Below are 56508 nucleotides of genomic sequence, written 5' to 3'. Positions count from 1 at the left end.
CTAGCCGTGTAAGCAGAGGACACAACATGATATCATCAGTACATGACAGAGCATGTCCAGAAGGACTAATCTAGACTGGGGGTAGAGAGATGGCTCTCAGGGAAAGCTTCCCAAAGGATGTTTCCTGAGCCAAATTTTAAAAGGGAAAACAGGACTTAGCCAAGGACATAGGGGGTGAAGAGAAAGAAATGGCAAACAGTGATCATGGAGGAGGGTAGCAGTCACATAACGGGGAGCTCAGGGCCACTGCTATCCCATACAGACTTTTGTGTGATTTAGAAAAAGGCATCCCCAGCCCCCAAAGAAAAAGTACTTGTATTAGTTTTCCAGGGATGCTGCAAGAAATTACTACAAAATTGGTAGTTTAAAATAACAAGATTTCTTACAATCGTGGAGGACAGAAATCTGAAAACAAGTTGTTGACAGGATTGGTTCTTTCTGGAGGATCTGAGAGAGGATCCATGCCATGCTTCTCTCCTAGCTTCTGGCGGTTGCCAGCAGTCGTTGGCTTTCCATTGGTTGTAGACACATCTCTCCAATCTCTGCCTCCACCTTTACATGAAGAAATACTTCACTGTTTTTCTGTTCCCCCGTCTGTGTCTTCTCTCCTCTTAAAAGGACATTTGTCATTGGATTTTAGGGCCCATCCAGTTAATCTAGGATGACTTCATATAGTCATCCTTCACTTAATTTTATCTGCAAAGACTCTTTTGCCAAATAAGCCACATTCACGGGTACCAGAGATTAGAATTTGGGCATATTTTGGGGGGATCACAATTCAGCCCATTACAATCTTCTTGGCAGACACAGCCTATCAATCAAGTGGGACCTAGAGCAGGGCACAACCTGTACAAGCATCACAGCAGGGGACTGTGCTAAGGGGACTGAGTCTTGTCCTACAGCAAATCTAAACCACTGAGGAAGTATGTGTTTTAGAGGGATTTGATCTGATTAACCATCTTGGAAAACCTGCTCTAGCAGCAACGTGGAGAACAAATCACTGCCAGGAGTAAGGGTAGGTGGGTAAGAGATGGATGGGTCATTTTAGGGACAGCAAGACCAGTGAGAAGGCTGTTACATACATCAAGAGAAGGAGGTCCAAACTACATCAGTGGCAGTGGGGACGAAAAGAAAGACACAGCCATGAAAAACAAAGAGGCTCACAGGATTTGGAACTGAATGGGGGAGGCGAGGTAGAGTTGGGAGTCAAAAAAGATTCCAAAATCTGTAAGTTTGAGCAACTGCGTAAATTGTGGTGCTACACACAGAACGTAAAAGGACTCGTAATTTTAGAGGATGATGATGATTTCATCTTGGTCTGTGCTTAAGGAGAAATGCCTGAGGAAATGTCAAAGTGGAACTTCTGAACAACACAGCTGAGAGTTCCAGTGTGAAAAATAACAAAATTAGAAGATTTTACTATCCCAAGACAAAAATGATAAATTTTTTCATACTATGAAAAAGATGATTTCCTGTAATCTGACACTTCTAAATTTCCACTCTTCCACTTCTTTCTGTAGTGCTCTTTTGTCTTCCATAAGCTTCTGGCTTAATGTTTTCTCAGAACTGAGAAATCTTAAAAACTCCAAAATAATTTCCAGATTGTCTATATAGAAGAAAACTACATGCACAAGTATTTCAGCAGAATTGTTTCTTTCAAATCACTCCTATTTGAGCAAAATTGGGTTTGCAAGTATTTCCTTAAAACTGAAAATGTTCAGTCGTAATTAATGAAAACTGAAAGTGTATCCTGAAAGGTTGGGCAAGACCTATTTTATACTATTATTAGATTTAATTTAAAGATAAAGAAACAGGGAGAGGACACTTGCCTTTCTGAAGGTCTCAAGTGGTTACTTTAAAACAGTGGAAACTTTTCCCCTGCTGGCACTTCTGTGCTTTGAATAAACACAACGAGCAGTTGAGCTCTGCCTGCCTACCCTATGGTGGTGAAGGCTGGACCTAGAATGAGAATTCAGGTCTCTATTATTCCAGGGATTATGTTCATCACTAAGCTGCGTCAGTTTTTCTCTCCAAAAGGCAAATAAAAAGTACTCTTAAAAAATAATCTAGTGGCTGGCCAGTTAGTTCAGTTGGTTAGAGCACAGCCTTATAACACCAAGGTCATGGGTTTGGATCTCTGTACCAGCCAGCTGCCAAAAAATATATATTTTAAATAATAAGAAGAAATAAAAATAAAAATAAATATATATTTAAAAAAACTACAGAACCCACAAGCCTTTCACACTACATTAGAACCTGGTTAGGGGCCGGCCCCATGGCTCACTCGAGAGAGTGTGGCGCTGGCAGCACCAAGGCTGTGGGTTCGGATCCTATATAGGGATGGCCAGTGCGCTCACTGGCTGAGCGTGGTGCAGACAACACCGAGCCGAGGGTTGCGATCCCCTTACCGGTCAAAAAAAAAAAAAAAAAAGAACCTGGTCAGGAATAAGACTAAGTACTGTTCAAAATGATAATAAAAACCTTGGATTTAATCAAGCAAATAATCAAGCAGATAATAATAAATTAGAGAATATCTCATTAGAAACTTGAGGAATGGAAAGTGAAAAAGAAAGCTAGAGAAAAAATCCTTTTGCTAAACTCTTTGAGTTTTCCCTCAGATTAATCTGTATATTATTAAGTTATATTGGTTAAAATAGTGAGTTCATTTATTCTAAATTCTGTGATGAAGAGATTTACAGTAGAGTATTTATCATCTCTCTCTCTCTCTTATTTTATTTTATTTTATTTTATTTTTGGCAACTGGCTAGTACAGGGATCCAAACCCCCGACCTTGTCATTACCAGCACTGCACTCTCACAAACTGAGCTAACCTGCCAGCCCTTATCATCTCTTTCTGAATGATATTCCTTATAGGACCCCACTTTCAAAGGATTGCCCAGCATAGTACATGGCTTTAGAATGTAACATAAACTCTAAAAGAATTATGAAGGCATGAATGGACCGGGATGGTATTTACTATTGTACAAAAAGACTGGTTTAATCAACCACCACTACTCAAAATTTAGGACCTATGTTCAGAAAATTATTTAGTTCATTTACTCTACTGAAGCCTGTGTTAAAGGACATTCATTTCATAAAATCTTTCATTTTATAGCCAAGCAAAAGCCATCCCAAGAAATTGTGGTTTAAAAAAAAATTCTAAAGATTTAAAATATGGCAATCTAATAATCTATAGGTTCCACAATCCTTTATCTGAACCTTGGGCTATATGTCGCATGGTTGAAAGATAACAAGGGATATATTCTGCATATTACAAACCACTTTCAGAAGGGTCTGGAGCATTTCCCTGTATGCAAACACATTAATATTTTTACAGCTAAACATGAATCTTCTCACTGAATAGGAGAGAGAAAGACACTAGCCTCCTGTCAATTCAGAACAGATGATAAAAAAGACTTTCAGCTTTCAGAACTTTTCAGATTTTTTAAATTTCTGGAGAGGAATAATAGAATAGACCTCTAGGTAATATTTCCTCTCTTCTTGAAGTAATATTTCCTCTCTTCTAGCACTTATCCAAATGTTGTAGACACATCCCCTTCCATCTGTGCCAACCCTCTCTCCCACCCGTTGATAATGGACATGGTACTCTGGACTCTGATCACTCTTGGACTGCATCCCAAAGCCGTATAATCTGTGGTACAATTAGAAGCAGTACCTAACACCCCACATTTCCAATCCTAAATTGATTAGCTCCTTACAGATTAAAGTTACTTTAAGTCATTTTAATGCTAATAATTTTACAATCAATAATAGGTATTCATTTTTTAGCACAAGGCCATAAAAGATTTTTTTAAAAAAAATAAATGGAGAGATGTAGCATATTTGCAGATGGGGAGTCACTGTTATATTTGTGTCAAGTGTTCACAAATTTAAAAATTTAATGCACTTTTCGATCAAAATCCACATGATATTGGAAAGAAAATTTGAAAAAACAATTAAACTGTGTTTGGAAGAAAAACATGCAAGAACAGTCTAGAAAATCTGGTGAAAGAAGGAAGAGGTAGCAGCATTAGCAATTGTTAAACAGTTAGTAAACAATGAGATGCTGGTATAAGAATAGAGAAGAATTCATTTATGTAGTCGCTCATTATTTCAACAAAGATCTTTTGAGAACCTACTATGTGGCAGGCTCTGTTCTAGGCCCTAGAGAAACAGCAAGGAACAACACTGATGGGGTCTCGCTTCTCAGGAAGCATATATTTTAGCAAGAGGACCAGATATTAAAAACAAAAATCAAGGGTATGGCCAGTTAGCTCGGTTGGTTGGAGTGCAGCCTTGTAACACCAAGGTCAAAGGTTCAGTTCCCCGTACCGGCCAGTCACCAAAAAAACCAAAACAAAAAAATCAGTTGGTCCTGAGTCTTTGATGAAAAGGATACAGGGAGTGATGTGGTGGCTATTTCAGATCAGGTGCTGGGGAAGCCTCAACAGAGTCATACAGAAAGCCAAGAGGCCAATCCCAGTATGTTAAGGAAGATGACATTTGATAAGATAGCATTTCCTGCATGTTTTATGAGAAAAAAAGTTATTTAAAAACAGGCTTTAAGCAAAAAATTAAGTAATGTGACTAAAGACAAAAGTATCTGAAAGAATACATTGCAATGAGCCTATTCAAATAGTCACCTGGAGAGGCTGTCATCTTACCCTAACAATGCCATCGTTTCACACACATTTAGGCAAATTCTTGTAGAACTTCCTTTGGAGCCTCATATAGCATTTCCAGAATAATGACTGAAATAATTTAGTCTCAATTTTGGCTTTCCTGGACTAATACCTCCAAAGGACAGAGATTTACTGGCAATGGGGTTGTTACTCGTGCCAATGTTATTAGTTTGAAGAAAACATCCCTCTTTGAAGGTCAGGGGTCAAAGTTACTTCATATACCAATCAAGGTCTAAATTTCACCTTTTCAGAGGAGTCAAGTTTCAACTACCACTTTCTCCCCTTTTCAAATGATAAAAGAAAAGCATTTTATTGGTCAAAATTTACTAACTGCATTTTTTTTTTAAAGAATCAAACTCTCTGCTTTTATTTAGATTAGTCTAGCCCCTGCATATTTTATTTTGTCTTTTATCTGTTCTATAACATTAACTAGGTCGAGTATACAGGTATGAAAGCCATTTGTACAATGACCCTATCCTTCCAAAGACAGGTTTTAAAGAGCAAAATGTGTTTTATTTTGTTTTGTTTTATATATATATAGTATTTCTACATATATGTAGTAATTTCTACAATGTTCCAATGTTCTATATCTAGAAAATAAGTTAGTAAAACCATAACACCCCAAATATCTTGGTATTAGTTATCAATTACCATAACATTGGCAAATCATTTTTTATGTCATTTCAGGACTCCTTTAGTAACAGTTCCACATACTAAAGTGCATTTATGAGTCCACGTGTATCATAACTTAGGCAATATTGCCTCTTCTGATAGTTTTTCAGGCAATGGAGATGTACAGACCCGAAAAATAAAGAAGTAAACTGAGAGTTATTCAATAGCACACTTCCAAATCAGAATTTCAAGTTTCTTGTAAGGCCCTTTGGAACACTTGAAGCATGTCCAAGGTGATGTTATTGCAGATTCTAATACCATTTACATTGATGGATAGTTTATTTTCAACTCTGTCAGTAATACTGAGAGGAGGATAAAACAAACGTCTTTCTGGAAAACACAGCTGCATTCCAGGCACTAGGATTTAGATTGTGGAGTTCAGTATCAGCTGAAGTGATTCTGAGTTCTATCTCTGATGGATGACACAAAGGTTGCCAATCTTTGTATCATGGTATCTAAAATTCTGCCATTAAAGAAGCCTCCCAGTAGATTTCAAAGACCCTTAAGCTTCCGTGAGTCCGACATAAAATGGCAAAATGCCGTTGTCTTATTGACAAGCCCTCACCTAGCTCACTGCCTGGCAGAAAGTAAATAGAGCTGTCACAGCTTCTCTGGGCCACAGGAGAGAGAAAGGCATGGCAGAAGAAGGAGACAATGACAAAGATCAACCTCCTGTTTCACAGAGTTTTCTAAAGGTTGGCCCAAAGTACTGGCAGGGTAGTTGGATGCTGAGTTCCCCAATCTGCTATGCCAGACAGAGTTACAGCAATACTCCCAACCACCCCAAAGGTACAATAAGTAGACACAGAGTCCCTGAGCCCTCCTAAGCCTTGGCTGCTACAAGGCTAAGAGCAGCCAGAAGCAATTCTGGCCAGGCAGTCACAAAGGTTTCTTTAATGCTGAGGTTAATGCTAAACAGAAACATCTTCAAGAACAACTTTGTCTGACACCTTAGTACATTCACAGCCTCACTACAAAAGGTCTATAACATCACTTCATCACTTCTTATATATCCAGAGCCACCATTTTTAAATGTCCCAGTTTTGACAGTGTGCCAGAGACTTACTGCTTGGTGTCCACAGATGTCCTCAAACCTTGTAAAGGCACCTTTTTCACATCTATTTCTCTTTTAGTGCTTTTATCTTATCTTGCAAAGATAAAAAAATAGGATGTCACAAGAGTGGGACGTTATCTTTGAATACTGCTGAGAACCAAACAGTGCTTGTCACGTGGTGGCAGGAATTGCTTGATTTATAATCCTGGCAGAACAAGTTCTGAATTTAATCACGGTTGGGCATAACAGCTCCCCCGCAGCGTATCCTTTCTTGTAAATAGCTTTTGTATCTTCCAGGCTAAAATCTGACAACTTTATATAAACAATTTTTTCCTCTCTTTTTTTTTTCCTGTGGCTGGCCAGTATGAGGATATAAACGCTTGACCCTGATGTTATAATATCACGCTCTAGCCAACTAAGCTAATTGGCTAACCCTCAAGCTAAAATCTGACAAGTTTAATCCTAAAGGACATCTCCTCTGTATTATCTAAAATAGAGACTGGCAGTATTTAAGGTCGATGTTCAAAGTAAAATAAGAGAGGATTCAAGTGGCCCCAATAGGCCAGTTGATTTTAGGGCACAGGTCTGTGAGAACAGCCACAATCTCTCTAAAAACTGTTATCAAAATCCAGGGTGTAGGTGAAAAAATCACCAGCTCTGGTCATGCTATCTTGAGGAAAACAAGGGAAGAGATATAAAGAGAGAACAGAAAGAAAGAGTGATGGAGAGGAGGAAAGGAGATTTCCACTCCTTTCTCTGCCCCAACCCTATTCTCAGTCCAAACAGGTTAGGGAGTCTAGGACTGCCAGATTTGGCAAACAAAAATACAGGACATTCTGTCAAATTTGAATTTCAGAGAAATTATCTTTTTTTTTTTTTTTTTGGTTTAAGTATACCCCCATAAAAGATGTGGGACTTATTTATACTAAAAAGGTATTTGTTGTTTCCCTGAAATTCAAATTTAACTGGCACAAACTACATTATGTAAGAATAGCAAAGATTTTGAAACAAGACAAACATAAGTTTGAATCCTGTACAATTACTTATTAGTCATGAGGTGCTAGGCATGTCATAGAGCCTATTTGAGTCTTAGTCTCCACATTTTAAAATGAAGAAATGGCATTCCTTCATAGTGTTGTCATGGAGGTTAGAAATAAGCACCTACAGCAACTAGCAAGAGCTCAACAGGTGATGTTCTCTGGATAATTCTCTAAAATTGTTGTTACATTTGCTACTTCACCCTTCTACTTCTGAGTCTAAAATATCTCTAAAACTCCAAATATTTCTTTAGCTTTCTCCTCCATTCCTGTTACCACTTGTCTTAGTTCACTCAGGCTGTTATAATAAAATATCATAAACTGGGTAGCTTATACACAAGACATTTATTTCTTACAGTTCTGAAGGCTGGGAAGTCCAAGATCAAGGTGTCAGCAGATTTGGTGTCTGGTGAAGACCCTCCTCCTGATTCAGAATTTGGCATCTTCTAGCCGAGTCCTCACCTGGTAGAAGGGGCAAGGCATATCTCCGGGGCCTCTCTTATAAGGGCACTAATCCTACTCATGAGGGCTTCGTCCTTTTGACCTAGTCACCTCCCGAAGGCTCCACTTCCTAATACCATCACATTGGGGGTTAGGTTTCAACATATGAATTTTGGGGGGTAGGGGAGACACAAACATTCAGACCCATAGCTCCCTTTCACTCCGTGTAATATAGAGAACACATGTTAATTTTCCACAGCTTTTCCCCTACTACAGATAGTTTATTGTCATAAAGTGCCCTAAGTGTCATAAAAACCATGGCATTTCAATACCCCAGCTCAAGAAAGCATGGAAGGTCCTCCAAAGTTGAGAGCTGGGATTATTACAGGGTCAAGAGAGCACAGTATAATTAGAGGGCTTTAGTAGCCACAGAATACTAGCTATCAACTTATTCTTTTTTTTTTTTTTTAAAGATGACCAGGAAGGGGATCTTAACCCTTGACTTGGTGTTATCAGCACCGCACTCTCCCGAGTTAGCCACAGGCTGGCCCTCGATTTATTCTTTAAACACTGAACAATTATGAAGCTATTCACTGGAGATAAACTGAGAGTTTAACAGGTCTCTCTTCCTACATAATTTCTTTTGGGAAAGACAAAGGGAATAACTTTTAGGCTTAAAAAACGATATAAGTTCTCCCACGTAAGTCTTTAATGAGGAGGCAAAGGGTTTTCCCAGTGCAATCCAGCTTAGATAGTTACCGCTGACCAACATACAGCTGTAACCATACTATAAGTAAACACAAACTCTGCCAAGGCTGGAAAATGTGCCTTGAAAGTGTTATTAACAAAACATAGCACTGTAAAAGAAAACCCACAGACATGAAAGAATATACTTACCTCAGAAACCACAAGTGCACGAGAAGTGTAATTTTATCTCCTTCTGGATCAGAATCTGCAACCCAGGAGTTGAAGGACTGTTTTCAATAGCAGAAGGGTCCAATGTACCCTGAAAATTTTGCTAAAATCACTCCTTGGTTGCTCATGCCAAATCCTGGGGATGCCCCAATCATATAGAGAGAATCAGCTGAAATCAGCCTCTAATAACTCCACTCACTGTTAGGGGGAAAAGAAATTGATACAGCCATTCTAACAGTTTCTATCAATATTTAAATGCACCCATTCCCTGATTCAGCAATTCCGCTGCAAGAAATCTATCTTAGTTGGTTAGAGCATGGTGTTATAACACCAAGGTCAAGGGTTCAGATCCCTGCACTGGCCAGTGGCCAAAAAAGAGAAAAAGAAAAGAAATCTATTTTAAGAACATGCTTATTCACAAAGTCAAATATATACTTATGCATAAATGTCACTGCAGAATTGATTATTGCAGCAAGCAATTAGAAACAACCTAAATGTCTCTTCAATTTAAAAAAAAGGTAAATTTACTTTGGTGTATTCATATCATGGGATATTCACAACAGTTAAAAAAAAATGAGATAGATTTATATGTGCCAATAAGGAAAGCTAAGACATATTTTTAAGAGGGCAGAAGAACTGCACTATAGTCCCATGACATTAAAAGAAAGAAACTCCACAAGTGTCTATCTATTTACATATGTATGTAAAAAAGTGTAATGTCTTGACTGATATACACTTAAATGTTAATAGTGCTTATAACTAGAAGAAAGTTTGCTAGGGGAAACGGAGAGAGGCTCCAACACTTTACTCTATATGCCTCTATTCCATTTGAGTTTTTATAAGCCTGTATTTGAGCATTGCTTGTATCATCTTAATTATTTTTTAAAAGAAAGGTAAGAAGAACTAAATCAATCACTTTAACTATTCTTCCAAAATCTTATTTACTTACCTACAAAACCCTTTTTTATAAAACAGAGATCTCAGAAAATCTAAATTGTGTACCTGCAGAAAATTCGCACGTCTGGGATTTCCTGAGCATAATTGCCCAGGATTCTGGGATCTAAATGCTCCAGGGGTGGAGAGGTTCACAGAAAGAATTCACACCATGGAACAAGTAAAAATATTCAAGCTTGGTTCAAGGTCCCTGAATGAAGAGCCACCAAAAAGAAGAGAGGGGTTATTTGCGAATGTACGGAGTACAATCAGGAGAGGTCCTCAGATTGCCCTCTGACACAGGGATTAATAGCAAAGCTTCAGAGAGGAAGGCTGTTTACAACACAAACCAGCAAACACAACTGAAATCATCAGAATCAGTGCCACGCATGTGCAGAACTTGCCAGGCCTCACCCAGCACTCCGGGCCCACTGAGTGAGCTCCCTTGTTGCTCAGGATGGCAATGTCTACACAGCGCAGGACAGAATCCATGTCACACAGACCGAGGGTAGGAAGGTTAATGTAAGATGCCTGTTTGAGAGAAGACACGGTTCCCACTGGCCGGTGTTCCTGGAGGATGTGACATTGCCATCAGCTGGGTTTTCAGTGGCAACAATGGCAGAAACTTCTCCCACACCCTCTTCAGATTTATGATGTAGGTGCCATGACTCTTCGCTTGGTAGAGAGGTACTGTTTGGAAGTCAAGGTTGGTGTCGCTTAAGTGGGTTCCTGCTGCATGTTATTGGAAGACTTTGTGAAAATGACTTTAAGTGATGACTGGAATCTGGAACAACGCCCTCTGAGCCCCTCTCTGGGTAGCACAGAAAAGCTCCACTGTTAATTTTTATCAAGTACTGAGAATAGTGTGCTGAAGTTGATTATAGACACTTCCTTTCATTTGGGTCAAGCTGTACAGTATCCGAGAAACATTACTCCTATTTATGAAATGAGATTGGCACTCTTGCCTGATTTCAAGGCTAATGAAACCTTTCCTATTTTTATTTATTTTTTAGTTCATTTTGGTCAATACTCGAAAAAGAGGGTTATAAACTGGTACTTCTTCCACCATCTTTCCCCGAATTCCAAAATATCGGTTTAATGTGGTGCAACAAGGGACTGGTGAATTATTGTGGAGCCTCTACACAGTGAAATGCTTGGCACCCATTCATCTTAATGGCGTAGAAGTGTGTATACAAACGTGGAAAGATAGTCATGATGTGCTGTTGATGTCCAGAGTTGCTGAGTAGCATATTATTTTGGTTAAAATATTATAAATTACAGCTGACATTTAATGAGTACTTTTGATGTGCAAAATACTTTTTTCTTTTTTTTCCTTTCACATGGGTTGGTTTAATTCCACGTGATACAGAATTTGAGGTAGGAAAAAAGACCAAAGAGCAGACTCTGGCAGGACCCTGTGCTCGGTTTACTTTAAATTCACAGCTAAGATAGGAATGATTGAGTGAAAACAGCTAAAGAGACAATGAGCTACTCTATGATGTTTTTTTTTTTTTTACTAAAGTTTATACTTAAATGTACAACAGGCTCTGAGACAGCATTCTAGCTGTTGATGCCATTCTAGCTATAGGTGGCGAAAGATGTTATGGTGTGGAATCCAGAAGTTTAAAGAGGAGTGGAATCAAAGGTCACCATCACAAAGAGCAGCTTACTTTTTGCCAGATTTCTTTTTTTTTTTTTTTTTTTGGCAGCTGGCCAGCATGGGAAACTGAACCTTGACCTTGGTGTTGCAAGTCCACACTCTAACCTAACCAGCTGAGCTAACCAGCCAGCCTGGTTGCCAGGTATCCTAATTCCACCTGTGGCCGGGGAGCCCTTGCCATGACTTTCACTTTTAGCTCCTCAAATTTCTTCTGCTCCTCATTTCGTTTCTGCTTGAAAGCCTTATCTTCCTCATCCACTTCCTTCGCCTGCTTCTTGGGCTGTTTCAGGGGCTTCTTGCCACCTTCTCAGACAGACAGGGCAACCCAAAGTCCCTTGGCGATCACAAGGAAAATATGATTTTTATTTTTATTCACTTCTACATTGCAGTCCCTTCTACCGAAGCTCCTGATATGAGTTTCTAGGCTTGATTTAGAGAAGTGTGCCACTTAGGATGTTTTTGGCTAATGTTACCATCAATCTCCAACTAGAACTGTCTTTAAAAATAAGATTTTTTTCAAAAATAATAATTTTAATAAAAACACATATGTGGAAATTCATTGACTCCGCTCTCATCTCTATAGGACCTTCATCTCCAGACTGGTGATAAGTTGGCTGCCACAGAGCTGGGTATCATATCTAGTGTGACAATGACCAGAGGAAAAAAGTGGTCCATCTCCTCCTTATGTCTTTTTTAGAAAGTGAAGAAAACTTTCCCTCATGCTAAAGTTTAGTGTAGCTGCCATAATGCAGCATTACCTAGGATGTCCCTTTGTCTTTCACATGCATCAGTGGTCATAAACCTCACTTGCATGTTGGAGCCGCTAGAGAATTTAAACAATATGGATGCCTGGGTCCTTCCCCCAGAAATTCTGAGTTAATCGTTCTGGGGCGTTTAAAAAGTTCCTCAGGTGAGTGTGAAGTACAGCCAACATTGAGAACCACTCATGCAAATAGAATTCCAGTAATCCCTCAACCCTTGGTCCTCCAAACTTGCCCAGATGTGCCCAGACATGCTTAAATCCTGGGATGAGCACAGTCATAGCCTTGTTACCCTAGAATGTCTGGTCTCTTGTGTTCAAAGAGGATTTTACTAAATCACATCTTTTTTTCATACAAAAACGCTGTGCTCTCATATGCTGGTTTACTATACACTATAAGCACATGCAGAATTTCCCCCCTATCAAATGCAAATGCTAAAAATACTACCATCTGGTTGGAGGGGAAGAATTAAAGAGCAAAATAAATAAATACAACAGAATAAGACACAAACACTACTTTATAATAGTAATAACCAACATCTGTGAAAGATTTCTGTTTCAGGCCAGCCAGATATTTCAAACAGCCTATAAGATGGATTTTCACTGACTGCACTTTATAGAAGACGGAAATGAAGTACTTACCCAAAATTACATTTATCATTCCATTATCCTACCTTGTACTAGTGTTAGCCTTCAGCAATTTAAATAGAAATTTTGATGAAGATGAAAGGTTCATATCAACCTTTTATGAAAGTGGTATTACAGTTCTACACTATCAAGTCAATATATTATATGCAGAGTTCATGAGTATTTTAGGAATTTTAAAGAGATTAGGGAGGACACTGAAAAGTCTGATGAAGATGCAGCACTTGGGAAGTCAAAATTGGTGAAACAGACTTTCTCTGGTGAATTATTCACCTTTCTATCCCTTGGTTTCTTTATGTATAAAACATGGATATTATTTTTACATCTGCCTCAAGAATATGCTATGAGTACTGAGAATTTCTGCATTCATATTTAAAAGTGTTCTTTGCTGTAGTTGTGTTGTTTGTTTTAATTTTAATGTCTCGAGAATAACAGATATAAGAAGAGGTGGATTTTCCCCCAAAGTTAAAGCAGCTTGAATGAAGCGACCTGCATTTTCCTGGGCTTTTCCAAGGCCCTCCATGGGGGATGTGCGGAGGAGGCAGTATGGCCCCAGCTTGGGTGTCCCCCTCCATGCCTTGCAGCAGGAAAGGCACACTGTCATCAATACCTCCGCCAGTGTTGGGTCTTGGCAACAAGCAGCCCCTGATGAGCCATTGAGCACCTGGACCAGATTCTTTCCTGGTCTCCAAGGTCTGAAGCCAGGGAGGGGAGCACTGGGGTTCATGAAGTCTTGGCTGAGTTGAACCAGCTGCAGCAGCATCAGCTGGGGGTCTTTAGGGTGTTGGTGGAAATGAGTAATCCTAGCAAGGTCAAGGCTAGGTCAATCCTAGCAAGGTCAATCTCTCAGGGTTGCCCTTGGGTGAGGAGCTCTCTTAAACAAGAAAATGAGGAACCATTATAAAGCAGGCATCAACAACAGGGTGAAAAATAACTCAGTTATCTTCTGTTTATTCTAATATTTTATTTATAATTAAAAATAAATTGTAAACAGCCACACTATAAGAAAGACTGAATTATCTTTCCAATCTCTCTATAGAAAATATTACTAAGTCTCTGTCATATTAAGACATCATGAAAGAGTAGGTAAGAAAAAAAATTAGGGTATGTTAGGCGGTTAATAATTATAATATTAATACTGATTTTTTCTTTTTTTTTTGCTTTTGCATTTTTTATTTTTTTATTTTAAAGCTTCTCAGTACACATTGTAGTTGATTTTCATGACCTTTTACCCATTCCTCTTCCCCCCCCCCCATCATATCTGTTCCCTTGTCTCAAAAAGTTCAAGGAATTGTTGTTTGTTTTATTTGTCTATGTTTTAAAATTTGTAATTGTGGGGATTAATGGTTCTACATAAGCATTGAATTTGTATTAATTTTGTGTTCAAAATTTTACATGCTTTTTTCTTAGAGAGGGTCTCCAAATTGTATAAGCTTCAGATTCGCAAAACCTGGAACAGTCTGTGTATAATATAAATTTATTTATTTATTTTATTTATTTATTTTTTTCAAAGGTGACTGGGAAGGAGATCTTAACCCTTGACTTGGTGTTGTCAGCACCACACTCTTCCAAGTGAGCAAACCGGCCATCCCTATATAGGGATCCGAACTCGTGGCCTTGGTGTTATCAACACCACACTCTCCCAAGTGAGCCACGGGCAAGCCCTGTGTATAATATAAATTTAATGTGGAGTGGAAAAAGTCTATAAAAATCCAAATATAAAATTTCTACTGTCACTCACAAACACCTGAGACATCAGGTAACTGATCGGGTTTAGGACATACTACCCCAAAATATGGCACTTGGCATTTGAGAAAACAGCAGAAGCAGGAAGGTCCCTCTCACCTTCTCCTACCCTTCTTCCCTGAAGCAGACCATGAAACCTAGGAAGGATTTTCTGACCTTTCCCTGAAGCAGGTTCTAAGACCCTCAAGTGAGAGGCACCTTTCCTATACCTGGAGAAAAGGAGCCCAAACCACAAAGATGCAGAGGAGAGTCCAAAGAAACAGGTCTTGCTAAGTTTACCAGTTGATTACTATTAGATTTACTGCCTTTGTCCAAATACACAAGGTTACCTATTTTCAGGTCTTCATTTCCTTATGAAGGCTCCGATATCACATAAAACTTATGTTAAATAAATTTGTATGTTATTCTCTTGTAAACCTGTCTATTGCTAGAGTGGCCTCAGTCATGGATCTAGTGACGGGTGAGGAAAAAACATTTTTCATCCGCTACATAACCAAGAGACTTGGTGTGTGGAGAGCAGTGGAAATGAGGATTAAGGGGTGTCGATAACAGGGCTGGCCGGTTAGCTCAGCTGGTTAGAGTGTGGTGTTATAACACCAAGGTCAAGGGTTTGGGTCCCATACTGGCCAGTCACTAAAAAAAAAAAAAAAAATAGATGTTGATAATAGACACCCAGCCCTAGATTGGCAAGAATAACAAACAAATTCTGCCTCTGTCCAGTGGAGACATTTACAGGCTATGGTTAGGAGCTTAGATCTTATTCTAAAAGAAATGGGAAACCATCAGCAAGCCTTAAGCAAGGGAGCAAGTGTGTAAGATAAGAAAGCAAGTATGTGAGCAGAGAGACCAGCTGGCAGGAGAGGAAGGGTGGTGGCTTGGACCCAGGTCATCGTTCAGGATCTTCACTGCTCTGCGTCTATAGGCACCAAGGAGAATTACCCGAAGTGCTTTAGGACAATCTAAGTATGTAGGAGCCAGAGTTCCACTGGCTTCCCCAGCAATCCTTGCTCAGTCAGTTGACTCCTACATCTGGAGTCAAATGCTACAAAAAAATCCTGAGGGAGGTGGACTCCTTGCCTCCTCTCGGCTTTCTGATTAATCATTTAGATGGGAAAAATTAAGCCTACTCACATAAAAGATACAAGAACTCCAGGTCAGGATCATGATCCTGTCCTTGTATATGACTTTTTTCCCCTTCAGAGTGTGTGGGGGGTGAGGGGAGGCAGGCATTAAAAACAGATTGTTTTCATTCAGTCCTGGTTTCTTAGCAACCAGGAAAATGCATCCGTTTTCCTGATGTCTGTGAGTGCCTGCCAGAGCCCAGTCTATGCTCAAGCACGCCTCCAGAAGCAGAGAAAGAAAAAGAAGCAGAAAGAACAAAAGCACTGGAATCAGCTCGGGTGGGCGAGAGATTCTGAAAGGGGATTTGTTAAGAGTCGAGTATCCTACAGAACACAGCTGGAGAGACCTGTGTCACAGTTACAAGGGGTAAGGGGCACCTGTGTGGAGTGTGCAGATACCTTCAGTGCATGACATTCCTACAGAATACGGGGTCTGTAACTTCTGGGGGGTGGGTTTCTATGAAACAGCTAAAGCCAAGACAGCTAACATCTTTCCAGTACCTCCTTTGTGTGTGTTTCCAGCCAGTGGTATTTGTTTTCTTTAAAGCTCTATAGACAGAAAAGAGGGGTCTCTGGCAGAATTCAAATCTGACTGAATACAGTCTGTGCAAATAGCCTTTCAACCAGGCGAAGAAAGCTACTAAACACATATAAATCTCTGAATTCTACAGCTGGAAGGAACCTCTCCAATCGTTAAATGCTTGTTTTACAGAGAAGAAATGCAAAAACACAGAGAGGCAAATTCACTTGTCCAAGGTGACAGAGCTAGTAAGTGGCCTCACAGGGTCTCCTGACTTTAGCCTAGTGGTTTGGGGGGGGGGAGATGGTCATATTTTTAGGATTTAAACCTTTGCATATTATTCCACATTGAACAGGAGGGGGAGAAGAGGAGGGAGGGTCTAAGAAGAAGCTGGCACAACAACCAGGAGATGCAAATTTTATAACATGCAAGTCTGAAATTCAAAGGGCTTGCTCAGAATTACAAGACATGAACGGGTTAAGGCCAATGCTAAGTCTTTCGCTTTTTAGGCTTCCAAGCTAAGTAAGCCCACTCGCTGTCAGAGAATTGAAGTAAGACAAATATTCTATCAAAAAGTATTTTTACAAATTACTGAATTAGAAAAATTTAATGCATTCCAGCCTTTATGGAGTTATAGAATGTTAGGGTGAAAACTGCTCTTGGAGATGTCAACCAGGCCCATGATTTGAAAAATAACACCTGAGATTGGGATGCCAAAAGGCTCGGCTCTGGTACACCATTCAGTGTTAGAGGGGACACCACATCCCAGCACCTGGCTTTCCTGAGTCCAGTGCTTTTCCTTCTCTAGGCCATGAGGCCACCTCTCCAGCTTGCAGCATCCTCTCTCCTACTTGGCTCTTTTGTAGGGAGCAATATTACTATCTTTACACTTAATTCATTTCCTGTGGAATGCTCCTACTTTTTCTCCCCTTTCCACTTCCTTATGCACTTCCTATCCACCCCCAAAAGGCTGAGGCAGATGTATCAGCACCAAAAAAAGGATCGAAAATAGTTAAGCAGGCCTGGTGAAGAATTCATTTAAATCAGTGGCATCCCGTTTGCTCTTTTTTTACTGTTAGAGAGCCAAATCAAATGAAGCTCGGTGTTTACATGCTGTCATTTTTTTTTTTTTTTAAGTTTCTAAAAGTTTTTTTCCAACCATCTTTAGTGTAATGATTGAAAAACACATGGACAATTTTAAAAGTACAAAGGATAATATAATAAACATCCATGGTTTATCATCCCAGAGTCAACAACTGTTAATATTTTTGTTATTTTTGTGTATTAGTCAGATTTCTCCAGAGAAATAAAACCAGCAGGATGTGTGTGTGTATACATATACGTATATGTTTGCACACATACACATATTTATACATATATATCAGATGCAGTGTAAACTGCAGATACCTGCTCGGCTCAATTTACACACAGACATATACTCATATACACATATATCGAGAGAGAGACAGACAGATAAGAGATAGAGACAAAGAGAGATTTATTTTAAGGAATTGGCTCACATGATTGTGGAGGCTTGGCCAGTCTAAAATCTGATGGGGGAGGCCAGCAGGTGGGAGACTCAGGGAAGAGTTATAGTTTGAATTCAAAGGCTGCCTGCTGGCAGAATTCCTTCTTGCTTGGGGGAGGTCAGTCTTTGTTCTATCAAGGCCTTCAACTGACTGGATGAGGCCCACTCATATTACGGAAGGGTAATCTGTTTTACTCAAAGTCCACTGATTTAAATGTTAATCTCATCCAAAAACACCTTGACAGAAACATCCATCATGATGTTTGACCAAATATCTGGGCATAGTGGCCCAGACGCACATAAAATTAACCATCATGGTTTGCTTCAAATATTTTTAAAGAAATAAAACATTGCAGAAAGAGTTGATATCCCTCTTTATATCTCTCCCTGGGTATCCTAGTCAACAGTGACACTTTTTTATAAGGTCTTTTCTTGTGACTTCAGATCCCTTTTATAAAAGAATGTATTTATTAATATTATTATTTTTTTATATTTTAAGATGTTGTGGAGCAGTTGGTGGGAGGGGGAGAGGGAAAGGGGAAAGGAAATAGGGTGGGAGGAGTAGGAAGGAGGGGGGCTTGATCAAGGCCTGTGGCATCCCCTTCATTCCAGCAGGGGAGCCTGGGGTGCTTCCTGCAAGAGCTGGATGGTCATAGCTGGGCTGGTTGCAGATGTCAGGTGGTGGTGGGGGTGTGACTGAGGCCCTTGGCCCCCCACCGCCCTGGCTTAGGACCCCGGGATGCTTCCTGTGGCTGCTCAGTGGTCATCACTGGGATAGTTGCAGATGTCAGGGGGTCATGATCATACCCCTTTTAACCCTACCACCTGATCTCCAACTTCTGGCTCAATGTGGGGGTGGGAACTGAAGACACATTTGCTGTGACCACACATTCTTCAAGGATCTCCTAGCAGTAGATTACAGATGAGTGTGTTACCAGAACAGATATGCCAGGTCCTTGGGACTCAGAGTCATAGAAATGAACACTGAACCCAGTATACAGCTGAGCAAGTGAGGTTTATTGAGAGCGAGCTCGTGCATGAGGGAGTCAACATGAAAGGGAAATTCTGCTCTCCTGGTGTTCAGCATGAGGGGGGTTTCAAGGCAAAAGAGCTGGATCAGGGCTTGGGAAAGAGTACAAGGTCTCCATTCTCACAAATGGAGTCTTCCTCAGCTGGTCCAAGGTCCAAGGTGTTCTGTTGTCAGCATCGGCAGGTAGGAGCTGATGGTTATCCTCCTCTGCCAGAGCCTCATTGCTCTCTTGAGTCCTATCAAAAAATGTTTACACAAGGGGGTTAAGGAATCTTGGAGAGTGACATGTTTGTGGGACATACCAGTGTCTTTAGGGCTTATCTTTAACCCCTGCTCTCCCTAGTGTTTCCTGGAACAGGACATAGTCTATTGTCCCTGGGGTCTCTGCTGCATTTCCAGCATGTAGACTACCACTGGGCTCTTGGTGCAGAGGACAACATGGAATCTCTCCTGTCAGCCCTATCCTTATCCTGCCTCAGGTTCTACAGTAAACTTCATTATGAGCCTTAGCACCAGGGACTCACTGGGAGTCACTATGTTTAAATGTTTAATGCACAGAGAAAAATTCACACATATTCATATCACAAGCCACCCATGTTTTGATGGTTCTGCCCAGAGAGTTTCATAAACCATTACATGAGCCATTTCTGCTTTACATGCTAGAGTATTGCAAAAATAAGGAAATGATAAGGGTTAGAAAAACTTGGGAGGAATAAAAGATGTCAGATAAACACAAGGTACAGTGCACTAGCCTCCAGACAGCTTTCTGACCTGCAACCTGCTATATGAGTCCTAAATTCTGTGCACTCTCAGATCCCTTCCAGAGCTTAGGACTCCATGACTGGTATTTGGGGTGATAGAATCCCTAACTCAAATTCTCTCTGATTTGCTGTTGTAGCTTCTAGCCTCAGAGAGCTGGGTCTTTCCAAAGGATATCAAGTGCAGTGTAAGCTGCAGATACCTGCTCAGCTGGATAAGCCTTTAATCATGGAAAGAAGGCTTATAAAGAAGGAAATGAAAAAGCTCCTGTAAGTATGATTGAGAATAAGTTTCATTTATGACACCCCGCATTTGGTGGGTTTCATGTCATAAATGATCTGGATATTGGCAGGGGGGTAAAAAATCTGTTCCTGCATTGTAGGAGAAAGCCTGAAGATTATCTGGCCGCTCTCTCCTACCAGGGATGCATTATATGTGGTGCAAAGCGGGATGCTGGGTCTCTTGGGAGGATGTTTCTGCTGGCAGGATGACATTCAGGGCATTCCTGCTCTAGATCTTCGGAGCTGAGCTCACAGCCCAGTCAGCATCTGTGGGCAAGATGCGCCATTGAAAGGGGCTGGCCCTGCTGGTGAAGAGATAGGAGACATTCCTGAAAAATGGACCCAAGGGCCCAGCATTTCAATTGCAGCCTCTGCCTCTTTTATTGTCCGCCTTACCAACTAAATAATTTATCTCCTTTTTCTTGACATCTGAACTTTTTTTAAAATTAACATAGAAAACATCAAGTTTCTCAAAAGAAAATTTTTTCCTCCTGTGGTAGTCTTTCTTTGAGCTGGTACATAACAAATATTGGGGAAAAATCAAGACCATAAAAAAAGAGAAAATGGTTGTGCTGTATTTTATATGTATTATAGGTATCATAATAATACCCTTTTCATCAAAGATCTTATCACAGTCCCCATCAAATGTCCTTTTTCTGCCTCCTAAGAGAATTATCTTTGAATAAGTCCTTAAGAAATACTGGAACAAACTATATATGAATTCACATATGTTTACATGTATGTGTTTGGAGGCCAATAGTACAGTACAATAATAAAGAACAGATTGTAATCAGGAATACCAACTACTCTACATATCTCATCCAAAGAATTAGAATTTCAAAATTGATATAAATACAATTTTATATCCAAAGAATTCATTTAGGCTACTTCAAAGTGACTTGGAATTTCACAGCAAAAAATTCAAGAATTTTTATAGATTTAGAAAAGCTTAATGACTCAGAAGAAAAGCTTTTAAAAGCTAGAAACAAATTTATCCTCCACGCAGTAACTAGTGCAAAGTGTTCTAGTGTGCTAAATAGACAAACAGAACTGGCCTGATGTAAAATTGTGAAATTCGCTAAGATCATCCTCACAGACCCCAGTCCTTTTCCTGCATCCAGTTCCTTTCGTGAACTTTTCCAGGGTAGCACCCTTTCTATTCTACGTCCTCTTATTAAAAGCCACTGTTAGGAAAGGATCTGATAAGGATACAGCAAAGTGGAACTACCAACATGTTTTTATGCCTAACTCTTCCTAACGGTATTTTCATTCTCATATGAAACAGCCTCAAGTCAAGAGAATATATGTCTACAGAATTTTATATATCTGGAATATATCAGTTTTGGACATTCTGCCTGAATTCAACATGGGCAGCAAGGGAATCTTTATTTTAAACAGTGGGTCTCAATCCTTGTGGTCTTGTAAAACTTTTTCTGTGTGTGAATATTTGGTATGTTCCTTGCTTTCCTGTAAATTCTGTTCCAACAATGTGAGTTTAATTTTTGGATAAATGTTAGACATTTTTAACCTGCAGCATTACAGAATTACTGTGTAAATCAAAATTGAATATTATCTCAGCTACCAGCGCATCAGTGACTTCTCTTGTATTTCGGTCGAGGAGGGAGGGGCTGGGGATAAAGCTTCTTTCTGCAGACTGAGCCCCATGTCACGTCCCCATGGTTCAACACTGCTCTCTTCCTTTTAAGGGGAGATTATATTGGCATCAGACTTCGGGAAAATGAATTTGACCCAAAAGGAAGAAGGCAACTCACCTTTCTAGATGATATGGTAAAGAAAGGCATGCTGCTGCAAGTCCCATATGTGTTACGTGTGTTAGGGGACAGAACAAGGATCCAATTTATAATCATAAGCAATATTAACACCCACTCCCGCTAAAAATGTCTCCTTCCTCGTCTTCTCCTCATCCTAAAATTGTCCATATGGTCATTTCGTCACACTACACAGAAAGCTAAAAGACGATGAGAAAATATGTCATGAGCATTATTTGCTATGAGGAGAGAAAAGATTAAAAAACAAAATGAGTACAAGGTAAAATGTCACATACATGTTATTAAAATTTTTTTGACAAAATTAGCTCTCATGTAATTGTCACATATAACAATTTCTTTACCATTTGCATTAGTGGGGGAAGACCAAAGAAATGAGTAATCCTAAAATCCTTTGGGTTATTCATATTGAAACCCAGACTCATGTTAGGTTCTGAAAGTTCACTCTATAAAAATTAAGAAACTGTAGAAAGATCTAATTCAAAAGAAATTAGTGCAGTTGGCCAATTAGCTTAGTTGGTTAGAATGCAGCCTTATAACACCAAGGTCACGGGTTTGGATTACCATACCGGCCAGCCACAAAAAAAAAAAGAAAAGAAAGAAAAAGAAAAAGAAATTCATTTTCTTTCAGGCTGCCCATTGCTATCTTTGCAATAAGAGAGAAAGGCACTCTCCCTTTCCCTCTCCCCTCCTTTCCCTCTCTGACTAAAGCAAAGCAAGGCTCACTGACTTTCAGACCTTCCCTGGAGCTAAATAAGTGGTTAACTTTTATCCTTTCTGTACACATATTAATCAGAGAAATGAAAAAGATTAGAGCAGTGCTTCTCAAACTTGAATGAGGTCTTATTACAGTGCTATTTGGGGGCTGGTTAGCTCAGTTGGTTAGAACACAGTGCTGATAACACCAAGGTCCAGGGTTCCCACCCTGTACTGGCCAGCTGCAAAGAAATTTTTATTAGAAAGTTAAGTTCAGCCCCTGGACCAGCCAGTCAACAGTGCTGTTTTGGTTCAGCAGGTCTGGGGCGGGGCTGGTAATCTGCATTTCTAGTGAGCAAACAGGTGTTGCCAGTGCCGCTGGTCCAGTCATCAAATTTTGGATTAGGTTTCAACATTTGAACCTGGTCCAATTCTTCCTATTTATTTTTTTTATTTAGTATTAATTTTTTTTTTAATTTAGGTTCACTTTTCAGTTTGGTTTAGTTCCTCGAAGAAATAATTATATTGCTTAGAGAATGTTAGAACCCTAGAACCTGTCTAAAACAAACAAAAACAAAACCAACCCTCGCTTTTCTGGATGTGGGGATGGAGAGGCAGAAGGAATATTTTGATAAATAAATGGTAATGATGCTTACTAAACAAGAACTCCTAGAAATTGCCAGGAAAAGGCGATCACTATGACAGGAATGAACATGGGAACTGGTCCTCAGCTTTTTACTGTTTGTGAGACTCTCAGCAAGTCACTTAATCAGGTCTCCCTCCTGTCCCTTGCTCACGCTGGTCCCTCCACCCGGGATGGCCCTCTCCATCTGTAGAGACTCTCGTGATCCTTCAAGCCGAGCTCCAACGAAGCCTCCTCTCTGAAGCCTCCCAGGAATCTCTACCTCCCCGGGGGGACAGAACGGCCCCTCCGTCCAGGTGCCCACAACACTTCCCCTGGGCTCCTGGAAGCACCCTTCTGACATTCGACCCGCAGAATCAGAAATCGTTCTCTGTGGCCTCACCCCCACCCTCACCTTTTGCTATTTTAAAATGTAAGGAAACTGAGGCCCAGAGAGCATCAATCACTCACCCAAGGATATAACGTGAGCTGTTGGCAATACCGAGATTTGAGCCCAGATTCCCTGAGCCCAGATTCCCTGATTCACAGTTTAGTGTTCTTTCCATTGATGTCTCCTTTTTTTTTTCCCCAGACCACACAAATCAAACAACTGCTCTAGTAGGAGATAAATGTAATCCCTGAAGATCTCTAACTATTTCTGGCTGAGCATTAGGTTATTAGATGTAGCTAATGATCCTTCCCATTCTGGACATGACAAAATGATAGAACAGGCTTAGCAGTGCCATTGTCATCGGGTCCAGGGAGTGCTTTGGCCAGTGTCTGAGTCCGATTCTTTGCTCTCTGTGCTTTCTGCTTCCAGGCACACTATGACTTGGCCATCAGCGTTGCTTTGCAATGGCTGGACCACTCAGAAGACTTAACTTGGCTGGAGTGGGAGGAAGTGTAAGTTGAAATAGATTTATTGTTTTTCTTTTTATTGTGAGACTGTGATTAACGATAGAGGAAGTTCCAGCTCTATCCAGCATCTTCCATCATGAGGCACACTGATTTGAAAGCACTACAGAGTGAATATCCCTCTCCAACTAGACACCTGTTGCCAGCTTGAGGAAGCTGTATATATGTTTACATATTTTGCATCTCTGCTAATTGGCTTCTATCAGATGAAAAACTTTCTCGCACAGAATGTTCGCCTTAGAAACATGACTGTACTTTATTGTATATACGCCATGATTCTTAAAAAGATCAATTCTGTAGGTAAAGACCACAATCCTTTTCTAAGGATTATCAAACACAATTTCTTAAGCATTTAAGCAGATATGTACCCGAGCTGAGCTGTTTGCATCATAGAATAATTTCCTCTTCAGGATTATTTGCATTTTCTCTCAGGAATACTATCCAGTCAGACTCATTCAATTGGTAAGAACATGGAAATAATGAGGCCAGGATCAAATAGCTTATTTCAGAGGCCAATTATTTTTTCTGTTCCATGGCCTTGAACACAACTAGCCCTAGATGGACGTAGCAGTTAAGGTTTATTTATAATAAGCAGAAAATCTAATGTGAACAGCCTTAAGCAGAAAAGGAGGGGGCGTATTTTTTATTGCCTCTTTCTGGTAAGTCCATGGGTAGGTCTGTGTTAGGCATGGTTTAATTCAGAACTTAAATGATATCACTAGGATATACCCCTTGACTCTATTTCCTCCAGGTGAACACCATTCTTAGTTTCAGCCCACGTCATTACAACACGTAGTCCAGGGGAGGATGGGTTAAAAAACAAAATCACGGAATTGTGTCTCAGTGGCTCTGTTTGCCCTGACTTGTGTTTCAATGGCTCTATTTGCCCTGACATGAGTGATGGAATATACTGACTAGCTTAGTCCATGGTGTGTTTTCCATCCTTGGGAGCCCAGGGGGCGCTGTCAGCTTCCTTAGAAGCATCTAAACTTAAGTGGAGTAAGGCATGTCCCCTACTGCCTAAAGAAGGGGAAAAGATCCTGGCTGGCAAAACCATAAACTTCCTCCACAGTGGCCAGTCTGCCAATGTTTGATAGCTGTGGATGAGGGCAAATTCACCATTATTGAAAGATTAAAAATTTGAAGTGTATATTTCACTGATGAAAGGTCAATCACATCAATTTTATAAATAAGTGAATGGCATACAGCCATTGCAGATTATGTAGCAGGTGTCAAAAAGAACAAGAGTAAACCTCCACCATTATTTATTCATATTCTCCCTTAGGAAAATGCCTTTTTGTGGCAGACGCATCTACCCAACCCGTAGAGAACGAGAAGCAATGATTTTATCATCTTATGCCGGAATCTTAATGGTAAGGAAAAGCATGCTATTTGCATATATAGATATTTCATATCTACTATATGTATTTTGATATTAATGCATATTTGTTACTTTTTAACCAATGTTTCTAAATGTTTAGGAGTTACTAATAGTAAATATTTTATTTTTTAAGGCATAATAGAAAAATTTTTACTTCTATACTGTATTGTGAAAACATTTACTTAAAAGGCAAAAAAAAAAAAAAAAAAGAGAGGCATAACTAATTGGTATTTGGAGAACTGATTTATCCATTTATCCAGAAGTTAATTAGTGCCCACGCTACCCAAGCATAGTACTAGACATACTTAAGCTGTAATAGCTTTGTTTTGTAATAAAAGAAAAGCCATGGTATGATAATACATTTGTTGTTGTTGTTTAACAGGACAGTATCCCAATTGAGGAAGTCTTTAAAATTTATGGGGCTGATTCTTCCGCCAATTCTGGTACTACCAAGGTAAGGGTGAACTGGGACTGTCAATATAAGGAATTTTGAGATAATTTATTTAGTTTATAAATTTGTAATGTCGTATTTTCAGGCATCAGTTGTGAAGTAACTGGGCTGGCCAGTTAGTTGGTTAGAGCACAGTGTTATAACACCAAGGTCAAGGGTTCAGGTCCCCCTACCAGCCAGCTGCCAAAAACAAATTATGAAATAACAGTTTTATACCAAAATGCACAAAACCAGATCTGCCATATCTTACTTGGGTAACATATGTTTGTAAAATCCCTTTCTTAAGTAGAGGACTACATAGTAATAACAAATGTGTTTTGTGAAAGGCTGAAGAGTAGCAGGAAACAGAGCACCAGGCTTGGAGTCTATCTTCTGCTCTATTTCTCATTAATACTATTTCTCGTGCTTTTTGTAACGTAGATCTGGTAAGTCCACACTCCTCTGGTATGAGGTACTAGGTCATCTAGAACTAGGACAAGAACTACAAGGCTCACTCTCATGATCTATTATCTAGTTTACTGCTGCATATTTCTCTTTTCCATGAGGCCACTTTGAAATCACTAACAGTAGAACCAGCAATGATCTTGGAGTTCAGAGACCTAGGTTTGAGTTCTGGTTCTACTGCTCCAGTGCCCTAGATGGGTCCCTTTCTCTCCTTGATCTCCATACAGTGATTCTAAAAAGAAAAAAAGAATTGAGTATTCTGAATGATCTTTAAGTCCAGTTCAGTTTTTGCCATTTATTAATGTATGAACATTCAGTAAACATTTAAATATGGGCTGCTGTTTAGAGATGAACAACTGATCCCTTTACCTTTAGATACCTCTAGTAGAAGAAAGAGGAAAAAGAAGATGCAGTGGGGGAAGGGTGTGCAGGGGACGGGGAACCAACACCCTCATACCCAGGCCTTCCACTTACACTGTCGCTTTCAGTGTCCCCAGCTGGATTTGGAAGAGAAGACAGGGCAGAGGCAGGGTTATCACCACGGGAACACCTGCCTCCCTTGTTCTCCTACCTGCAAGTTCAAGAGCCTACCAGGTCCACCTTGGGAGTGAAGTATTTACCAAGTGTTGTAACTTTGAATCCAACCTTCCTGTCACCAGATCCCTTATGTTACCTGAATGTAGTCGTGAGACTCAAATTCTCTGATCATTGAGGAAATCAGAACCTTCCCTCCGATCACTCTAGTTTCAACTCACTCCACTCATTTGTTCATTCATTCATTCAGTATAGACATAGGTGCAGGGGATACAAGGGTGAGCATGTCAGACAAGATTATTTTTCTTACACATGTTATATCCTATATTGGGGCTTACCTTGGTTGAAATATAAGCCACCCCAGGCCTGATGATCCTCAGAGACCAAGCTGCTCTTGGCTTTTAGACAAAACCCAGTTCTGGGATAGCAAGCAAACCGTACTGCTTCATTCCTATTTGTTTTTTTCTGCAGCTTTCTCCCTTCCAGACCCTTCTTCCCTGTCCCAACCCCCCAATACACACATATAAAGAACAGAGCCCCAAACCCCTTTTTCACTCACTGTTTTCTCTCCTTCGTCTTCTGGTGCCTGGGAGAGGTAACTGGTTGGTCTCGACACAGGTGGCCAGAGGACAAATACAGAAAATCACATCCTGGAGAGGACAGCACTGTTAACGTCTCCAGTCTTGGCTGGGTTATCAATCAAGAAGTCATGGTGTCAAGAAACATGATTGTCAGTGTAGCTCGAATGAGTCAGGTTCATTTAAAGCGTCTACAACAGGAAGACTTGCTGTTTAGAGGTGGGTCAGCCAGTCTCTTCCTATTCACCTGATCACTCATTTATCAATTAAAGAGCCTTTATTCAGCATCGTCTCTGCTCAGTGACACATAATCCCCATCCTCACAATCAGTTGACCAATAATGAGAATCCCAGATGTGTACACAGACTACATAATGACCAGCTCTGAACAGAACCAGATATAATCATAGAGGGAGACTTTCTTTTGCATGTGTTTGTGGTTGTGGGGTATGAATATTGGTTTATTTACTTATTTATATGTGAAAGGCAGTTTGTATAATGTTAAGCCCTGGGATTCTAAAGCCTGGTGGTCTGGATTTGAATCCCAACTCCACCAGTTACAAGCAGAATAATCCTGGGCAGAATTTCTAACCTCTGTAAGCCTCAATGTCATTTGTGAAAGCAGGAACAAGAAAATGGGGTTGTTATGGGAATAAAGTAAGTTAGTACCAGTAAGGCCCTTAGTGTTTGGCACATGGTAACCTTAAAATAATAGCTATAATTATGGTTCTGGTACTCAGGGATTGGGTATCTGATTTCTTCCATGTTTCTGTAAGTCAGGATTTCTCAACATTCAGAGCCAGATAATTCTTTGTTGTGTGTGTCGGGGTGGGGGCCAGCAGCTGTCCTGTACATTGTGGTGTGTTTAGCTGCATACCCAGCCTCAACCCATTGGATGTAAATAGTTCTCTCTAGTCTGACAGTTAAAAATGTCTCCAGATTTTGCCAAATGTCCCTAGAAGGCAAAATCACATCTGGTTGAGAACCACCACTCTCAATATTAAAAAATTAAATAGCTAATCAAACATCCATGTATATTAGGAACACAATGTAAACTTTGCCTGTGTTGGACAACCAGTTATCACAAAGGGTATGATTGCAGCTCCTGATACAAGAATCAAAGGATCTATTCCTGTGAGCCATACAAGCTCCTCCCGCCTCCGGAATGCCAGCTCAGGCCTTTCTCTTGTGGCTACACATAAAGCTCCACTCAGGGACCTTCTCCACGTTTTGAATGAGGAATTAGCAGGACCTTTCAATGGAAATGTAGCACTTTAAAGATTTACTGTAAGACTATTTTAAAACAGTCCTTTAGGATTTAATATAATTTCAAAAAATGGTTTTAACTAGGAGATGTAGTTGTTTAAAAAAAAGTATTGCTGAAGGTTCTCCTTTAATTGCTGAAGGTTCTCTTTTAATTGCTGCATATGTCTGAATGGCCTTTGACTCCTTCAGATAAAATGTCTCCTAAGCAACAGTTAAATTCCTTCCCAAGCAAAAGCTCAAATCCTTGTTGAATACTAATCAGATTATATAGAATTTCCGGCAACCGGAGTTGGCTACACAATACAACATGGGTACTGTGCTTAGTTAGGCTTGATGGCTTTCTCCAAGGCTATTTGCTGCCACCTAGTGACATAAAGGCTGCAGTATTGATTCCCAACTCTTAGCCTTGGGTTCTACCTAGTGATAGGGAGCTGTTTTTGCTGATAGGGAGCTTTTTCCTGCTGAGGACTCAGGACCCACAGAAAAAAAATTCAGCTAAGGGTCTTACAGAAATGAGGGTTATTTACAACTAGCTTCAGATGAATATAAAACGTGCTACTCAATTTTAAGCAGAAGAAAACGAAGCATAAATGTTCCTCCAACAAATAAAGCAAGCAATAAAAATATTCTTCAGCTCCATTTGATGGAGAAAGAGGAGGGGAAAAAGGGAGGCAGAAAGAACAAAAAAACGAGTGCAATAGAGAGAGGAAAGAGACAAGGTGAAGAGAGAACACCAGAACTTCTGCCTCCTCCTTTCTTCCTGAAGCCATCACCCAGCATCTGACGGCCATCACTCAAGTCCATCCTGGCCAACATCCAAAGTCCAGGGCATGCTTTTCAGAGGCAAACAGATGGTGTCCAGTCCCAGCTCTGCCACTTGCTACCTGTGTGGCCTCAGATAAGTTATTTAACTTCTCTGATTCGCAGCTTCCTTATATGTAAATAGGCCTGCCTAAATAGGCCTGGTTACACTTACCCAACCACACTAGGTTTTTCTGAGGACTCCATGAGAACACACATGTCAAGCACATAGTGGTGACAGAAGGGCAGCCTTCCAGATTTGCACTGTCATTGCCATGTCCATTCCCACTCAGGACGGCCAGCTTCCTTCCTCCTGACAGCAGCCTGGCCTCTGTAGTGGGCCTCTGCCCTCTCACACTTCTTCCAATAACCTGCCCTGTGTCTTGTCCTCTCGGAGGATGCTGACTCAGACGGAATTGTGCAGAAATGACAAAATGTTTTCATGATATGGGGAGGAACATATGTTTTAAACAAAAGTTCAATATTGACAGATCTTAATAATGAGGTATTAAAAATGCACTTTTAATATTAATTATATCCAAATGAATACTTACCATATATGTTTAAAATGGAAAGACTAAGCAAACAATTCCACCAGGTGTATGAAATGGAACCCTATCAACAGTTTTGAAGCTTTCTGTGTACTTCCCTAGTCTTATACCTTTCCTCTCGCCCCAGGTTACCACTATCTTGAATTATGTGTTTATCCTTCCCTATTACTTCTTTATAGTTTTACCGCACATGCACCTCTAATCAATATATTGCTTAATCTTGCACTTAAAAAAAATGTTGTATAAATAGAATAATCACAAATGTGTCATTCTATGGTTTTCTTTTTTCACTCAACATTATATTTCAGAAATTTATCCATGTTGTGGCACGTTTATTTTCACTGCATATAGTATTCCGCTCTAGGAATATAAAACAATGTATTTATATATTCTGTTTTAGAGATTCAGGGTTTTTTTTTTTATATGTTTCTGGTTGCATAGTGAAAGAGTTTCTGTATGGTGTATGCCTAGAAGCGAAATTGCTAAGCTGTAGGGTACACAAAGCCAAATTGTTTTCCAAAATGGTTGTACCAATTATAATTCTACCAGCAAGGTAGGTTATCTACATTGATATTTTCAGGCTTTTTAAGTTTTGTCAGTCTGTTAAGTGTATTATAGTATTTCACTGTGATTTTAATTTGCATTCCCCTGATACCAATAGACAACCATTCATATGCTTCTCCCATAAAGTACCTATTAAAGTCTTTTGTCTATTTTTCTGTTGGGTTATTTTTATTTTTATTTTTTCTTAATACAGAGTCTCAATTTTTAGAAAAAAACTTCTATAGGATAGAACCAGTCAAGTTCTAGATTTGCCAATACTTCTATTTGAAATTTGCCTTTTTTCTTCATAAACATGAAGATGTTCTGAAAATATAACTTTGCAACATCCCAACCACATTGCAAAACTTCTTGGAAAGGCAAAACTTTCTTTCCAACCACATGCACTACTTTTACTTTGGAAAATCTGATTGCTGTTAAGCATATATTCAATTGCTTTGACACCTAGGATTAGAAATGCCTCACCTTCCATCTCAGTGATATCATAATGATGTTTTAGTAAGTTACTGCTCCAGGTGGAAAGGTAGGTGACAATTACTGCCTGTTCCCCTTATCCCTTAATGATATATGCCCTATCCAGGCCTTCTTTGTGCCAGTTCCTATATGCGCTACACATCCCCTTCCTCTCCTCCTCCTCAGCCTTACAGTCAAGAAGTCCTGTCGAATGTGCTTTGGACATAATTTGACATTCAGTAAGTACTTGAATTAAGACATGATCATAATGATACTTTTTATTGAGACAACGAAGATATTAGTGCATTCATGTTCACAGGTGTTTCATGTGCCTCATCAATGGGCTCTGATTAAGGACTCTGGGTTGATTGAACAGGCCAAGTGCTGTAACTGGCAGATGTTAACAACATAAACTGTGTGCAGCTTTTAAAAGTAGGGTCGTTTTCCTTTCAGGTTCACCGAGCTCCCTCTTTCCATCTCTCCTTGCACCCCTTTGCCATGTTAACAGCACCCAAAGCAGCAGAATATGCCCGCAAACACAGTAAGCCTCTTTACCTTCAACTGCTTAGAGAAGTTTAAGTAAAATTAGGAGGTGGGCTCACAGGGTAAGGTCAAAGTTGTAATGGTAATTAGATTTCTCTGGTTGACTTAAAAAGAACCAGGAGCTTTTAGGACCTGATTTTCCTCCATTACCAAAATCAGAGAAGTCTTATTTTTCAGACCCTTTGGTGATGGGAGCAAAGCACTCCAGAAGGGAAGAATCTAATACTGTGGGTGGACACATTTTTTAAAAGTTTTATGTACAGATATGGCTACTGTATGTGTCTGTAGGTGTCAAGTCAAGAAAGGGAGCAGCAACAAATAAAAAGACCACCAGCAGCTCTACAAAGGAAGCAAATGCCACAGAATGGAAATTATCAAAAAGATTTTCAGACACACAGCCGAAGAGCAAAGTAGGTCGAAAATATAAATTGGACCTAACTGATAGCAGATGTTTTGGGAGTACTTTACTTATTTTGTGGCTAAGTCTAGCCTTAGGAGTCAGATGCTCTGGGTTTGAATCTGAGGCCTACTACTACCAGCTGTGTGACTTCAGGTGAGCTACTTAACCTCTCTGTGCCTTAGTTTCCTCCTCTGCAAAATGGGAATAATAATGGTACCTACTTCTTAAGGTTGCTGGGATGATTAATTGAGATGATGCATGTGAAGAGGTTAGTACAGATCTTGGCACAGAATAAACCCCTAAGTAAATATTACTTGTTATTATCTTTTCAACATTTGAAAAGTACTATTCACAAGTTAATTGGCTGTTCTTCTATTGATTCAAATAAGTATGCTGAGGAGAAGGTTTATATTAATATCTGTATCCCAAATGTTTCTATTTTTCGTCCCTCTCATACTAATGAGAATTTTATCTTTTCCTGATTGGCATCTCCCCTGCTTCTGCCTTGTCCATCTGATTCCTGATTTTTATGTTGCAGAATTCAGAGAATGGTCGTAGATAGACAGGACTGGAGAGAAAGGAGAAAGGGAGGAGGTTTCTTTCTGCCTGGGGCTGTAACGTGCAAAGTGAAAAGAAATTTTAAAAAGAAGTCAAAGAGATCAAGTTGGTCAACATAATAAAAGCTGAGGGGGAGAGAATTAGAAAAGCACTACAGCTGGGTGTCTAAGATATTTGAGGGCTTTGTTGAATGAGAGATTATGGATGAGCTGGAGGATTGTAAGGTAGGAAAGGGAGAAGAGAATTTTGAAGATTAATATACTGAGTTATGAATTGGGTTTGCATCAAGATACACAAGTGAAAATTGAAATCCCTTTTATTTAGTTTGGTTGCTGCACTGTGCAATTTTAAAATATGAAACTGAATAGATTGGGCTACATGGGGCTTTAAATTTGTTCAAGCTTCAGAGACAAACCATTGACTGGTTAGAAATATAACTTTATCAGATCAACTGCCTGGATTTTTTGGTCATATTGGGGTTTTTTTGTTTGTTTGTTTGTTTGTTTGGTGGCTGGCCAGTATGGGGATATGAACCTTTAACCTTAGTGTTACAACGCTGAGCCCTAACCAACCGAGCTAAGCAGCCAGCCCTTCAGCGTTATACTATTAACAGAACGATTGCACTAGTGGGAAATCATCATCATATTGGGTTTTCTTTTAAAGGTATTTGTTAAAATGAGATTTGACAGATTTTATAGATTTTATAGATTTTTATAGATTTTCTAGAACCATATCTTTATTTCAGAGAACTTTCTGAAATAAGTTGAGGTCATTTTTTATATGAATTTGGAGACAGCAAGCTTTAGAAAGCAAAACAACAATCAATCAAAAACAGTAAACTCCAGATATAACACACATGAACACCTGTGCACACAAACATACACAAACATACTGACAATCTGGACTTCAAAACTTAATCGTGAAAAAATAGATCTCTGAAACAGGGGTTTAGACCCCCTGAGACTCATCTATGGACCCCATGTAATGAAAACCTGGCTCTAAAGATTACTCACTGGTATATTATTTTGAAAATATAACTTCATCCATATATGTTTCTTTTAAGCCACTGAGGATTGTTGGCTTCTCGGTGGAAGCAGATCTTTTATTTCCTGATTATTTCTCAAATGTATATAAATTTTCAGTGGAAATTCAGTAATTATTGTCGATTAGTGAATTGCTAATAATTGTATGGTCCTTAGGTGACCACTATGAAACCACTGTGTCTTGTCTGTACTGATCAAGAGACTCATTTCTATAAGCTGATTGATGCTTTTAAGCCCAGGAGTGCCAGGAGAACAAATACCATTTTGCAGTAGGGCCAGGTCCCCTGAGATGGATCCCTTCCATCAAGGTCCCTTCTTGATAATCAAACAACAGAAAATCCACTTGTGTGTTTGTTTTTTTTCCCATGCTTTATTATTTGTGTATCTTATGCATTTTTTCCAACTCCTAGGTAATATATTTTTTAAACTGGTTTTAAAAGTTATAATAGTAATACATAGTAATAATAATTTTTATAATAATAGCAAATAATAGTAAAAATTTCAACCATACAGAAAATATAAAGTGAAAAGTAAAAGACTACCTCTTCACCACACTCCTTTCCCACACCTTAAAAATAACTACTGTTAATATTTCTTATGGTATGTTGCTTTGTTGCTTCACCCCCCATGGATTTGTCACCCCGCTTCCCCTGGGTGGTGGAGATGCAAAGGATTACTCAAAGCCCATCTCTTCTGAGAAGTGAGAGACCCTGAAGTGGTTAATCTCCTGCTGGAACCCTCAAGCAAGAGGCATCCCTTCCTTGGGAAATTAACCCCAAATTGGGGTTCTCTTCCTACATTTATTTTCCAGACCAGGAAGTTACAGGAAGAGAACATAGGTGGGGTTATAGTTTAACAATATAGGCTGGTAACTTTCAGTGAAACAAACCAGATGACATTCTATTAGACAATTAAGTGATCTTACAGTAATTTCTCAGTATCTTTACATAACAATCAGTAACTAGTCTGTCCTTGAGCCAGCAACCTTGCTGTTCCACAAATCTTTATCTTACACCAGAGACTTTATAGCCTAAGGAAAATTTCCAGTCCTCTGCCAGGTCAATATTTGAAACTGCAAGGCTTTGGAAAACCAGGCCCTGTGAAATACATATGCTTTATAGTATATTCCACAGTGATAGTAAAATATTTATTACAGATAAATGTATAGATATATGTATATAGTTTCATTGGCTTGTTAGAACTTTTAATTAAAGAAATAAATATTTTACTAAATGGATGAAGAATATGCTTCCACAGTTTGATGTTTAAAGAAGTTTTTCATTTTATATATTTGGGCTTAGTTTTTTTCTTTAGGATTTGTGGATATTATGTCATTTTTTTTTTAGCTGAAGAACAACTTTTTAATCTCAAGATTAAAAACAATACTTTATTCAGAATTTTCTGTTTATTTTCAGCCACTGAATTTCTTCATAAAGGGGAAATTATAAAAACAAACAAACTAGGTTTTCTGGGAAACAGTTTTAAAGATTTCTTTTTTATTGTACTGGCATTAGTAGATGATTTATTAGTCAAAATAGGTAGGAACAGCATCATTTCCTAGGAAAGTGTCAATACTGGTCACATTACTAGGAAATGAATTTGGAATGGACAGGACCATACCGAAGAGCTAGCAGACACCGGACTTCCTGAGTCCTGGCTGGCCACTTAATAACTTGGGTGAGTTACTTATTCTCTCTGTGCTTCAGTTTCTAATCTATAAAAAGAAAATCCTAGGAGTACCTACCTCATGGAGTTGTTAGAAGGACTAAATGAGTTAATATATGTGTAAGGGCTTAGAAAAGTGCCAGGACCATAGCAAGCACTAATATAATTACTCCTTTTATTACTGCTCCTGAAGAATTCACAATATCATGGAAGGAAACAAGACAGAGAGGGGAAAATTTACGTTTAAATTCAAAGCAATATATCAGAAATTCAAAATGATATGCTATAAGCATAATACATTCATGCTAAGGGGCCCAAAACTGATTTGGTTTGGGTAGAGTTGGTCAAAAGAAGTATATCTTTTATTATTTTTTTTTAATTTGGAAATAATTTGAAGCTTAGAGAAAACGTTGCAAGGAAAGTACAAAGAACTTGCATATTCCTTTTACACAGATTCATCAATTGTTAACGTTTTGTTCCATTAGCTTTATCATTGTCTCTCTGTCTCTCTCTCTGTATGTAGATAGACACTTTTTTTCTGAGCCATTAGCAGTTATATACACCTTACCACTTTACCTCTCTGTACTTCAGTATGTATTTCCTAAGAACAAAGTCATTCTCTTAAATAACCACAGTACAGTTATCAACTTCGGAATATAACATTGGTACTTCAATCTATTGTCTACATACCAATTTTGTCAACTGACCCAATAATGTCCTTTTAAAGCATTTTTTCCTTCTGTGCAGGATCCAGTGTGGGATCACATATTGCATTTACCTGAGAAATATAACGGGATTTCCAAATCTATCAGAATAGTTCCATGGAAATTTTTTTGTACCTACATTCATCTAATCCATTTTAGCAAGTTAGTATCTGACATGTGACCTTAGCTTCCTATAGACTGAAAGCTAATGTCTCTGTCTATGTTAAACTGATGTCTTCATACCCAAATCATCTTTTTATTCTGCAGGTCACTTAGAAACTTGGAATTGAACCATGGAACTTCATAATAGAGTTTCTGGGAGCAGACAAGAAATATCATCTTAAAACTGCAGCTCTTGCCAGCACATTTTTCTTTACAGTTAGCTTTTGATGCCAACTGCATTGAAATGTTATTTTTGATGTTGAGTTTTCTTCTCTTAGAAGCATATTGCACAGCTACATTTTGATAAGAAAAAAATGTGTGCATCTTATGCTACTTCATTGTGACTGGAATACTTTTGGAAAATTCGGAGAGTATATAGTGTTTCTGTGCCAGAGCTAGCCAGCTTTGTAGCATATTTTACAAATGTGTAACATTGAATATTGCACAGTGGTGGAGTAGGAGTCAGTTTTCCAAAGTTTTAATCCAAAATAAAATTGATCTGTCATTGATTGCCTTTACTATGTTCACATGTGGGGAAAAAAGTTCAAATCATTTCAATAAAGCATTAAAAGAAAATTGCATGCAGGCTTGCTCTCAGCAGAATATAAGACTACTAGGAAAAAAAATGTTACAGGTTTTTGGTACCTTTCCAAAATGCTGGTTAGGTGCGTGGCTTAGCCTGTCAATGTATGTAATAACAATTTGATAAAATGAATGTCGGTACAGATTATACCTTTCTTAAGGTTTTGGTGAATCATCTTTCTGCAGAACAGTTTTCATTAGCATGTGCAAAAACACGCGTGGGGTTTGTTGACTTCTGCTGAAAATAGTGGTGTGTCCCCATGTGGGCTTGTGGCTGGGGAAACCAATGCAGCCTTTTCACGCTGAGTTTAATTATGGTTGTGACAGATTTACCAGTAGACCTGCAGCATTAGACAAAGGAGGGTATCAGTGACCTGAGGTCCCTGCGTACACTGCCAGATGTCCAGCATCATAAAACTTTGCCCAGTTTTCTTTTGTCTAGCTCTACTAGTTATGGGGAAATTTTTTTCTTTGTGGCTATTGCTGTCTCTCCTTTCACCATCTCTATATTTGCTTTATGTGCTGCCTGAGGATTTTCACAAATGGCATTGTGAACATACTTCTGGCTGTGGTTGGAGACACTTTTAGAGTCCCTCCATGGGTCTGAAGCACAAAAGTATTCGATTTCATCTTTCTACGTACACATGAGATGACGAAAGATGATCTGGGGTTTGGAATTTTCCTCTACCCCTGCATATCTGAGGAGTACTTCTAAATCAACAGGTTGGCAGCAATGGTTAATGCTCTTCAGGCAGTCACTGGGGTTCAATGAAACAGTGACACTTTGGGGAGAGAAAACACAGGCAAATTGTGCAAGTTTTAAAAACAAAAAGCAGCCCTAGAAGAAAGGTGGCAGGGGCAGGGGAATGGAAGGATCCTGTATATTTTCCTGCTCTTTGAGTGTCTCACAGACTCTCGAGAAATCTCTTTATTTTCAGCTAAAGAAGTGTTTAATCTCAAGACAAAATATACCTATTTCCAAAATTTACCACTTTTACCAGCAACTCAAAGTCATACATTTAAAAATTGATTTTATTATTTTTCATCTCATAAAAGTAACATGCATTTATAACAGGAAATTTAGGGAATAGAAGGCAGAAAAACAAAAAAATTTAAAACATAAAATTAGGACCTATAATCTTGCCATTCATTGATAACCATAATTGACACGTTGATGTATATACATAGTTCTATTCTTTTTTTCCCTACATAAACATATGCAAAATCTTTTTTATCAAATCCATATCACACTGATGAAGTAATTTAAGAAATGTAATTATCTTTCAATTGGAGAATTTTTTATTTGGGCTATTTTGTTGCCCTTTTGCACTTCGAGTTTTTCTGGAACTCATATAATTCTCATGAGTTACCTCCGATGGAACCACCAACCTCCATCTCAGCAGTTTCCATAGGCAAACATTGCAAAATGCTGGGCATGTAATGTATTTCCAGCGAGCTGCATAGGATGAGAAGTGCGCCCTTTGTCTCCAAGGTCATAATGGCTCTGCTGACTTCAATGCCTTTCACTGGAGCTAGTGAGGACAACTCGAAAATGCCAGAGAGAATGAGCCCCCTGCCCCATGATCTCAAATGGAAAAAAAAAGAGAACACAGAAATCCCTTTACGCACTACCCCAGGTCCCTTTTGTGTTGTTCTTGCCAACACAGCAGCCGTCCTGCTATATATACCAGCTGCCACACTTCTCCCCATCACTCTGGACGCTGACCATCGCTGTCAACAACCATGGGGAAGGTGAGCCAATCAAGTGCCATATCATGTCTACCGAGTGTCTGCTGTGTGTGGGGATGTACCTTCCAGCTGACTGTCTGCTGTCACCTTATTTTCCACCGCAGATCACCTTCTACGAGGACCGGGGATTCAAGGGCCGCTGCTACGAGTGCAGCAGCGACTGCCCCAACCTGCAGCCCTACTTCAGCCGCTGCAACTCCATCCGGGTGGACAGTGGCTGCTGGATGCTCTACGAGCGCCCCAACTACCAGGGCCACCAGTACTTCCTGCGGCGTGGCGAGTACCCCGACTACCAGCAGTGGATGGGCCTCAGCGACGCCATCCGCTCCTGCCACACAATTCCTTATGTGAGTCTTGCTTCAATCTAACTACTGTGAAAGATTCAGTGATCACTGTCCATCAATTCCTGTTTATAAAAGTCAGTTTTTCCCAACTCAGGACTAATATTCACAGTAAGAATAGCAAGGCCTGACCCTCAAACATTAAAAAAAAAAGTGTGAACAGTAACATCTCTTTTTCTTATGTAAGAACATCAATATTGTTTTAGGGCACAAGAAATCACAGGAACATAGACTTTAAAATGCAACTTGGTAGCATCAAGGTGATTCCTAATTTTTAAATAAAAATCACCTTGTTCAGTAAAGGAAAAAATCTACCTAGATCATTCTTTTCTAGTGAGAAAAAAATTAACAGATCGTGGGAGCACAATATAGGCACAATGTATTCTGACTGTATTGGTGATTTTTTTTCACTACATTCTATAAAAATGCTGATCTAGAAACTAGAACAATGTTTCAGCTGGTGTGGCTTCATATTTTCCAGCATTCATTATGAACTAGTTGTTTACAAGGGTCAGAGACAGATTATTGATTCGGATTTCACAGGACATGCTCCTCACCAAAGAGTTGCTTCCTGTTTTTTAATCAGGTGAAGCATGTGTTCATGCTTTCTGATGGCAACAAATTATGTGGTGTGACCAAGAGATTAAAGAACTGAAATAAAATTTAGCCTAGAAAAAATCCACAGATACACAGAGATGTAAGTAAAATAGACATTTCCTTGGGGCAAGAAACTCAAATGGTACAAATGACTTGGCAAAATATCTCTTGAAAAGACATGTGAACGCAAGAGTAAATATGATTCGTAAATTATGAGTGCAAAAAGTGACTTGAAATCAAGCTTGACAGGACTCCGTTACATGAATCATATTGGAAATGAGGGTTAAAATCTTCTCTGCAAACTCACTAACTAAGGTGGTGACAGATAGTTGATTCCAAAGGAAATGTTTTCGTTCTCTGTATTTCAACGTTTGTTTCTTACAAAAGATCTCCAGTTCACTGATTCGGTCAGCTTTATTTATTTATTTATTTTTTAATTTAATACTCTTCCTAATTTGTTAGAACAAGAATATAAAACGTGGGATTAGGGAAGAAACATAGTTCACAGGATGTCTTAAATCCATGCTTCACAAAGATGCACAAAAGGATCACTTTTACTGACATCAAAGATGCACGCCATTTATTTTTCTTCTTTTGTTTTTTGTCACAACAGACCAGCTCTCACAGGATAAGGCTGTACGAGAGAGATGACTACCGAGGCCTTGTGCACGAGCTCACTGAGGACTGCCCCGGCATCCACGACCGCTTCCGTCTCCACGAGATCTACTCCCTCCACGTGCTGGAGGGCTGCTGGGTGCTCTACGAGATGCCCAACTACCGCGGAAGGCAGTACCTGCTGAGGCCCGGGGACTACAGGCGCTACCACGACTGGGGGGCCATGGATGCCAAAGTTGGCTCTCTGAAACGGGCCATCGATTTGTACTAGGCTGTGCTTTTCTTTTGTTATGATCCACATAGAAACACAATAAATGTGCATATTGTGTTCCTGGCACTAAGTGGCTCTTGCTTATCTTTAAATAATAACTGAATTCTAATAAACGGTGAACCCAGGTAACCTCCCTGACCTTAAAGGTGTTTGAAAAGTGTTTGGAAGGTCCACTTCCTGTTAGTCAGGCAACAGTATTTACGAAGTAGTCACTCCTGTCATGGGAAGGAGAGAGAAGTGACTGTTTCTGCCTTCCGCGACTGACCGTCTGAGGGAGAAAGGCAAAATGAACATAGTGAATGACTATTAGAACCCATACGAAGGAGGAAATACAGAACCTGTTATGTCTGGAACACCAGAGTCAAGGGATTGCTGGAGGGATTAGAGTAGCTGAAGTCCCAGGCAAGATTAGTCAAGAAAAGGTGCATTTCCTTTAAGACAGGAACTTGAAACAGAATTTCCAAAGTAGAGAAGGTCAGACCTGCTTGGTTAGGTCATCTGGTAGGAAAAGTGTTAACCTAAAAGTTAAATAGCCTAACTTCCTATCCTGCCTCTGCCACTTACTAGTAGAGTGACCGACTTAGCCTAGTTTTCCAGGGCCCTTTTTAGCACTGAAAGTCTTCCATCCCAGAAAGCCCCTCAGTTTCAATTGGCTTATTTTTTTGAGCAAGTCACTTCCTATCCTCTCTGTGACTAAATTACCTATTTGAAAACTACAAGTAATAATAAATTCCCACCTTAGTAAAACCATGGATAATTATGATAAAACTATGGGAAAAGACTGTGAACACACTTTGTTCCCTTTAAATTATTGCACAAATGTAAATGTAAGAAATTAATGTTTCCTTACTGTCCCCTCAAACTCATCATCACAATATGGCCATCTTTATTTTGGACTCCAATATGAATTTTTATTGAGACTCAATTATCAATGACTCTATTAGGTAGAGATACTAATATGTGCTATCCTGCATATCTCTGGAATTTCTTTCCACTATAGAAAAGCTGCTCTCCCAGAGTGTTAGTTCCCTTTCCAAATTTATATAAGCAAAAATAATGTTCTGTCCCAGTTGACTTCTTTGTAGAAATTGATAAGCTGATTCTAAAATCCATATGGAATTGCAAGGGACCCAGAATAGCCAAAACAGTCTTGAGAAAGAACAAAAAGTCGGAGTATTTACACTTCCCAATTTCAAAACTTACCACAAAACAACAGTAATCAAGACAATAAGGTACAGACATAAGAACAGACATATAGATGAATGGAATAGAACTGGGAGCCTAGAAATAAACCCATGTGTCTATGTTCAACTGATTCTTGACAAAAGTGCCAAGACCATTCAATGGAGAAAGAATAGTCTTTTCAATAAATAGTGCTGGAACTAGTGGATATCTACATACAAAAGAATGATGCTGGATGCCTATCTCATACCATATATCAAAATTAACTCAAAATGCATCAAAGACCTAAATGAAAGAGTTCAGACTATAAAACTCTTGAAAGAAAACATAGGCATACATCTTTTGACCTTTTATTAGGCAATAATTTCTTGAATATGACACTAAAGCACACACAACAAAGGGAAAAAAAATAAATTGTACTTCATCAAAATTAAAAACTGTTATATATCAAGGGACACTATCAAGAAAGTGAAAAGACAGCTCATAGAATGGGAGAAAATGTTTACAAACCACATATCTGATAAGGTTCTAGTATCCAGAATATTTAAAGAACTTGTACAACTCAACAACAAAAATGACATGACAAACAACCCAATTAAAAAATGGGCAAAGGATTTAAATATATGGCTTCCAAAAAAGATTTTAAAATGGTCAACAAGCAAAAGAAAAAATGCTCAACATCATTACTCATTAGGGGAATTCAAATCAAAACCACAATGGGATACCACTGCAGGATGGTTATAATAATTTTCTTTAAAAAAAAAAAAAACAGAAAATAAGTGTTGGTGAGTATGTCAAAAAATTAGAACACTCATAAATTGCTGGTCAGAATATAAAATGGTGCAGCTGCTGTGGAAAACCATTTGGTAGTTCCTCAAAAAGTTAAACATAGAGTTACTTTATGACCCAACCATTTTTCTCCAGGTATACGCTCAAAGAAATTGAAAATAGATGTTCAAATAAAAACTTATACACAAACATTCATAGCAGCACTATTCACAATAGTCAGAAGGTGGAAACAACCCAAATGTCCAAATGCCAACGGATTATTTGATAAACAAATGTGATACATCCATATACAGGATTACTATTTGGCCATGAAAAGGGAGGAATCACTGACACATGCTACAGCATAGATGAAATTTGAAAACGTTATTCTCAATGAAAGAAGCCAGTCACATAAGACCACATATTATATGATTTCATTTATACAAAATACCCAAAATAGGCACGTCTATAGACAGTAGTAGATTAGCGGTTGCTTAGGGCTGGGGAGATGGGTGGATAAGGAAGTAATAGCTAAAGAGTAATAGAGTTTCTCATTGAGGTGATGAACATATTCAAAAATTGACTGTGTTGCTGGTGACACATATCTGTGAATGCACTAAAACCATTTAATTGTACACCTTGAATGGATGACCTGTATTGTGTGTGAATTATATCTCAATAAAGCTATTTTAAAAAATAATGTCTTGCTCACAACCTTAAATGATGAAGATTCTTTTAATACAAGATTCCTTCCTGTTGAAGAAGCATATGGGATAAATTATAAATAGGAAGATATACACACACATATTATCAAAAAGTTGTGACTCTTACTGATACCTAATATGCAGATTTGTGGTTTTGCTTCTGGCTTAGCTAAATCGTTGTGTATTGTCCTCTAGTTGAGTGACTAATAAAATATGAGCTCTAGTTTAGCAAAAAAGAAAAAAACAGGTGACATGTCTCACTGAAAATAATTATGTTAACTTGAAGTTTTGTTTTGTTTTAATCTGGGTGAACTGAAAGGTTTAGAACACTGCATTTTATCTCACAGAGCTCAGTATGCCACAAACTCCCTTCTTTATAAAACGAGGGGTATGAACAAGATGAACTCCATGTTTCCTCCCAGTTCTGACACTATTAGGCTTAAGGGCTGTGTATCTCAGTGGTTACCAATTCAGGCTTTGAAGGGCATGGACTTGGTTTCCGAATTAACTGCCTAGTGGCAGTGGGATCTTGAGCAAGTTATTTATTCTCTCTAAGCCTTAGTTTTAACACTTGCACGTTCTCATGAGGAACAAAGAAAACGCTATCTGTGAATAAGCTAGCATATAGCAGAAGTTCAGTAAGTAGGAATCATTGCTCCATCAGTTTGATCTAGTTGTGCTACATATGTGTATGTTACAAGGAAAAAGGGTCAGAAAAAATGAGCTGTTTTCTAGAAAGTTCCTCTAAATCAACGGAATGCGAAAATCATCAATGTTCTTTGGACAGTCACCCATTACTGCTCTTAGAAATCTACACACAAATAGCTGAATCAAGTTTTACAAAGCCCTTTACAGTCAGTTAAATGCTGAGATCCTATAGGCCGAAGAAATCAGCCTGCCACCCATCAATCAATTGATCAATCCATTAGAATTTACTAGAACTCCTGTAAGAGCCAAAGATTCTCAGGGTTGGTAGAGACAGAGCAGGCTATTTGGGTGCTTAGCCTTGTGGAAATCTGAAAAAAGTAAGACATTGGACCTACTGCATCAAGGGACACTATCAAGAAAGTGAAAAGATAATCAGATATGCACATCTGAAAAGATAACATCTAAAACAAGCCATTGGTATAGAGAGGCAATTAGCTTAGGCCTTGGAGGCAGGCAGACTTGGGTTCAATTCCCAGATCCTCTGCTCACTATCTATGTGTACCTTTCTGGATTTGTTTCTCCCTCGTGATCAGCACTGTGATTAGACTTGGTCATTTAGGGTCCCTAAATGACCGGGTGCTTCAGAGAACTTCACTCTGGCTTCCTCTAGCTGAACTCTTCCCGCAAACAGGGGTCTGTGGGGCCGTGGGACATGCTAACACCTTCTTTTAGACCATCCTCCTTATACTTGTAGCTGCAGAATTCTCTCCATTTAAACCCAAGCTCACTTCCAAAACCTAAGAGGGAGTCTTCAGCAGGCCTGTTCTCTGACGACACTGGTAGCTGTTTGGGGTGGGGGTTGGGAAAGTATGGATGGAGTTTGGGCACGTGAGGGAGTGGAGTGAGAGGAGGGTGGTCCATGGAGTAGGGACAGGATGGCCTTGTTTATGCTCTTGCCCATGTCTCTCAAGTATTTGGGGGTAGTCCTGATAATATTCATGCTGGATCGGCTACAAGACATAGTTTGTATAAGATTTCTGGTACAATGTCAGCAGCATACTAGACACTCATTATACAGTAGGCCATTATTACCACCTATTATTATTTTCATCATCGTGAGCCAAATGAGTCCTCCAAATTTTGTTTCAGGTTTAATCCTACTCACTTAAATGAAAGCAAAAGACATGGCTACTTTCAGCAGGGTCGTATCAATGATGTGCTGATGAACGCAGGAAATTTTATTTGGAAGACTGGTTACCAGAGAACCAGGAAAAGAAGTCTGCAAAAGCTCCAGGAAAATCCAGATTATAAACTAAAACATTTGTGTGTGGGGAGGGAAGGCGGAATAAAGAACTTATTTCCACTGAGGCTTCTAACAGGTAATTTTAATGTCTCAGGTAACTTTAATGTCTCCTAAATGAATGATTTTGTTTTTTGGAAGAAGCCAGGGTTATATAAGACCCATTCAAATATTTTGATATGCAAGCTTATATGTTTTGATATACAAGCTTATTTTAACCATGAGTTTCTAGAGAGATTTATTTTTTGGTGTAATAATGCCTATTTTATTAAGAAAGAGTTTTGCATTTATTTTTAAAGGAAGAAAAAACTTGTATAAACTCTAGAGTTAAAGTCAGAATTCGAATATTTATGATAAAAACCTCATGCATTATCTTCAGTCCCTTAATCTCATTTATATTCTAGAATAGGGTGTTGGCTGATAATACAAACAGATGTAACAAAACATGTCTTGCTGCATCCAAGACCCAATGTCTCATTCCATTGACCCATCCATCTTCTAAAACGGAAGGAAGTGGCTGAAACTCCTTTCTCTATTTTTCTTCACAAAAATGCTGCTTATCACCTTTTCCCCCCATTTTTTGTCTTTCTCAGCCCACCTCTCCCATGTCTCTGCTCTAGCCATATGAGGTAAGTTCTGAGACCTGAATGTGATAGCCTTGGTTGCACTCTTGCCCATCCTAGACCCCCACCCTCAAGAGAGCCTCCAGGTGGTCTGTCTACACCAGCCTGGGTTGTTTTTACCTCCCTTCAGTCTTCCTAAGTCACCAGGGACAGAACTAGAGGGCATCAGAACCAGTGAATGTGGTAAAGTGACCAAGAGAAAGTAGGTATCTATGCACGTGTGTGGCTTTTGTGACTTTGAACATCCATAGGCTAACATCATGTGGGAGAGTTACTGTTTTCCAGAATAGAATAGAAACCATTATTTTTGGTTTAAGTGTTTTTTATGTTTCCAGAGCTCTATCTATCCACCCAATTAATTAATAATTAATTATAGGGGCTAGAGAACTGTGACATGGTTCCTATTCTTGAGTTATAACCCTGAAGAGACTAAACCTGGAAAAGAAGAAGCCACATGAGAAAGACAACACGTTAGTGCTAAGCTGGGCAGTGATGAGGGGACATGGATGCTCAGAGAAGGGAGAGATGAGTGAGGGCTGGTTCTGAGAGGAGACTTCCTGGGAAGAAGGGCTGGACTGCCTTGAAGACTGGTGGCATTTGGCAAGCTTCAAGGAAATTCTTAGAAACAGCTCACTTCCACAGGCCCAAATCATCACAGACACCATGAATCTAGAAGGCAAAATGGAAAAAAAAAAAAAAAAAAAGCCTCCTTAAGTAGCCTTTCAGGCTGCCAAAATTTAAAACAAATGTATCCATAGTTTTCAGGGTGACTTTTGTCTATTCCCTCTATTTCTCTACTTAACCAAAGAGTTCAACAGAACAGTGGGGATGGTGACATTTTTTCTAACTTATCCTTGATATATTGATCTTCTTTTTCCACACGGCTTCCAAGACCTCCAAAGCATTTTATATTTTTTATTTTTTATTTCAACATTTACTTGTACATATTTGTAGGGTACAGTGCGTTGTTTCAATACATGCATATACTGCATGATGATTCACTTAAGGTAGACAGCAAAGTGTTGTACCCATTAGTCCACCACTCCTCCCTTCTCCCCGCCTGCCGCCCGTGCCCCCCACCCCCGTTATTGTTCTACTCTCTACTTCTATAAGAACCACTTTTTTTTTTTAGGTTCCACATATGAGTGAGATCATGCACATGCAGTATTTGTCTTTCTGTGCCTGGCTTAATTCACTTAACGTGATGGTTTCCAGTTCCATCCATGTTGCTGCAAATGATAGGATATCATTTCTTTTTATAGCTGAACAATATTCCATTGTGAATATACTCCACAGTTGTTTTTTTATCCATTCATTCATTCGTGGATATTTAGGTTGATTCCATTTCTTGACTATTGAGAATTGTACTATGATGAACATGGGAGTACAGGTGTCTTTTCAATATATTGATTTCATTTCCTTTGTTTATATACCCAGTAGTGGGATAGCTGGGTCCTAGGGCAGATCTGTTTTTAGTTCTCTGAGGAAACTCCATACTGTTTTCCACAATGGCTGCATCAATTCACACTCCCACCAACAATGTAGGAGAGTTCCTTCTTCTCCACATCTTCACCAGCATTTGTTATTTTCTGTCTTATTGAAATAGCCATTCTAACTGGAGTAAGGTGTTATTTCATTGTGGTTTTAATTTGCATTTCCTTGATGATTAGGGATATTGAGCATTTTTTCATATGCCTGTTGGTTGGCCATTTGTATGTTTTGTTTTGAGAAATGTCGGTTCGGGTCCTTTGCCCAATTTTAATTGAGTTTTTTGTGTGTGTGTGGTTTTTTTGCTGTTGATTTGAGTTCCTTGTGTATTCTGGATATTACCCCCTTGTCTGATGTGTATGTAGTGTGCAAACATTTTCTCCCATTCTGTAGGTTGTCTGTTCACATTGTTTATTTTGTCCTTTGCTGTGCAGAAGCTTTTTAGTTTGATGTCAAATTAGTCTATCTTTGCTTTAGTTGTCTGTGCCCTTGTAGTCTTATCAAAAAAAATGCTGACCACTCCCACTTTGTGTAGCATTTCCCTTGTGTTTTCTTCTAGTAGTTTCATAGTTCTGGGTCTTAAATTTAGGCCTTAAATCCATTTTGAGTTCATTTTTATGTGTGGTAAGAGATAGAGGTCTTGTTTCAGTCTTCTGCATGAGGATATCCAGTTTTCCCAGAATCATTTGTTTAAGAGACTATCCTTTCCCCAGTATATACTTTTGGCATCTTGGTCAAAAATCAGTTGGCTATAAGTGCATGGGTTTATTTCAGGGCTCTCTATTCTATTCCATTGGTCAATTTGTCTGATTTTATGCCAGTACCATGCTGTTTTGGCTTACTATAGCTTTACATATATTTTGAAATCAGGAAGTATGATGTCTCCAGCTTTGTTCTTTTTGTTCAAGATTGCTTTCACTGTATGGGGTCTTTTGTGGTTCCATACAAAATTTAAGATCATTTTTTCTATTTCCGAGAAGAATGTCATTGTTATTTTGATAGGGATTACATTTAGTCTATAGACTGCTTTGGGTATTATGGACATTTCAATATTAATTCGTCAATCCATGAACATGGGATATCTTTCCATTTATTTGTCTCTCCTTCAATTTCTCTCACCAATGTTTTATAGTTTTCATTGTGGACATCTTTCACCTCCTTGGTTAAATTTACTCCTAGGTATTTCATTTTTTTGGTAGCCATTGTAAATGGAATTACTTTCTTGATTTCTTCTTTAGCTATTTTGGGATTCCACTGAATGTTATGTGTTTCTTTTCTCTTCCTGCTTTCAATATTCTTCCTTTGTCTTTGGTTTTTAGTAATTTGATTATGATGTGCTTTGGGGTATTCCTCTTTGGATTGAATTTGGTTGGTGACCTCTGAGCTTCCTGTACCTGGATGTTGTCAACTCTCTCCACACTTGGGAAATTTTTAGTCATTATTTCCTTAAATTTGCTTTCTAGGTCTCTTCCTTTTTTGTTTCCCTCAGGTATACCAATTATGTGGAGGTTATTTTGCTTGAAGGAGTCCCATAATTGCTGCATTTGTTTTATTTTTTCTTATTTTTTTTTTCTTTTTGCTCTTCTGATTGGATAATTTTGTGTGTTCTGTCTTCAAGCTCACTGATTCTTACTGTTTGATTAAGTCTGCTGTTGAAGCTTTCTATAGAGCTTTTCAGTTCAGATTATGTATTCTTTATTTCTTGAATTTCTATTTTTTAATTGATTCTATTGTTTTGTTAAGTTTCTTTTTCTGCTCTTGAACTCTTTTCCAAATACCATTTAATTTTCTATCTGCATTTTCTTGTGATGCCCTCAACATCCTCAAAAGGGTTATTCTGAATTCTCTGTCAGACATTTCATAAATTCACTGTTCTTTTGGGTCCATTGCTGGTGCTTTGTTTGTTTCCTTTGGTGGTGTCATAGTTCTCTATTCTCTCTCAATCTCTGTGTCCTTACATTGATCCTTGGGCATTTGAGGAGATGGCTACCTCTTCCAAGTTTTATAGGTGTTCTTTTGTGTTGTTTAACATTTACTGGTTAATATCAGAACTTTTTCTCTGGTCTGTGGGGTTTGTTTGTTTGTTTTTATGTTTTGTGGTGGATTAATAGCTACCACCACTATTTAAACTCTGCATTGAAACTAATTTTCTGTACTGTGGTTAATTCTTAGATTGGAGGAAGCTTCCTGTGGGGACTGCAACTTGAGCTCTGTGCCTGAGCTAGATTGCTGCTTTGCTGCTGTTTCTCAAACTAGGGAAAGGTTTTTGTGTGGATCAGATTTTAATTGTTGGCCTTTTAGTCATTTCCAGGTCTTGTGGGGTTACCACAGACACAACTGGGCTGGGTGTAAATTCTAGCCTAGGACTGAGTCTTTCCCACAAACTGTGCTCCATCCCCCTACCTCCCGCATAGTTCTATCACCCTGACTGGTCTCCACTGTGTGGCTCCCATGCCAATCAGAAGGGAGATCAGGTACCCACACTGTGCCCCAATGCTCTCCCAGCAAAGCATTAGTAATATGAAAATGAGAAAAAGGGAGAAATTCTGCTGTTAGTCAAATCAGGCTGAAATCACTGACAGACCCGATACAATATCACACACACACACACACACACACACACACACATGCAAGCACACACGCACACACACAAGCACACGCATCCCCAAGCCTCTGTTACAGCTGATGAACAACACTGGCTTCTGCATCCACAGTTCACTAGCCACAGTGAAGTGAGTGTAAAACAGAGGCTTGTCACAAACTCATGATAACATGTTCTTGACAGGATTTCCCTGATTTTTGTCATGTTCTGTTGCCGATTACCTCCTATGAATGCAGCAGTGACCACTCCAACCTGCAGTCCTGCTTAAGCCACAGTAACTTGGTGCAAATAAGTGGACAGCAAGAGCTGGATGCTCTGCGCTGGTGCAGGTGCATCGACCACCAGCAGTAGGTGAAGTTCAGTGACTCTATCTGCTCTGACTGTACTGTTCTCATGTAGGTTACTCTTCCTCTTGGCACCTTGCTCAAGATCACACACAAATGATAGTCATCAGTTGACTGTGATATCAAAATTACCAGACAGCAGATCTTCACCAAAAAATCTTGCTAAATTACATCAAAGTGTTTCGATATATGAAATTACCCATTGATCACATTTAGTCCTATACCATAGGCAGGATTATAGACACTATGATGCTGAAGCCCAAAAACACAAACATATTATTAATTGTTGTATCAAGGCTATTAACATTATCACCTTTAGCATTATTAAAATACACACAAAGAATCTCCCCTTTGATCAAAACTTTAGTTAGGCTCTTCTGAGTCCTTTGCTTGACTAGGTCCTAACTTAGACTTCCCTCCCTATCCACGTAGTATCCAGTTTGAGCTAGAATCCTGCTAAGTCAGTTTAGTGAATATCCCACATCCTTGAAATCTGACCACCCTGCCCTACCTTCAGCAATAATTCCATCAAGTCAGTTTAGCCAAAAACCCCTTATCCTTGATCTTTCCTCTTAGTAATTTTCCATCCACTGACCACCCACCCTGCTCCTTGGTTATAAAGTCCCACTTGTCCTTGTTGGAATGAGAATAGAGTCCAATCTCTTCCCCATAGCAAGATTATGATATGCCTTGGGGTGTTCCTCTTTGGATTGAATTTGATTGGTGACCTCTGGGCTTCCTGTACCTGGATGTCGATCTTTGCAAAAATGAATAAGTGGGAATTGTCACCAGAAATTCCATGTGCAGTGCTCCCTATACCTATCTCCAGGGCCCCCTTTGAACAAAGTTTGACTTACCATCTTTAACAACAATCATACTTTTTTCTTAAACAATATGTATGATATGATTTTTTTAATCATTGGTATTACTTTACAATTTACCATGTGCTTTCAAATCCACTATCTCATTTGAATTTCATTGTTGTTTCTGTTTTATAAGTGGGGAAGCTGAGCTTGGGGAAGTTAAGTGACTTTCCAAAGATTACATAAGCAGTAACAGAAACTGCAGAAGTGCGTGTGAATGTGTTCTCCACAAATAGTGCCTATTCAACAATTTCACAGTGGTTGTTAGTACTGTGATGAAAAAAAACTTCAGAGGAAGCAGTGTGGAAACAAGGGCATGGGACAGGCAGGGTCAGTCATCACAGGTGGTGTTTGCAAGTGCTGTCTCCTCCACCAAGCAGTAGTGCCGGCCCTGAAAGCATCACTTACCGACCCCTCCACTGTACCCAGCCCAGGTCTCTGATGCTCCAACATTAGAAGCTGACTACATAACTGAGAGGACCTGAGTGGAGGCCTCTGAATCAAGAATCAGCAGATGAGGCTAACTCTCTCAACAACATTTTGTTTCTAGGTATTTTATTTCATCCCCGATATGTCTTAATGAAATTGTTTGCCTTTAGGGCTGCCACTAGTTGTACAAGAGGTTGGGAAGAATTCTACAGTGTCACATGGCACAGGCTAAGGAATGGGCCAGAGCCAGCCTATAGCCACCCCACACTCTTAATCATCCCGTGGAGAGTCATGTCAGGACCTGGGTATCTGGCTGGATACTGTGTGGACCCCTACCCGCTGTGGATTTCCCTTTTTATAGAGTAGCATGAGTCACCGGGGAGATACACAAGCTGCTTGGATTGGGGGTATCAGCTATTTATAGGAGTTATTTGGGAACCACAGCTGCCCAGCACTAGGAAACTTTGAAGCAGCTGGGATCCTTTCGGCCCATAAGATATTAGGGCCCTTGTCTCTGCCAGTCCCATGGGAAGTGGGGAGAAAGTAGCTATCTCATTACACAAACTATTATGAAAACCCATGATCATTACAGGCAATCCTGTTTCTTGAATTATAATGTACATTAATGTGCTAGGTTAAAGGCACGGTCTATGATTTGTGTGATCTAAGCACTGAACAAATTTTATCTTTGATTCGGTTTTTATAAATTACAACAAATATCTAGACCCAGTAACAATTGTTTTATTCTCTATCTCTACAGATTCGACTTTCTTTCTTTTTAGATTCCATATATAAGTGATATCACGCAGTATTTTCCTTTCTATGTCTGATTTATTTCACTTAGCATGACTTCCAGGCCCATCTGTGCTGTGGCAAATGGCAGGATGTCCTCCTTTTTAAAGGCTGAATAATATTCCACTGTATATTTATACCACAGTTTCTTTTTCCGTTTGTCCATTGATGGTGTTTCCATGTCTTGGGTATTGTGAATAATGCTGCAATGAACATGGGAGTGCAGGTATCTTTATTAGGTTGTGATTTCATTTCCTTTACGTGTATACTGTACCCAGAAGAGGGATTTCTGGGTCATGTGGTAGCTCTACTTTTAATTTTTTTAGAGACTTTCATACTGTTTTCCACAATGGCCATACCAATGTACATTCCCACCAACAGTGTTTCTTCTCTTCTATTTTTCATCACAGCTGACCAGCTCCCATTGGATAAGGTTGTACCAGAAAATGACAGATGCCTCATGTCAGAGCTCCCTGAAGACTATTTTCACATCCAAGATCACCTCCACGCAAAGACATCTTCTCCCGATCCCCAGACCTGTAAAAGACCCTGGATCTTCTATGACATGCCCATCTGTAGGGGAGGTAATACCTCCCGAGACTCCAAAGAAAACAGGCATCACACCACTGGGGGAAGACAAATGCCAAAGCAGACCCTTTAAGAGGAGTTACAATTGATGCTGAAATGTATTTAATCCTTAAATTTCTTCTATTTGAATCAGTGATATCCTGACTCTGCATTCCTGACACCTAATTTATATTTCTTTCGTTGGATTACTGATCTCTCCATGCATCTAAACCAGAAGCTGAGTGAATCTGTATGAGTTAAAGGATGTTCCTCCAGGGTCCTAAATCATTTAAACATCACCATCCTGAAAAGCTCACATATGAATGACACTGAATATATTGAGTCTTATAATAAAACAGGGTTGTGAGTTTGTTGTCTTTAAGGGTTAGAACTTTCAGCACATGAAAAACTTTATACTTTTAGTGAGTCACTGGGTGAACGATCCTCTCTTGAGTACTGACTAGTCCTCAAGCATGGATATAGCTAACCAACAGAGTCCAGAAAGATTTTTCATTCAAAATCTTTCTTCACCAAAAATAATTTTTTATTAGAAGGCTAAATATAATCACCTTAATCAGTATTATTAATCACCTTATTTAAGAGATGACTTAGAAGAAAAAAAGAGTATAAATAATGCAGTGTAAAGAATACAGCTGCACAGGAGTTTTACATATATAAAAGCCTGTAAGATAAAACACCAAAGTGTTTGTGATGGCCAGGATGAAGGCCGTGCATGAATTCCTCCTTACCAAGGTTAATGCAGCTGCTACTGCTGTAGAATGTCCGATCTGCCAACCAATAGAGACCGACCCAGTATGGTCCCATCCCTTAAGGAGACCAATCAGCCACTTACTTGGTGGTAAGTTGACTATGTAAATCCCTTCCATTTTGGAAGGCACAATGATTCATCCTGATAGAAATCAACACACGTTCTAGGTATGGATTTGCCTTTCCTGCTCTGAAGGGCCTTGGTCAGTAAACCTATTCCATGCATTGTATTACATTTTTGCAAATCTCTTTAATGGCATGTAGCCTCTGGAAAAAATGCCACTGCACACTCGTGAAAGAATAAGAGGAGAAAAAAGGCAAATAACATCTTACTATTACTGTATTATGAAAACTTTTGACCTTATGCGTACTTTGGATCCCAGAGGTCCCCATACCACACTGTGAGATTCCCCCCTAGCAAGAAGACCTGTAGCCTGAATGAATGAAGAAGAGAGAATTCCCAGATTCCAGGAGCCTACAAATTTCCAGTCAAGTATCAATTTTACTTAAGATAAGCCCCCAAATAATAACAATGATGATCACAGAATCTTGAATTTGAACTAAGCTTTATGGTTTTCAAAGCACTTTTCACAGATTACTACATTTAATTCCCTCTCCCTTAAGATTCCTTATTATGTAAATTCTGGCTTTTAAAAGGTTTCTTTTTTAAAAAAAAACAGCAGTCCCTGAGCAGAATACATTGTTCAGTTTAATTACCTTTGAGAAGTCAATTAAGCAGAGTAAGCTATAAAATAAAAGCATAGGAATGGAATTTCGCTCGTCCTTTTGCTCAACTAAAAGAGTAAAGACTCTTTTCATTTTGGTGGCAACAACAGCTTTAGTGAATTAGAACAACCCGAACCTACCAGAAAGAATGAGAGTAAACCATTCAGCCAACCCCAATGGCCGGGGGGAGGGAGGGCGGGGAGCTTGCAAATCCCCTTACTCACCGAAACGGGCCCTTTTGTGTGATTTCCTGTGGAGGCAGCAGTCAGGGCTGCTATATATACAGCGACGTTCCCCAGCATCACACAGCACCGAGAGAACCTCTCCTGCTTACTCTCTCCAAAATGGGAAAGGTAAGTCCTGGGTTCCTGATGCTCCACCTTTGCCCTGGTGCCACATCCTCAGTGGGGACAAACCACTCCATCTTCCCACGTCTTCCATCTTGCAGATCACCTTCTACGAGGACCGGGGCTTCCAGGGCCGCTGCTACGAGTGCAGCAGCGACTGCCCCAACCTGCAGCCCTACTTCAGCCGCTGCAACTCCATCCGGGTGGACAGTGGCTGCTGGATGCTCTACGAGCGCCCCAACTACCAGGGCCACCAGTACTTCCTGCGGCGCGGCGAGTACTCTGAGTACCAGCAGTGGATGGGCCTCAGCGACTCCATCCGCTCCTGCCGCCTCATCCCCCCAGTGAGTGTGGCTCTGTCTTTGTCGTCAGTCTCTTTGGAAATGAAAGCTATTTAAAAATATCATCTTAGGGCCGAGCCGTGGCGCACTCGGTAGAGTGCTGCGCTGGGAGCGCGGCGGCGCTCCCGCCACGGGTTCGGATCCTATATAGGAATGACCAGTGCACTCACTGGCTGAGTGCCGGTCATGAAAAAATGACAAAAAAAAAAAAAAAAAATCATCTTAAACCAAGTAGTTCCACCTAGAGAGCAAAAAGTGGAAGTGATGCCTGGTGGGCAGTCCAGTCTAGAAGGGTGTCTCAGATGTGAAGCCGTTCTTCATGAACCCTGTGGAGGGATTTTTAAATCACATGTTTCCAGCTTTTGTATATTAAATGTAACAAAAATTTAAAAGACCAAAGGCTAATTCAGAAAAAGCAGGACATACATAGAGGAGCCTGAACTTAAGTAAATTAATCTTCATTTACTTAAGATACAATTTCTTAAAGTGTTAGTTCCAGGCCATATCAAGTAAGAAATCCAATATATCAAAATTATAAATACAACCTGGGACTGTTTAATTGATTTAAAATGCTTTGGTTTGCTTCGCCTTGCTTTTCTATTTGGTTATTCTTCCTGGTGAAGATAGGCCCCTATCTTCTTGATTCTATTCTAATTTAGTGGTTATCTATTAGCTCACTTGGAGGTATACATTAGAGGAAAGGCCAAATACAAAACTAGCTTGAGATTGCAGAGTTCATAGAACAGTGAAGTATGAGAGGTATGGGGCATAGTGTCATCAAAACAGAGCTTAATAAAGGTGATTCTTGCTGCTGAGAGAAATGGATAAGTTGGGAGTAAGAAAGCAGAAAGGAAGCTTAAGAGTCAAGTTGAAATTTGAACTAAAATTCAGGTTATGAAATCAGATAAGGAAAACGTGCCATCTTACTGTTCATAAGAGCTCCATAATCCTATGCCTCATCGCATACATAAAAATCAATACACTAGTCTTATAGAAAATAGCTAAATGTTGATACCTTTTTAGCAGTAATAATACACCAAGTGATACTCAGCTTTCCAATGACTCTGACTTTTCTCCTTTGAGAAGAGCATTCTCAAATAACAAGCACTAAAGTAATGTGATAAATTCTATTGTAGGCAAATCTTAATTCCCAAAGACCAGAGACTGGTGGATAAAAGTTGAAGAGCTGCTGAGCTCTTTCCCTGGCTTTACCAATGAATAGTAGACTCTAGTGGTGGGCGATTGGCGGTGGGAAGGCTCCTTAATTCTGCAACATGGTTGTTCTGAAAGCAAACTTGGACTCAGAGAACTTCTGGGCAGGTGTGGCCAGGGAGGTGCAGGGGCTGGAACTTTAATTTGTCTCTATTTTTGCTCATTCACTTTCTCTTTTCTGTCTGCCAACCCAGCATTCCGGCACTTACAGAATCAGGATCTACGAGAGAGATGACTTCAGAGGACAAATGTCAGAGCTCACAGATGATTGTATCTCTCTTCAGGAACTCTTCCACCTCACTGAAGTCCACTCCCTCAACGTGCTGGAGGGCTGCTGGGTCCTCTATGAGATGCCCAGCTACAGAGGGAGGCAGTACCTGCTGAGGCCAGGGGAGTACAGGAGATATCTTGATTGGGGAGCTATGAGTGCCAAAGTTGGTTCTTTTAGACGTGTCGTGGATTTTTACTGAAGTATTTACATTCTGCAGTTTTCTCTTTTAGAATCTAATAAAATACTTAGCTTGTGTTTCTGGCACTAATAGAGTTCTGTCTTTCTTTCAATCTATTAAGCATTCATAAGCAATAATGGCAGCTGACCAAACATGTTTTCAAGATGGGAAGCAACCCTTTTTTTTTTAATGGGGAATAACATAGAGGATATTATTTCCAGCACTCTTTTAATGACTAAAACACGTAGGTTCAAAGAAAAGTTCGATTCAGTTGGGACAAAGCCATTTGTAGCTAATCTCAC

General features: G+C 39.4%; 3 protein-coding genes across 4 annotated transcripts; all 3 read left to right on the top strand.

The window, feature by feature from the left end:
• Positions 1–19731: 19731 nt before the first annotated feature.
• Positions 19732–31923, top strand: C1H2orf80 (chromosome 1 C2orf80 homolog). Its single transcript, XM_063086405.1, has 7 exons — positions 19732–19772; positions 21491–21572; positions 23710–23792; positions 25090–25177; positions 25568–25639; positions 31277–31364; positions 31655–31923. The coding sequence occupies exons 1-7, from the start codon at positions 19732–19734 to the stop codon at positions 31921–31923; spliced, it is 723 nt and encodes a 240-aa protein (XP_062942475.1).
• A 6300-nt stretch (positions 31924–38223) lies between these two features.
• LOC134382058 (gamma-crystallin A) lies at positions 38224–40053 on the top strand. Its single transcript, XM_063102188.1, has 3 exons — positions 38224–38232; positions 38334–38576; positions 39781–40053. Exons 1-3 carry the CDS (start codon positions 38224–38226, stop codon positions 40051–40053), a joined length of 525 nt encoding a protein of 174 aa, XP_062958258.1.
• Positions 40054–54201: 14148 nt separating this feature from the next.
• On the top strand, positions 54202–56227 carry LOC134382150 (gamma-crystallin B). 2 transcript variants are annotated; one of them, XM_063102458.1, is made up of 3 exons: positions 54202–54210; positions 54306–54548; positions 55952–56227. In XM_063102458.1, exons 1-3 carry the CDS (start codon positions 54202–54204, stop codon positions 56225–56227), a joined length of 528 nt encoding a protein of 175 aa, XP_062958528.1. The 2 variants fall into 2 exon arrangements, with proteins under 2 accessions (XP_062958528.1, XP_062958519.1); XM_063102449.1 differs by having other exon boundaries at positions 54306–54554.
• Positions 56228–56508: the final 281 nt, after the last annotated feature.

The sequence above is a fragment of the Cynocephalus volans genome, chromosome 1 (assembly GCF_027409185.1).
Source record: "Cynocephalus volans isolate mCynVol1 chromosome 1, mCynVol1.pri, whole genome shotgun sequence".
Taxonomy (NCBI): Eukaryota; Metazoa; Chordata; class Mammalia; order Dermoptera; family Cynocephalidae; genus Cynocephalus; species Cynocephalus volans.
This window is presented reverse-complemented; position numbering and strand designations above follow the sequence as displayed.

Excerpts from the sequence above, each read along its gene's own strand:
- LOC134382150 (XM_063102449.1), top strand. Across the intron at positions 54,555-55,951 it reads GCCTCATCCCCCCAGTGAGT|CATTCCGGCACTTACAGAAT; the intron begins GTGGCTCTGTCT and ends CTGCCAACCCAG.
- LOC134382058 (XM_063102188.1), top strand. Across the intron at positions 38,577-39,780 it reads CCTGCCACACAATTCCTTAT|ACCAGCTCTCACAGGATAAG; the intron begins GTGAGTCTTGCT and ends TTGTCACAACAG.
- C1H2orf80 (XM_063086405.1), top strand. The coding sequence starts at position 19,732 with ATGGAAAGAAGGCTTATAAAGAAGGAAATGAAAAAGCTCCT. Across the intron at positions 19,773-21,490 it reads AAGGAAATGAAAAAGCTCCT|GGGAGATTATATTGGCATCA; the intron begins GTAAGTATGATT and ends CTTCCTTTTAAG. Across the intron at positions 21,573-23,709 it reads TCACCTTTCTAGATGATATG|GCACACTATGACTTGGCCAT; the intron begins GTAAAGAAAGGC and ends TTCTGCTTCCAG.